General features: G+C 44.7%; 1 protein-coding gene across 2 annotated transcripts; it reads right to left on the bottom strand.

Annotated features, from left to right (window-relative positions):
• Nucleotides 1-10,171: 10,171 nt before the first annotated feature.
• Nucleotides 10,172-51,351, bottom strand: GMIP (GEM interacting protein). Of its 2 annotated transcripts, none has more exons than XM_077838714.1 (21): nt 51,271-51,351; nt 36,444-36,537; nt 35,012-35,087; nt 32,324-32,387; nt 30,652-30,777; nt 30,184-30,248; nt 29,300-29,410; nt 27,809-27,889; nt 26,980-27,168; nt 26,015-26,152; nt 24,710-24,900; nt 23,185-23,309; nt 21,598-21,684; nt 20,037-20,135; nt 19,255-19,394; nt 18,685-18,873; nt 18,042-18,179; nt 17,220-17,416; nt 15,857-16,145; nt 12,901-13,021; nt 10,172-12,264 (listed from the first exon to the last, which is right to left on the bottom strand). In XM_077838714.1, exons 3-21 carry the CDS (start codon nt 35,075-35,077, stop codon nt 11,735-11,737), a joined length of 2,946 nt encoding a protein of 981 aa, XP_077694840.1. In that variant the 5' UTR covers nt 35,078-35,087; nt 36,444-36,537; nt 51,271-51,351; the 3' UTR covers nt 10,172-11,734. The 2 variants fall into 2 exon arrangements, with proteins under 2 accessions (XP_077694840.1, XP_077694839.1); XM_077838713.1 differs by lacking the exon at nt 51,271-51,351 and adding an exon at nt 49,533-49,724.
• Between the last annotated feature and the right edge of the window lie 19,392 nt (nt 51,352-70,743).

The following is a 70,743-nucleotide window of genomic DNA, read 5'->3' on the forward strand; positions in this document are numbered from 1 at the left end:
CGCTGCGCTGCCGGTGCTCTGGCCCGCCACTCCTGCTCTGAGCGGCATGGTAAGGAGGCAGGGGGCGCTGGGGGGCAGTCAGAGGACAGGGGGCAGTTGGATGAGGTGGAGTTTCTGGGGGGTGGGTGGTCAGGGGATGGGGAGGTTGGATAAGGGTTGGGGTTCCGGGGGGCGGGGGTGTGGATAGGGGTCGGGGCAGTTAGGGGACCAGGAACAGGGGGGTTGGATAGGGGGTGGGAGTCCCAGGGGGCCTGTCAGGGGCGGCGGTGTGGATAAGGGTCAGGGGTTGTATAGGGGGTGGGGTCCCGGGGAGCAGTTAGGGGCAGGGGTCCCAGGAGGGGGCAGTCAGGGGACAAGGAGCGGGGGGTTGGATGTGGCAGGGGTTCTGAGGGGGGCAGTCAGGGGGCGGATAGGGGGTGGGGTCCAGGTTGTTTAGGGAGGCACAGCCTTCCCTACCTGGCCCTCCATAAAGTTTCGCAACTCAGATATGGCCCTCGGGCCAAAAGTTTGCCCACCCCTGCCCTAGCAGTTTGGTTAAAAAAGAGTAACTCTGTTAGCTTTGAATACACAGCAGGTTTGATCCTCACTGGGTCTGCTAGAGGGAATCCCGATCACATGCAGTGGCACAGTGCATTACAATTATTCATCAAAAAATGCATTTTGGAAGTGCACTATTTGTTATCCAGTAATCCCCAGTTTTAAACACGTCAGACATGCACTCCCGGGAGCAGAACCAATACCCCATGAGTCAGGTGACCAGACACACATCGAGAATAGTGATTAGTCAAAGAACAAATTCCCAGAGGCTGAAAATTATTTGCATGAACCACCTGGCAAAGTATGAATAAGAAAGTTTGGATCAAGTTGCAAATTGCTTGCAAAGAGAAAAAAAGGTCAACCTTTCCAATGCACATTCAGCCTGATGCTGTACCTCTGAAGCCAGTGGGAGGATTGCCATTTATTTCAATAGGAGTAAGTTCGTTATTCCACAGCAAATAATTCAACCAGCTCCTGCAATAACCATTTAGCCTTGCTCACAGACTTCCAGCTATAGTGAGAATCAAATATCCTTGGGAAGAAGAAAGTGTTCCTGGCGTTCTAAGGGGGTGCCGGGCAGACTAAAGGTCTTATAAAGCCTTTTACGATTTTCTCTTTCCTGGCGACAGGAAGAGAGCTTTCCGAGTAACAGCCGTGTTAGTCTGTATTCGCAAAAAGAAAAGGAGTACTTGTGGTACCTTAGAGATGAACCAATTTATTTGAGTATAAGCTTTTGTGAGCTACAGCTTATGCTCAAATAAATTGGTTCGTCTCTAAGGTGCCACAAGTACTCCTTTTCCTTTTAGGAAGAGAGCTGAGTCCCTCCTTGCCAAAGAATCCATGAGGGAAGAACTGCTCGCTCTTTGTCTCTACAAAGAAAAAAAGTGAATGCTGCAATTGGCACCTTAGTTAGCTAAGACTCTACTACCATCTGAGCATTTAGAGCATTAGAGCTGAGACTTCTAAATTCACTTTTATTGTAGGAGGGAAACCTTCTGGGCCATAATGTTGCATTAATGTCTCAGTGTTAGGATCTTTTGTGCATGACGTTCTCAAAGGCATTTTAAACATATTCGGGGGGGGACGGGAGACAGACAGTGTTATTTAAACAACAGCTCTTACTCCTGTAAGCATCCACTTGACGTGTGGTGCATGTGCGTGTGCAGTAGCTAGGTCAGAGATGGGCTGACATGAGCCCAGGAGGCCTGGTGCTGCTCCCACTGAAGTCAGCAGTAGATTGTCTAAGAGGCCCCTTGCCTATGAGTCTCTGTCAGTGCCATTGTTGGGTGCAGTATGGAGTATGGGTCCATACTGGCAGGGTCTCTGCTGGCTTCTAGGTACCAAACACCAACAGATTAAGATATTCCTGTTAAAGCCCCAGGTTCTGATCAGATAGCAGCTCTCTGCTTTACGTAGAGGGGATGAGGGTGTTAAAGGCAAATGGCTTAGAAGTGCTAATGGTTTCAAGGACCTTACTTTTGAATGAAGTAGGTTCATAGGTAATGTAAGAAGCTGAGCTGCCCATTTCCAAGGCCCCTTCTTTTAGGCAGTTTTAGAAAATATCCCGTATGTAAGCCAGACTCTCAGCTGGTCCATGCAGATAACAAGAAATAGTGACATATAGCAGGGGCCAGAAGAAAGAAGGTTCTGAGCCCCACAGAGCCCTGAGCTCTCAAAGAGAGCTGCAGGATTTTGTTTCCCCTGGACCCTGCTTTGTAGGAACTGTTATATCTGAGAAGGATCTGGGATCCTTGATAGCCCCTTTGGCAAACCCCACAGGGCTTTGCTCTCAAGGTGGTGGTATCAAGATATCTCCACAAGGGAACACAGTCAGATTGGACAGACTGCCTGGAGAGCCCCTTTCTTTGAAGGAAGTGACACAGGGATAGCCCTCCTGAAGCCCCAGGTACGGATCTGCTCCAACCCTTCCTGCTGACAATTAAAGACCTGACTATCAGAAGATAAGTCAGGAAACTCTGACTGAGCTTCCCTGATCCCTGCCTCAATTAACTCACAGATGCTCCTTCCGGAACAGGAGGCAGAGCCTTAATTTATTTAAACACAAATGCCAGAGAATAAACAACAAAGCAGTAGGCAGCAAGACCATGAGAAACTACAAATACCAGCTCATTCTGAAGTGTCCCTGCCTGCCCACTTAAGCTGAACATGAAGAGGGAAAGATGGAGAAATTCAGTCTGGCATTGAGACATTTAAAACTGGCCTGGGAAAAGGTTGGCCCAGGAGAGGACCTCGTCCGGAACACGCCTGCAGCGGCCCCTGGCAGGAGAACGGAATTTTCAACCAAGCCTGAAGGATTTAGGTGCCCAGTTTGAATGAAAGTGGATGGCAGAGGCTGCTTTGAAAATCCTGGCTACATGCCCTGCTAGATCCTTCCCATCTAGCTCTAGTTTCTATGGGATCCTGTTACTGGTTTAATGTAAGTGACTCTAGTTCAGTGGTTTTCAACCTGTGGTCCACGCACCCTGAGGGTCCTCAGACTATCTCTAAGATTTCCAAAGGAGTCTGCACGTACATTTGAAATTTTTTAGGGGTCCATAAATGAAAGAAGGTTGAAAACCTTTGGTCTAGTTGATATTCATGGAAGATGGGAACACATGTAACTGAGGGGAGGATTTGGCACACAATCCACATTTTTCTGCTGCACACAGCAGCTACTAATGGAGTATTAAGTTTAAAAGGTCATTAATCTGCTCAATCATACCCCACACACAAATACTGATCCCAAAGTAAAATCCAAATAACACAGGCCCAGGCTCTGCCCCCGTAGATTGTGGAGTTGCTTCACATTTACACTGGTCTCAATGAGAGCAGAATTTGGCCCTCTGGGTAGGGGAAAATAGAATTAGGGCCTGATCCTCGACCCACTAGAACCAAGGGAGGGAGTCCCATTTATTCAATGGGCATTTAATCCAGGCCCCTAATGTACTCATTCAATGTCAATGGCAGAGGGCAGGGGGAGAAAACTCAGATTTCCAGGTGAGATGTGTAAAGAGAGGAAGCCTGAGGAACACAGGAAGTTATAGCTGCCTAGCAACTGTTACCTGCACCGCCGCTTCAAGGCCAAGAAGCTCATCAAGTGAGCAGCCCCTTGTGTGTGTCTGCCTCTCTCACAGGCCCTCATGCGCGGGGCTCCCTTCCTGATGGCCCTGGAATCCACATCCAGCCTCTCTCAGCTCTAGTGGGAAGTGGTGCCTGCATGGGACAACTCTGCCCATCAGGAATGGATTCTGGTGGGAAGAGGGGGTTCTGGCCCCCCAATAGGGATCCAACTACCCCCCTGTTTAAGGATCTTGTACTTAACAGAGGATCCAGTAGTGATGGCACCATGATCACAGGGATTGGGTTGTAATTGTTTTAAAATAAATAGTTAATTGGAAATTTTTTTTTAAAAAACCCTGCTATTATATGGATAATTAACTTTATCTGAGCCAGTTACTAGCTGCTTTCCCTTCCATTGAAAGGTTTAGTAGCCGACATTTGCTGAATATGTCAAGACATAACTGTGTTAGGGGTTTGGGGAAGGGGAAATGTGCCAGGCAGAAACAAAAATTTTTTTTTACTTTTTGCTGATAAAATCCCTCCCCCCATCACAGCAGGAGTCAGTAGCCAGGAATAGGAGCCCCAGATCAGGAACCAGAGTCAAGGGTCAGGGCCAGGTTACCTGGAACAAGGCAAGGCTGGAACAAGCAGCTAACAGCCAGGAACAAAGGCTTTGAACAACCACCACTGCTCCAGCTGCCGGGTGTAAACTGATCTGTGGACTCTGCCCACCAATCAGGCAGGGTAGCCAATCAAACAGTCCACTACAGGCCAGCTGTGCTGGTTAGGTTGCTGGGAAACTGAGTTTCCTGATTCCTGACACCAAGTCTCAGAACTATGGCCCCTTTTTGGTCACATTTCACCTTCTATTTAACCTCAAAATTTTAATGGATAGTTGAATTTTCCTAATCTATCAGATTCAGTTTCTTTAACCCAATTGTTGCCTCACAATGATGGTGCCAGGAGGCACCCAGCCTGGAATCAAGGTCTCCAGTTGTGAAACCCTCAGGCCTTTAATTCACTTTATGATAAGAGGGTCATTGAGCACTGTTGAGACTCAGAAGTGTCTTCATTGGCTGGATTAGGTGGTTGTATTATCCTGAATTAATATTGACTGATGAAAACAAGCTCAAAGCAAGCGGTTTGTTTCTTGATGGTTTGGCTGATAAAAGTCTCCTTGTTAAGGTTACTAGGGCTTTACCTCCCCATGATCTGTAAACCTATCGTAACTGCATCCCCTAGGAACCAGCTCAGAGCCACAGGGTCAGAGAGCAGCTGCCTGGAAAACAGCTAGCAGCAGATAGGCCAATAAACAAGGGATTCTCTGCCCCTGCTTTGAAATGGGACATGAGCATGAGACCTGGCTGGGGATAATTCCACTTCATAGACTTATCCAGGACTGTGAATTATGTCCTGCAATACACACTTGAGGACCAGTCCTTTACAGTAGAAATAAGGCACCAAAGACAGGAAGGAGCCTAGGAGCACAATGCTTCCCTGTGTGAATTAGTTTGAGCTCTTACATTTCAACTTCGAAGAACAAAATAAATAAAATATTAGATACATCTGAAAAAACAAAGTCTGGAGGACACTCAAGGCCCCCAAGCTTGCTGGCCCAGAATAATCAAGATTTCCCTTGCATAATCTTGTTAGTCTCTAAGGTGCCACAAGTACTCCTTTTCTTTTTGCAAGATTTCCCTGCAGCCGCAACCATTGATGCCCTCACAATCAATCTAGTTGTTAAAACAGTAAGACCTCAAAATGGCCCTTGGGGCTGTATGAAAAAGACTGAGTTAAAGCCCATTGCCAGACTAGCCTCTGTGTGTCCTGTTATGGGGTCTACCGTTAAAACCAGCATGCTTTAGCGCCATCTTGTTATACCAGACTTTCCCAGCTGAGGGCAGATATTTCGAGGGCTGGAGCTTGCCTTAGTCCCCTTTGAAAATCCCCTGTACTAGAAAAAAGAAAAAAAAACAACCACCACAACCAACAAAATCCTAGCATTTATACAACTCTTTTCAGCAGTAGATCTCAAAGCACTTTATCACCATAGGAATTTGAGGTTGGTCTGTTCTCTGCCATCTGTTCACCAGGGTTTTGGCTAGTCTGAGTTTCAAATGACTTATTGCGTGCAGTAGCTGACACCGTTGTGTGAGATAGCTGGCGGGAAAGCGCATCTTCCATTTTTTGAGGGAAGCGTCTGAGGTAGAGGAGAGGAGACAATGGTGCCTGCAGCTGACAGCAGGCTGCCATTACTGTTTTATGTAATATATTTTAAAAAATAAAGTGGTTACGAAAGACAAAAATCTTCTTGCCTTAATCAGAACTCCACCACAATGGGGAAGAGGCTTCCATCACCACCCACGGGATGCTGTTCCCTCGCGAGTTCAATCTCTCTGCTAGGAAGTGGTGCCTGTGATAGCTCACTCAGCCTGGATTCTCCATCACTCAATTTCAAAAGCAGAATAAGTGCCACTCGCAGCCCCTGCTGGAGTCCTGTGAGAGGTAAATCAAGGCAGAGGATGGGCCTCAGTCTCAAAGGAAAGGAAATTGCATACTCTGCCTTCTCTCCCCAGTCTCTGTTGGGTTGTAATAAAAGTGTGACTCACCAAAAAACTGTAAAAGATAGATATGTGTTGCTTGGACTCAGTCACCTGACCTGGGTCAATGTCACATGGCTAAGTCAGCATCCATAGTCAAAGAGGCCTAACACAAAAAATGCAAGCACTTAGATACCACAATGACAGGGATGGATGGATAGACAGATTAGCTAGAATGATTTTGGACCCCTCTTTCTGTCTGGGAGTTTGTCCAACTGTGTTCAGACCCTCTCAGATCCCCAGTGAGAGGCAGATAAGTTTAATTAGAAAACCCTTCTCTGTAGCAACATATTTAAACTGCCCCTGCCCCCTCCCTGCTGTTCCTCAGACATTCTTGTCAACTGCTGAAAATGGCCCAACTTGATTATCACTGCAAAAGGTTCCTCCCCCACCCCCGCTCTCCTGCTGGTAATAGCTCACCTTGCCTGATCACTCTCCTTAGAGTGTGTATGGTAACACCCACTGTTTCATGTTCTCTATCTATATAAAATCTCCCCACTGTATTTTCCACTACATGCATCTGATCAAGTGAGCTGTAGCTCACGAAAGCTTATGCTCAAATAAATTTGTTAGTCTGTAAGGTGCCACAAATCCTCCTTTTCTTTTTATGGATACAGACTGAATATGGCTGCTACTCTGAAACCATATTTAAACTGAGTGACTCATCCTGTGAGGGGAGACTATGAAGAAAATGCCTGCATGTGGCAGTGATTACAGCTAACTGGTTTAAATTATGTGGGCTGCGGATGGTAGTTGAGGGGGAAATGTACAGCATCTTCAGGCTGCCTTTGGTAATGCATTCTGCTTCCTGTCTGTGCTGGAAAGGCTATTGCAATTAATGCTCTAATCTGCTGGTTTGTTAGCTCAGAGTAATGCTGTGGGGGATGGGACTGGAACGATCACTCTTCGCACCCCACAGAGAGAAGAGGCAAAATACTGATTTAGATGCTTCACTTGTTTATCAGAAGGGCTTTGATAGCTGGATAGTGGGAGAATTTGGGCAGGATCTTTTCTTTTTTTCTTTTTTCTTTTTTTTGATTAATGATTTAAGATGGAAACCTTGAATTTAGATTAATTTGTCCCCATGGAATCAACGCCTAGAGATCCCTGCAGCATCTCTAAAAGATATACACTGCTGCCCTTCCCTCCACTGCAGCTGTCATGGGTCATTTGCAGTTTGTTTCTTGGTTACACTGAATAAGGAAGAAACAAAGATAAGCTGGATTTTTGCCCCAAAACGCAAGAGACAGTCAGCTGCTCCAGGCCTTTACTTGTGACCTCCATTCTTTAACATCATGCAATCGTGAGGAAAATCATGAATGGTGTGGAGAAAGTGAATAAGGAAGTGTTATTTACCCCCTTCACATAGCACAAGCACCAGCAGGTTTAAAACAAACAAAAGGAAGTACTACTTCACACAATGTATAGTCAACCTGTAGAACTCATTGCCAGAGGATGTTGTGAAGGCCAAAAATATAACTGGGTTAAAAAATTAATTAGATAAGTTCAGGCAGGGTTGGTCCATCAATGGCTATTAGCCAAGATGGTCAGGGATGCAACCACATGCTCTGGATGTCCTTAGCTCATGACTGACAAAAACTGGGACAGGATGACATGATATGGAGTCCTGTTCTGTTCATTTCCTCTGAAGCATCTGGCACCAGCCATTGTCACAAGACAGAATACTGAGCTAAATGGACCATTGATCTGAACCAGTGTGGCCATTCTTATGTTCTTAGGGGTCATTTCCTTTTATTCCTGTAATTTGATCAGACAGGGAACAAAGGCAATCCCATAGACACATCACAGTAAGAACTGACTGCATCTCCAGGGATGCTAACTGGGAAAACTTAAAACATCATGGAGTGAATAGCTTTTTAAATGTTTCTCTAAGGCATGCAGCAAACCCACCACAAGTGGGAAAGATTTGCCTGACCATCCATCCATACTGAAGGATTCTTCCTCCACGTATGAGAGTTTTGGCAGTGCTGGAGCCCTGGATGGAAAGACAGCCCTGACACTGATTTTACTGAATAAATATCAGCCCTGCAGAAAGCAGTGAGCAATGTCGATTTACTAGAGAACAGTGAGCACATTTTCACAAGCAGCATTGTTGTATTTATTGGAATGCCTGAAGGAAAAGCAGAGGGCATAGCTGGATGGCAGAAATTGTACCATTTCGATTAGGCAAAGGCTTCAAAGCTTCCCCTACAAGGAGTAGCATATGCTTTTTCACACAATGCCCAAGTAACCTGTGGAGCTCACTGCCACATGATATATTTGAGGTCAAGAGTTTAATAGGACTAAGGAAAAGGTTGATCCCTTAAGAATATGTGCCAGCTAGTTATGCTAGACTATCTGTTCAGCCTTGTATTTAGCTGTGACATTGAGTGACTTTTCCAGACCTGAGGAAGAGCTCTGTGTAACTTGAAAGCTTGTCTCTCTCACTAACAGAAGTTGGTCCAATAAAATATATTACCTCACCCACCTGGTCTCCTAATTTCCTGGGACCAACACGGCTACAACAACACTGCATATAAGGAAAATCTTGGACATTTACAGGGATAACAAGAATAACCAGCATTATAGCGTGGATTAAAAATAACCAAGATTTGTGGAAGGGCTATAAAGTGTCCTTTTTCAGGCAGGAGCCTCAACATCTCTCTGTCAGGAGGGTACTTCCCCTGGGGGCAGGTTATACCATTGCTGCCTTCTGAAGGGTTCCTGCATTTCCCTCTGAAGCAGCTGGTTTGGGCTACTGTCAGATATGGGATACTTGTCTAGTTGGACTCCTGGTCTGGCAATTTCCATGTTCCCAGAGAGAGAGTGAATCTTCAAAAGCTGTAATAGGAGTCTAGGGAATTGGCTGTATTACTATTTTCCTGGGTCTAGCGTTTGGGTGTGCCTCAGTTTACCCATCTGTAAAATGGATTAAATTATAGTGACCTGTCTTTGCAAAGTACTTGCAGATCCTAGAATGAAAAGTGCAAAATAGAATAATTTAATTTGTTAAAAATAAACACTGAGGTCAGAAGGTCTGTGTGTGTTAGGAAATCAGTATGAAGTAGTGCTGTAGAAAGGCTGCATTTGTTCAGAGCAGCATAGGCAGCCAATAGACACAGTAGCTGCAGGGAAATAGAACACTAGCAGGTTTCAGAGTAGCAGCCGTGTTAGTCTGTATTTGCAAAAAGAAAAGGAGTACTTGTGGCACCTTAGAGACTAACCAATTTATTTGAGCATAAGCTTTCGTGAGCTACAGCTCACTGCACTAGCAGTTAAATGGTCATGTCGACTCTTGGGTGCCATCTGGTGGACACGAGGGCAGATCCTTAGCTGGAGTTAATTGTCATAGTTCCATTGAAGTGATGACAATTTACATTGGCTAAAGATCTGTTCCACAGAGTCCATGTAAAAATTCACTCAGTGGCATATTTTCTGGATTTAAATCCTACCACGATCAAAATGGGCTTAATGTATTTAAACGTTGTTAGATAAAAAAATTGTCTGGGCAGATGTAAGCTGCCTTGTGGCTCTTGTTTACTGGAATCTATTTGACAGATTTGTAAAGTACAGAATTCATAAGGTGCAGCCTGAGGGCAACCTGTACGTGTCATACAGGGTATCCTAGCTCAGACTGGAGATTTAGCCTTTTGCTCTCATGGTGTAGGAGGGCTGTGGAGGCAGCACCTCATCCTGTAAAATTCAATTCAAACGTGAGGCAAGAAAGGAAAATCTGGGTTACCTTCCTCTTCCAGCTCTTGCAGAATGTCTTGACTTATCTGTTTCAGTCCCTTAGATGGTGAGCTCTTCAGCATAGAGACTGTCTTTAATTTTTGTCTTATAAAGGGTTGAGGGCACTGTTGGCACAAACCAAATAATGACAACAGGCCAACAAACGTCCAGCCAGGGATTTCACAAATGCTCATTTAACAAACAAACAGGACACAAAGAACTTGTAATAAAGCTCCCTAACACTTACTACAGAAATTTTATTAAAAGATAATTTAATATTCAAGAATACAAAGCAACATATTAACATTAAATACACATCTTTTGAGGCATGAGGTGGAGTGAGTGGGTGATTTCCCCCATTTTCTGGCCCAAGCTCTACAACTGCTGGGAGTAAATCCTTAGCGTTTCTTTTAGGATCTTGTTAAGAAACAGGAACAAATAAAAAGATCAGGGATGAGGAAAGAGAAAAAAGAAGGTGGCCAACATTATCAGAAAAAAGAGAGAGATGCTGAGCAGACTTGGAGAGATGTAATATTAGCTTTAACCATTTGCTAATGGCTTCCTGGTTCAGACACAAGTAGCTCAACAGCTGCTCACTATTGGAGAAATTCACCCTTATGCAAAAGGAGCTTAAATTGGTGGCCAGTCCTTGCACTGCCCTCTGCACAGGGGTGAATTTCACCCTGTACATAACCAGAAACCAAGAAAATCCATATCTGTGGATCGCAGTGTGCACCCTATTACAATAAATCACCCCACGTAGCTACCCATCATTTTATTTTACATATTTCAGTGTTAGCTCATTACATAATATTCATGTATTCATCTGGGGCCTAATCTTGAGATCTTTACTCAGACAAACATCACATGGACTTAGTTTGGTTCTGACACCATCAGAATAGGGCTCCATGGTGAATAATCAATGTGCAGGGCAGGAGGGGGAGGGTGTTGTCTTAATGTGATCCTGATATGGAAGATGATGAGAACCACCAAAATACAGACTAGTCTTGCTTTGGATTAGTGAAAATGTGCCCTTCTGTAATGGGTTCAAGGGATTATGTTTGTGACACAACAGTTAGAGATGCTAGAGAGTGAGGGGTCTGTTGGAAAAGCAGAGAGATGGAATTAAGATAAAGAAACACACTGAGGCTGCTCACAGGGTGGCACAATCTCTTCTCTTTCCTAAAAGATACATGCTTTTTATCTGTGTTTATAGAAAATAGAAATTGCAGCAGTAGAAGCCCCAGGACCCCCAAACCATATCAACACACACTGCTTCACTGGATTTGTGCTGAAAAATGAGGGATGTTGGGAATTAAACAAATCAGTGGAGGCCTGTAGCTTCAAGAAAGTGACCATTTGTGAGTGTTTCCTCCAATGGCCTAATCTTTACAGTCATTTCCTCTCTGCCTAGGTATCCGCGGCCAAGTAATCTGTGCTCTCTCTGTACTGCCTAGATTATTCATCACACTGTGCTAAAATGTGTATCACACCGAACCCATCCCTTGCAGAAAACTCCTGGCACCACTGACAGATGTTTGCTTTCCATGAACAGAGCAGTAAGTCCTCTGGACTTATTTCTGAACGGTCTCTTGGAGTTTGCTAAACAGTAAAAAAAAAAAGGAAATTCTGGGCTGACCCACAGCCTGCCTGATGATTCATAGCAGAGGTCTTTCCTGCAGGCTCCATCCCTAACAGAAATGCTAGGATTGGGTCCTCATCTCATCCCCTTCTCTGTCCCCACCATTCAGCAGGCAGCACTTGGCGGCAGTGCAGGTCTGTCTCACTTTCCAGCAGTGCACTCCTCATTGTTCGCAAAGGTTTTCCTGGGATGGTGTCCCCAGGTGAGGGTTTGGTTCGGGTTCAGTGCAGTCTGTGCTTGTCCTTTCCAGAGAAACTTGAGGGGACCCTGTGGAACTGTTGTTGGTTTGAAACTTGGAGACCATCCTGGCAGTTTCCTGGGTGATCTCAAAATGTCTGAGTTGCTGTTTTCCTCCAGAACGTCGCTGCAGTGTGCTGGGCTCTGGTGAGCTACTCCTGCTGCTGCCTTTCTTCTCCAGGACTTCCTTTGTCATGGGGCTGCAGTCTGCAGGATTGCCTTCTGCATCAGCCTCCATCAGAGGGCTAGACAGAGCAGCAGCCATCAAGGACAAGCTGGAAGGTTTGTGAATGACTGGCCTCATTTTGGCCTGTGCAGGTCGAGAATACTTCACAGGCTGCCGGCTGAAGTACCCCCTGGGTTGCGTCCCTAGAACTGAATCAGAATCTGGGTCTGGCTTTTCGTGCACTGATTCCTCAAGGTCCTCCAGCTCAGAGCCGTCATTTCTATTCAAATCTGAACAAAACATTAGAGAGTTATTTTAAGATGAGGTTCCCCCTCAACCTAGAGCAGTGGTGGGCAACCTGTGGCTGACGGGCCGCAGGTTGCCCACCACTGGCCTAAAGCATGCGGCCTAGCTAATGTGACAAATTGGACTAGTACAAATCCCTGGACAAACATACAAGTGGAGGCCATTCCCCTGTTCAGTCCTGGGGACTGAGCTGCCACTCTTAATGCTGGTGTAAATCAGAAGTAATTTCAGAGACATGGTGGGAAATGGGTGCAAGTGAGGGGAGATCAGGCGCTGTGTTCTCAAGCCTGTGAATCCTGCCTACAGCACCTTAGAGAATCGACTCTGGCAGGTAACTCTAGGCCTCCTGGCCTCTAGCAGCAGGGCTTGTGCGGAGTAAAGGAAAACCCCTTCCCGAGAAGGGCTCATAATACATTGAAACTTGGTGACATGCTAGCCGGTGACTGTGATGGAGTGGGCTGCCTAGACAGGAAAGTGGCAGAGCGATGCCATGCCTTACCCCATACACAGGGACACACGAAGAGACAGGCAGACACAAAGAAGTTGTGAAAGTTCAGTAAACACAGATCAAGCCAACCCAAAACCTGCTCCATGAACATGTGCCCCTGCTTGACATTTACCTAGGGGATCTGTGCTTAGGGGACTGTGCGCTCCCTCCATTGTCAGCTCATTGATGGCTTCACTGGAAGATGACTTATCAGACACGTAGCCCTCACTTGAATCATGCTTGAAGGAGAAACTCTGTTGGAAAAAGCCAGAGTTTTGTGAACCTCTTTAGACAGGGCTCTCCTTTCAGATTAATTACAATATGCAATTCCCTGAATGTTGCAGTAGCCAAGGGAACAAAGATAATTGGCTAATGGCAAAAGTATCTTGATCTCCAAGACTCCATTTCAGCTTGCCCAATGCAAAAGCACAGTGCTAAAGCTGGCTCAGCAAGAGAGGGAGAGGCCTCTTACAGCTGGGGTTAGGACCCCATTTCACTGGGTGCTGCACAGACACAGAATGTGGGACAGTCCCGCCCTGAAGAATCTAACTAGAGAAAGGCTGTGAGGTGAAACAGTGGGGAGGTGATTTTCCCAAGGTCACACAACTGGTCAGAGCCAACAACAGAACCCAGGTGTCCCAAGTGCCAAATCAGCACTCTGCCCATTGAACCATACTGCCTGCCACAAAAGGCACCACAGGAGCAGGGGTTGCTTTCTGGCAGGAGAAACGAGATCTGTGCTAAGGTTTACATCCAGGTATTCTACATACTATTAAAACAGACCATTTTAGAATGAAGGGGCGGTAGTTCTGCCCTGGAGTTGTGGGGAGACAAGGTTCACTCCCTGGGTTTATGGCACCTTCAGAAAACCCTGCATGGAAGCACAGGCCCCTTATTTAGAGCCACCTGTTCTTTATGCTCGATATAAATCAGGAATAAGCCAATTAAAAGCTTGGTGAAGGACTGATTATGAAAATGGCACTAAATTCATGTCACCTCCCTGGTTCCCTCTGGATAGGTCACGATGCGCAGCATTAATGGGCAGCAGCCATATTATCTGTCATGCTGCGGCCTTGCTTAGTGATTCCTTTGTGAGTCCTTGTGCAGATGGACAAAGTGGGGGGAAGCAACGGAAACATAACCATTAATTACAGCAAAGTAATTACTATTAGATTGAAACAAATGAGAGCCTGAGATGGCTGCTACAGTGGGGCCCGAACATCATTGCTCTTATGGGCCCAATTCCCCATGGAAGTCAGTGGGAGTTTGTACAGAGATTGATCAAAATCTGAGCAGGGACTTCACGATTTGGCTTTATTATTATATTGAGAACTCCTATAGAACTTAATTCCCCACCCCCCAATAATTTTTTACTTTTCCTGTAGAATTTAGTAACCATCCCTGCTGTAGAATTATATAGGATGGTGTGACGGGGCATCTGCCCTGCACAAGCCCCGATAGGGTTAAAACCCAGCCTGGAGGGCTACAAGGAAACAGACAATTAGGGCTGTGGCTGCACGGCTGGACCAGCCAGTCAGGGCCCAGCTGGCCCATATAAAAAGGAAGCTGCAGGCCAGAGCAAGGTTGTCTGCTGCAGGAAGCCCAAGGGAGGGGACTGGCTTCCTAGAGGGCTGCAGAGACTAGCACTGTGAACAGGGCTGCTAGGACTTGCAGGCCCAAGGCCCTGGAAGAGGGTGAAGGAGCCAGAAGCAGGAGCCGAAGGTGCTGGGGAAGTGGTCCAGGGACTTGAGACAGACTGGTGGAGAATGAAAGGAGGGACAGCGGGAAGCTGTTATTTACAGGGTCCCTGGGCTGGGACCCAGAATAGTGGGTGGGCCTGGGTCCCTTCCTCCCCCCACTCGCTGCTGAAGAAGCAGCCAGGCTATGGACTGCCAAGCTGCTGCAAGGAGCCACTAAATTGTTGCAGAAGGAGGCCCCTGGAAGGGGGAACCTGGATTGTGACATGGCTGGAGGGCTGTGCCCTGACGCAGAGGCAGTGAGACTGGAACTGTAGTGGGTCTGCAAGTGGAGATAAGGACGGGAGAGCCACCACCACCACTGGAGGGCACGCCTGCTGACCAGAGCCAATTCCCAAAATGGCCAGCAGGAGGCGTCAGTGCGGTGAGTGACCCTGTGACAGATGGTTTAAAAAAAACAAACTCAAACTATGGAAAGGTGCTGATTCCCTATTAGAGTCATACCTATTAGAGTCTATTGGACTTTTCCATATGGGGAATGGAAGTCAGGTGCACTGTCAGATTAATACCTGCTTTCAGCTGGGATCACAGTCACGATAATTCCTTAGGCCTCAGTGACTGGGAACCACAGGGAAAGCAGTACCACTGCCAACAAGACATGAATGTGACAATTAAGAAAAAGAAGTGCCCCCCCACACCCTTCTCAGTGGCCTGAGCACAGGACTGGGACACAGATACTGATCATTCAGGCTTCGACTCTCCCTGTGACCTTGGGAAAATCACTTTCCCTCTCTCTGCCTCAGTTACCTCAATTATAAAATGTGGGTAACACCCCTGACTTAGCTCCCAGGAGGTATTGCCCATTACCTCAAGTTTTAAAGTGCTTTGAAGAGGAAGGGTGCTAGGCCTTATCGTGAGAGACGGGCAGATGGAGAGGGCTGGAGAGGTGCTTGGCACTCAGCAGCACAGAAACACAGCCTATCTAGCCACAGCTGAACTACGCCTCTGAGGGAGGCAAGCCCAGCAGGTCTAAGCTGGGGATCCTGCTGTATCCTTCGCTATTTATACAATCATCCATTCCACGAGCTATAAAACTATCTACTGAGAGACGCAGCAATGTCCTGAGTAACGTAATCTGGAGAAACCCATGTCTTTTCTGCAGGAATCGGATTCTTTAAAATGGGCAGCAAAACACTCTCCAGAGCTGTCTGGGGAGCTGCTGAGGGATCCGTAGCTTGGAATTTCTTCCTGTTCAGTCGCCCATCTGCTCTCTGAATAACCCACAGATGCCAAGTGGCTTCACTTTCTGTAAGATCCCGTCTTCCTCGCTAATCCAACTCCCTGGGACTATAACAGGGTCACGGGGCCCAGCTCAGTGTCTCCGAGCTGTACCTCTGTGGTCACACTCTGGGCTTTCTCAGCGCTCTGCTGCTCCTCTTTGTCCTTCTCTGCCAAGGCCTCTTGTGAAGTGTTTTCATACAAAGATGGAGGCAAGTCATCCATCCCAAAGACCCTCTCGTAGCTCAGAATGAGAAACTCCACAATCTGGGCCTGGTACCCAGAGTCTACGAGGCATGACATGGAGACATCACACCCTGAGCCGGGCCGGATCAGCGTTGGCCCAAAGATTATCCCCAGGTTGTTGGGAGACATCTTGTTCTCTTCGTATCTCTGAGCCACCCTGGGAAAGGGAAACATCATGGTTAGGGGCTTCCCAGCTCTCAAACCCATTGCAGTGAGTGGGAGGGACGGAATGGGCAGGTAGCAGGGGAGCTGATAGCACCATTTCCTGGCACAGATATACATCCTGACCCTGGCAGGAACTGGATGGGTGAGGGAGGGGATGAGGTTCTGGTTTCCAACGCTCAGACTCCACTGTTCCCTCTAAGCTGTGCACGTGTGCGCGTATACACTGATCCTAAACCCCATGCACACAGCGAAACACTGTGCGCACAAAAATTTGCATAGAAGAGATTTTTTGCACACACAGCCTGTCAAAAATTAGAGGGAACATTGACTGTGACCCAAGAAACTGCTCTGAGCTGAGTGAAAAGTCTAGCTCTAAGAGAAGATGCTTGGTCAGCGCTGAATGAAAGGAGCTTGGGGACATAGGCCCATGTCTCCCATTGCCCTAATGGGGATTCTGGCTCTGCACCCAGTTTAACTGTAAAGTGCCATCAGTTAAGGAGTGGCCAGACAGCTAATCTGGGACCAGGGCCTTTTCCTTCTCCCTTGTTGGGAGCTGCAAGGGTCTCACCTTTCTTCTGAATAGGCTTTTCCCTCATGGCTGTCCCTTTGGGTCTAACCCTGCCCTTTTGCTGGCGAAGGAGGCTACAGACATGTCAGCACTTCAAGCTGAGGGTGTAATTCCCAGCTAGTGTGCTAAACACGGATCATGGCTGTGGCAGTAGTGCAATGGCAGGAGAGGCTAGCTGTACTGAGCCACTGATGCCAGACTCATCCTCGGGGCAGCTGGCCCCTCCCGCCGCTTGTGCTGCTGTGGCTACATGCTATTTTTAGCATGCTACCTCACGGAGAGCTAGCTCGAGTATGTTTTCTCAAGCTGGAAATTATACGCCAACTCCAAGTGTAGATGTGTTCTAAGAACTTGTTCTGATACTGACCTGCCATTGTGCCAGATGCTCATCTGGGGAGCAAGATCTCTGCAGCAATCTCTTTGCAGCACTAGCGTCTAACAGACCCCCTCCCCATCCAGGTAACGCTAATCAGCAAGCCAGCCCCTTGTCCCCATCACCTGTACAGATGTGCAATGAGATGTCGCAGGGTGTTGTAGTTAGTCCCAGGCAGTTTGCTCAGCAAGTCCTTCATGCTTTGAATGGGATCCGCTGAGAACCCTGAGCTGTCTCTCTTCCCTTCCCCAGGTCTCTGTAGGTCCTTGGCAAGTGCGATTAATTCATCGTAGAGCTCATACTGGAGCACTGGTCCTGACAGCTGCGGTGAGATGAGGGAGATTGTGTTACTGCAGCCTGCCTATTTGATGCTCTGGGGAAAGTCCCATGAAGGACCTTTGCTGGTGTCAGTGGCCCCGCAGTCGTGGCCCCCTTCAGCCACATGCTCCCAGGCTCATACCAACTCTTATCCCCATGATGTGCAAACTAGTGATTGGCTCCCTGATTTCACATGAACTTCTAGCGTCTGCAGAGAAGGCCCAGGCCTCGCCAGAATTGCCTTTCACATGGAATTAATATTTGGGGAAGCTCAGAAATAACCCAGGCCTGCTACTGCTCAGGGAAGCCTTGGGTCTCATCTGCCCTTTATCACTGCAAGCCATGAGGCCTGGTGAGGTCAGGAAACTTCCCAGGGACCATCTTAGACAGTCACTCCCATGGCACCACAGAAGGTAAAAGTTAGGAGATCAGTGCCTGGAATTAATCCCTGATTCTACAGTAAACAAACAGACATCAACACATCCCAGTGCCTCAAAAACCCAGCTAAGAGCAAGCCAGGAACAGGGGTTGCCACCCTCCCAGAGATGCACCAGAAACTGAAGCCAGGAGCCTGCAAGTAGCCAGGACCAGAGTCTGATCCTGGTTCCTCCTGGGGATTTGCTACCCACCTCCTTCAGGAAATGCTTCAGGACGCCAGTGATGTCATGGGGAGAATGTTCTGAGAGCTCCACCAGCTCCCTCCCATTTTCAAATGCCTGGCAGAGCTTCTCCACCCGGGCCTTGGCCCCACTTATCCGATAGATCCCCTGCATTATTGAAATGGGGAAAGGGCAAGGGATCCTGGTTAGATAATGTGAGAGGAGTGGGGAGGGAAGGGCCAGGAACTAACAGGACAGCTTAATTTCTGCAGCTAAGGCCAAGAAGGGATGTGACATTCTCTTTCCCCCTGTGGACAGGCAACAAAGGGTTATATGCAGAGACTCGGTACTCAGCCACCCCCATGATGGGCCATTAGAAATACCAGAGCTAGAGGAAACCAGAGAGAATTTTAATTAGTCTGTCTTGATGCCAGGTGACCTGTGCCAGCTGCCTGGGCCACCATCAATGGTTCACCAGGGAAACCCCCTTTGTGAAAAAAGAAAAGGAGTACTTGTGGCACCTTAGAGACTAACCAATTTATTTGAGCATAAGCTTTCGTGAGCTACAGCTCACTTCATCGGAGTTCCTGTCAAAGTCAAATGGAGCGTAATCCTGGTCCCCAGCGGGAGCAGGACCAAGCCCTGTGCTGGACTCAACCCCAGGGCTGCTCACCTGCACTCCGAGGGCACGTGCCTCGATTTCTGAGGTGCATTTCACAACTATGAATGGAACCTCTTCTGGGAAATCCCGTGGGACCTGTGTGAAGTCGATGCCAAAGAGGGGCACTCGGCTGGGCAGCTTCTTGTGGCCACAGGTGATCAGGAGGTTCTCCAGGCACTTCCTGTGGCAGGTCAGGTAGCACTGCAATGGTAGGACGATCTTGCAGTTAGGCACTAATTACAGTTCAGCAAGGGGAAAGTGTCCAGAAGCTGCGGAAAGTGTCTCCCCCGGGGCACGTCACAGGCTCTCCCTTCTCCTGTTCCCTCCATTCCCTGTTCTACACCTCTCTGCAGAAGCACATCATTGGGAGATACTTCCCCTTTGCCTCCCTTTCCTCCGCTGTTATGGCAGAGCAGCCTGGGGTAAGAGACAGGGAGATGGTCATGCACTGAGTTGTTGGCCTCACAGTGTGGGGCCCATTCACATAGTTTTGCAGCGGGGACATGCCTGCAGTGAGATAACCAGCTCTCCCTGGCCCCTGTGCAAGGTATCTATAGTCCAGGGTGTTCTGAGCTTTCTCACCTCTTCACACTCGGTGCCACTGACCATAAAGGTTTCACACTCCCTGCACTTGGACGGACCCCGCAATTTCCGCAGCCGGTGGGTCTGTGCTGCACTTGACAGAGAGATGTTCTTAAACTGACACTGGGATGATCCATTTTCTGGTGCAGCAACCATGTAAATAACAAGAAGACATTATAAAAAGTCATTCATGCCATCTAGAAATGCAAAAGACTTAGCAGCCCATTTCTCTAGACAGCTGGGCAGTTCTCTTGTCCTGCTATCTATTGGGGATGATAAGGGGTGCTCAACATAATGACTGATGGTTATTGGCTTAACTGGAGGGGGCCTGAAATAGAATTTGGGACATTGCTGCCAGATGTAAGTGAGCAGCAGTAGCATAGCTCTACTGAGGTTCAGGGCTGGAATACCACGGGGCGTTGTGGATTGGAAGGGGCATCAACAGAGCTGCTGTGGGGAGCCCAGGTTTAGAATAGCAGGGGCCTGTGGTTTTGGATTGAGGAGCATCAGCAGAGCTGTATATGTTGGGTGGGGAGCCCAGAGCTGGAATAGCAATCGGGGCGGGGGGGCTGCAGGTCCAAACTGAGGGGCATCAGCAGAGCTGTATGGGGGTCCAGAACTGGAATAGCAGGGGCGCTGCCCGTTGGGATTTACATGCATTGACAGGGCTGTGTATGGAAAGCTCCCTTTCATAAGCATAACAGAATGGGGAAGCACATGGGATGCAGGATGCTCTCCTGCTGTTTCTTTTTATCAGTCATGTAGGTTTGTTTATTGCTCACCATTTTCATATGTTTGAGATGAATCTCTCTCTTCAAAATCATCCGAGGAGGACATGGTGCCTGTGGATGAAGCTTTTAGCAACATCCTACTTTGGTGCCCTGGAGACAAGGAGGAAGGTTTTACATTATACAAAATACAAGATGTACTTTATTTACGTGACAGGTTTCAGAGTGGTACCTGTGTTAGTCTGTATCAGCAGAAAGAACGAGGAGTACTTGTGGCACCTTAGAGACGAACAAATTTATTTGAGCATAAGCTGTCGTGGGCTAAAGCCTACTTCATCAGATGCATGCAGTGGAAAATACAGTAGGAAGAGATATACACATATACACAGAGAACATGAAAAAATGGGGGTTGCCATACCAACTCTTAATAGCCAACCTTAATCAGTTGGTCTTGTTATCATCAGGAGAAAAAAACTTTTGTAGTGATAATCAGGATGGCCCATGTCAAACAGTTGACAAGAAGGTGTGAGTAACAGTAGGGGGAAAATTAGCAAGGGGAAATAGTGTAATGACTCATCCACTCCCAGTCTTTATTCAAGCCTAATTTAATGGTGTCCAGTTTGCAGTTTAATTCCAGTTCTGCTGTTTTGCATTGGAGTCTTTTTTTGAAGTTTTATTGTTGAATAATTGCGACTTGTAGGTCTGTAACTGAGTGTCCAGGGAGGCTGAAGTGTTCTCCGACTAGTTTCTGAATGTTATAATCCTTGACGTCTGATTTGTGTCCATTTATTCTTTTGCGTAGAGACTGTCCGGTTTGGCCAATGTACATGGCAGAGGGGCATTGCTGGCATATATCACACTGGTAGATGCGTAGGTGAACAAGTCTCTGATAATGTGGCTGATGTGAGATCCTATGATGGTGTCCCTTGAATAGATATGTGGACAGAGTTGGCAACGGGCTTTGCTGCAAGGATAGGTTCCTGGATTAGTGTTTTTGTTGTGTGGTGTGTGGTTGCTGGTGAGTATTTGCTTCAAGTTGGGGGGGCTGTCTGTCAGCGAGCACTGGCCTGTCTCCCAAGATCTGTGAGAGTGAGGGATCATCCTCTTGAAGGACAGAGTCCTTGCTTACAGACAGCCCCCCAACCTGAAGCAAATACTCACCAGCAACCACACAACAAAAACACTAACCCAGGAACCTATCCTTGCAGCAAAGCCCGTTGCCATCATGTGCCAGCAATGCCCTTTTGCCATGTACATTGGCCAAACCGGACAGTCTCTATGCAAAAGAAAATAAATGGACACAAATCAGACTACAAGAAATATAACATTCAAAAACCAGTCAGAGAACACTTCAACTTGCCTGTGTGTGTGTGTCTATATAGATCTCTTCCTACTGTATTTTCCACTGCATGCTTCTGATGAAGTGGGTTTTAGCCCACGAAAGCTTATGCTCAAATTTGTTGGTCTCTAAGGTGCCACAAGTACTCCTCATTCTTTCTTTTATTTATGTGTTGCACATTATAGAAAAAATAAAAAAAGCTCCAAATCACATTTAATTTCTATTGAAGTTTTTTTGTTAGTATGAATATTAGGCAGAAAGTGCCATTCTTCTCACCTGGGCTAGAGGTGGGAGAGTCCAGGGAGCGGGATTCGCAACTCCCACCCAGGCTTTCTGTGTCACTGTAGAAGGATTTGTTTACACCTGTAAAAGGTGAAGTAAAAAAGACAGATCATCTCAACACCCTGACTAATGTCTCAGCAGCAGTTTCTAAATGTACAATCTCATCTGCTGGGGTCTTTACTCTTACCGACAATGCTTCAGAACAACTGACCTTTCTGCTAATATCTTTTAAAACAGAAACATAGGCACAATGAGAGCCTGGTAATCCAAAGAGCAATCTGGAGGCATTTTTGCTGAATCATGCCATGCTTTTTAAAGACCTTTAGGAAATGTCCTTTTGTGCCAGAAAAGTTTAATGACAATTATTTTCTACCGTAATGAGATTTCCAAAATGTCTTTGAGAGAAATTTTAAGATGGTGAAATGGGATGTTAAATGTGCAATGAAAGGCGATGATCTGTGGAAGGAGCATGTAAAACTTGAAAATATAAAATACCACTCTGGCCTGAACTGAAGGAATAACAAGAGAAGGCTTACTGGCTGCACTGCCTGTCACAGCCCACTCTAAGGTGGCTTGCATACAGAGTATAGTCAAGCATGAAATCAAACATGAGGTTATAAAAGTGATTCATAGATATTTAGGTCAGAAGGGACCATTATGATCATCTAGTCTGACCTCCTGCACAACGCAGGCCACAGAACCTCACCCACCGCTCCTGTGAAAAACCTCTCACCTATGTCTGAGCTACTGAAGTCCTCAAATCGTGGTTTAAAGACTTCAAGGAGCGGAGAATCCTCCAGCAAGTGACCCGTGCCCCATGCTACAGAGGAAGGCGAAAAACCTCCAGGGCCTCTTCCAATCTGCCCTGGAGGAAAATTCCTTTCTGACCCCAAATAGGGCGATCAGCTAAACCCTGAGCATATTGGCAAGATTCACCAGCCAGATACAAGTAAAGCGGTCTGATGCTGCAAGTAAAGGGGTCTGAGGGTACACTGGATGTCCCCAGTCCCCAAACTGCCAGAAAATCCATAAATGTTTTCACAGGACAGAGAAACAACAAAGTTTCAGAAAAAAAATCTCCATTTCAGGTCACACACCAGGAGATGGACAAGAGCTTCCAAGGCATTCAGGCCATGAACCAGCTTGTTTGTACCTTTATTAAAATGCTGTAAGGCTTATGTACCATGCAAATAGACTACACCTGCCTTATCCATGACAGCATCTCCTGGTTAAAGCTCAGAATGACCTTCACAGCTTTTTTTTTTTTTTTTTTTTTTGGAACATACCTGTTGTCTAAGATGCCTGTGGATGTGGAGTGAATAAAACCTGACACTTTGTGAGATAAAAGTAAAATTTTCTGATTCAATCAGGGAACAAATTTTCATGACCCTGAATCCCTTTCCATAAAATGGCAGCAGCCAAACCAGACACAGTTCCAGTCTAGAGAAAGCCCTGGGCTCTGACTCTTTTTAGGTTATTAATAACCTAACCTCTCCTTGCTACGCTTGGCTACATATATATAGGAATCAAGCAGCAGTGACACAACAGAGAGTTAACTTTTCCTTGTTAAATTAAACCCACTTTGTTCACTGTTTGTGGAAAACTGCTTTCCTGATGCATCTTCTGCAGATGTGCTCAGATCAGCGGCCGAGGATGAGATGCAGGAGTATTGCACTGCATTCTTTTTTCTGCCACTAGGGGGAGACCTGAGACCGACAAACACAGAGAAACAAGTTTCAGAGTAGCAGCCCTGTGAGTCTGTATTTACCAAAAAACAGGATGACTTGTGGCACCTTAGAGACTAACAAATTTATTTGAACATAAGCTTTTGTGAGCTACAGCTCACTGCATCGGATGGATTCAGTGGAAGCTCATGCTCAAATAAATTTGTTAGTCTCTAAGGTGCCACAAGTCCTCCTTTTCTTTTTACAGAGATGAGGAAATATTTTTTATTCAGCCAACTTCATTTTGTGAAAGAGACAAACTTTTGAACAACACAGACTTATTCAGGTCTGGGACCACCATGACTACAACAATGCTTCAAATGAAATACACAAGCAGGGGGCATTTTGTGTTTTGTTTTTTTAAAAATGTCTTTAATTAGTTCAAATATTATTGCCCCATAGATGTACATGGTGCTTTAGAGCCATATAAGGGGACCAGGTCCTGGCCTCCGGAAGTTTACAGGTATTTGTATGCTGGTCTTTTCAAAGAAGCCAGGGGCAAGTGCACACTAGATTGAGAGTCAATACTAAGAACATAAGAATGGCCATACTAGGTCAGAACAATGGTCCATCTAGCCCAGTATCTATCTTCTGACAGTGGCTGGTGGCAGATGCTTGTGAGGGAATGAACAGAACAAGGCAATTATTGAGTGATCTAGCCCCTGTTGTCCAGTCCCAGCTTCTGGCAGTCAAAGGTTTAGGGACACCAGAGCATGGACCCCTGACAATCTTGGCTAATAGCCATAGATGGACCTATCCTCCATGAACTCATCTAATTCTGTTTTGAACCTAGTTATACTCTTGGCTTCCACACTATCCCCTGGCAATGAGTTCTGCAGGTCAACTGTGCATTGTGTGAAGAAATACTTCCTTATGTTTGTTATAAACCTGTTGCCCATTAATTTCAATATAACTAAGTTTAATATAATTTCCCATATATTTTCTGTCTACAGGAAGTATATAAAGATGGGTAGTTTGGAAATCAAACATCATACATATGAGATAATGAGGATCAATACATTAAACAAGTGGGAGAAATAACTCCTGACTTGGGACAGACAGCTGGGCCAAGTTATCCTTGTGCAGCCTCTAACACTTACTGATGGTCACAAGGAAAGCAAATGATCTTTGGGAGTCTGTTCTCTGCTAATGTTAATGGAAGCTATGCAGAGACCTCAAGGAGAGAACAGACCCTTCTGGACTTTGGCTTGTGGTACTTCTCAAAGTGATCAGCTAGCCTATTCCATGTCTTCTCAGCATTAATAACCCTGCAGCATCACAAGTGACTTTATAGCGTAAAATGTTTTGAATGAGTCTTTTTATTCAGCTTATTATACATTTCAAGCCCTGAAGTCACCAGCTCTGGTTCTACATTTCTTTACCTCCGCCCTGCAGGAATAAATGCTTCAAATTCAAACACCTCCATGGGGACCTCTTTCTTCTGCAACTTCTGAATGAATTCCAGATATTTCTCACCCACTTTGTAGGGCTTGCAGTACTCAGTCATGTTCTCGTACCCCACTGGAATCTTCTCTGCCTGAGTCTGCTGCAACTTGAACATCCTCAAGGTGACCTTATGGAAATCCCAAAAAGCATGAAACACCCCTAGGCCTAGGTGACCCTCTTTCTCTTGAATCTCAGGTGTGTCCCCCAGGCTCTCAGTTCAGTTTGTGAACAAGGCTCCTGCACAGGCCCCACGGTTACCCACACTTTCCTGCTTATTGATATATCTGCCTAGCATTTTAGTTTCACTTTGTTAATGAAATTACACAAAGAATTGCATTTAATTTAAATAAACCTGCATACAAGCCCATTAGCCAGTCAAAACACAGACCCCTACCCCATATCCAGCTGCTCTAGGAACTGTACTTCAGTCATGGTCAGGTGAAGCTGGTGAGGGCTCCTCGGGGCCGGATTAACCTCTTGTGGGCCCCCTATAGGGGCAATGGAGCATGGCGCGGTAGGGGTCGTTCCCCGGAGTGACGGGCCAGCCAGGGGCCGTTGGGCATGGCATGGCAGGGGTGGCCCTGCTCCGCCCAGCCCAGTGAGAGGGCCCTATTTACAAACCAGCAGTTGCCAGATGCACAATGGCCTGCCCGGCTCTGTGCTGCCAGCGTGCCCCTTCCCCTCGGGGGTGGGCCCATGCCATGCCACACAGCCTCCCCACCGCCCCTGATTCCCTATGGCCAGAACCCCCCAGACCCAGGGGCTGGTGGGGTCTCAGGGCACAGTGCAAGCAGAGCAGGCTGGGGCCCGTCCTGAACGTGGGCCCGGCTCTAAGGCACCATTGGTGCCATTGTAAACCAGGCACTGGGGCTCCTCTGGGCAAGCCAAGAGAGGACTTCACCTCCTCTATGCTGAATCATATACAGGACGAGCTTTGCTCACTGGCTCTGAGCCTGCTCTCTAGCCTCTGTGTTTGTCTCCACATCGTCTGTCACCAGATTCAGCCTTGTCCCACAGACTCCCCTGGTAAACTAGGAGGTTTGTGGTCACTATAGCTATGTATGTGACCACTGATCCTTGCAAAGTCAGCACTAACGTGATGCTCAGGATGTGATCTGAGTTCCGATTGCTTGAGAACCATCACATTAATTATCTGTATAGTAGAGAAAGATCAGGTGGCTCTGTCCTGAATGATGACTTCCCTGTGACTGGGGCAAGTGGCACAGCAGTGTCATACTCACCCGTGTCAGCACCTCATCTCCTTGGTAAATGAGTTTCCGGATATGGGAGACAATCCTCTCCCGCACCTTTTCCAGCTCCTGCCGACGGGAGTTGGCATCACTGATGCACGTCTTGTAAGAAACTTCTGTTTCCTGAACCTGGGTGCAGCAAAATAAAGAATGAAGAAGCAGCAATGCCAGGCTGGGAACCCTGGAAATCACAGGCAGGCAACCATAGTGCAGCCAGGAGTGAGGGTGACATGTGATAACGCAGAACACAAAGGGAGATGAGCTGGATGGGGCTATCGGCTTGTTTGTTAAGCATTTATATTAAGTCTTAGTGCTGATTTTCAATACTTTTGTTGATACATTTTAAAAAATCAAAGATTGGACAACTATTTTTGTGAAAAATTTAAAATTTTAGTAAGGCTGCAAACTCTCCATAAGGCTAGTGAATTCAAAACCCATCTGTGTCACTGGAGCATTCTGCGTTGCTCTGCAGCACATTCAGTTGTAATGCTAGGTGTTCAGCCTACAGGGGTATCTAGCCCAGCATGGTAAAGCCACTGAGCATTGAATATTCCTCTTTACATGAGGAGCTACTTCAGGGTCCCAAACTCTTCTGGGCACAGGTGCCTTTGTCGGTGCCAAAAATGGGAAAGAGCAGAGGGTATCCAAAATGATTAAAGGCTGAAAACTCAAGACCTAGCCCTGCTCAACCCCACATCCCAGCAGCAAAGGATGAACCTGGTAGCCTCATAATATTTTACTTCGTGCAAAATATTTCAAGTGGCTTCTAGTTCGTTGAGTCTGTTCCCCAGTTATCTGTATAAGAGAGAAGTGATATAAGCCCAGGTTTCAGAGTAGCAGCCGTGTTAGTCTGTATTTGCAAAAAGAAAAGGAGTACTTGTGGCACCTTAGAGTCTAATCAATTTATTTGAGCATAAGCTTTCGTGAGCTACAGCTCACTTCATCGGATGCATCACCTTCAATTGTGCCTCCTCACGAGTGCGGCGCCGTTTTTCCAGCTGCTTGTTGGCGCTGCCAGGGTGGGTTGCTGCTATGCCCTGGTACTCATCTTCTGCCTTGGCACTCAGCAGCTTGGCTTTCTCCAACTCCTCGCAGCGTTGTATGTAGTGAAGACGGGACTTGCGCAAGGATGACAGTGAATCATTCTGGAATCCGAGAAGGAGGGCATTTAGGGCACATCGTCAGGCTGGAAGGAGACTGGGACCACAAGTCTGCTAGTCATAAAAGCATCTGTTTCTTGGGTGCCGAGTGTCACTTACTCTAAGGCCACTGCTAGTCAGTGTCAGACTGTGGAGAGGACTCTATGCAAGTATCACTTACAAGACCAAGGAGTAGGACTAGAACTCAGCATCTCCTGGCTCACTGCTCCTGACCACACTGCCCTGACTCATCATCATCCTCACTGCACACCTCCAACTAATTATTTACATATTAATGATGACTGTCATTAGGCTTTAGAGCATGTACCCCATTGAGATGAATGGGTATCTCTACACTGCAATTAGAGACCCGCGGCTGGCCCATGCCAGTTGACTAAGGATCACAGGGCTTAGCCTAAGGGGATGTTTAATTGCAGTGTAGATGTTAGGGCTCAGGCTGCAACCCAAGCTCTGGGACCCTCCCACCTTGCAGAGCAGTGTAGGGCAGGGTAAAGGGTTCCCAGTAAGGCTGCTGTTAGCACTTCTCCCTATGTGCTCTGAGAGGCCCTGTGTTCTCAGTGTTCTGGGCCTGTAGCTGTCAAGATGGCCTGGATCTCTCACCATTTTCCACCTCTTGGTCTCTTACCATTCTTTTCTGTTCCTTTAGCCATTGATCTTTGAATTCTTTCCGCCACTTCTCAATTTCATTCCTCTTGGCTGTGAGAGGCTGCAAGGGAATAAAGGTGCAGGTGAAAACAGCTTAGCTATACTCTAGCTCAGCCAGAAGCTATTGATGCAGACACCACTGAGAACCCTATGTTAGACAGGAAGTCACATGAAATGGTCACAATGGTCTCTTCTGGCCTTAACATTTCTGAGCCCCTAATGTCACCCCTTACCTTGTGTTACAAAGGCTGGAGCTGTTTAAGGATCAGTGTCAGGATGCTAACCCTACCCCTCTACTGCTGCAGCCTCTTTTCATACCCAGACAGTAAAGGGTTACATTAAACCAAGTCACTTCATGTCATCAAGATTGCAAGAGGGGAAAGTCTGAAGCATCTGCCCTGCCTCGGCCTGAGTAACTGGGCAAACTAGTGGGGAGGCAGAAAAATGCCTTCCGGGTCACTCAGAGTATGTTTACACTGGAATTAGACACCCATGGCTGGCCCAGGCCACCTGACTTGAGCTGCAGGGGCTTGGGCTGTGGGGCTGTTTAACTGTGGTGTACATGTTCCGGCTGGAGCTCCAGCCTGAGCCTGGACATCTACAACGCAACTAAACAGCCCCATAGCCTGAGCCCCACAAGCCCAAGTCAGTGGGCACAGGCTAGCTGTGGGTGTTTAACTGCAGTGTAGACATACCCCGAGCTGCTCTGCAGCTTCCACTGCAGCCTAAAGCTAGACTAGGTTCCAGACTGTGTGTGTCTCTCTCTCCCTCCCTCGCACACACACATGCACACCATTGAGAGGAGTAGGTACAGATCCTCCCAGCCCATTTAGCTCCCAATAAACTGTTACACACAGATATGCCAGGAGCACCTGCAGAGTGGCGCTCCATGCTATAGCATGTGATCCCCCTGCACAGGTCCTGGCATCCTGCCAGTTCAGCAGAGCAGAAACACTCTTCACAGGCATGGAAGAATGGGTAGGATGAGCCACAGCAAGGTTCTGCTCTGGAAAGGGACTGTGTAAAGTCCCTGTGTTTGTTGCCTCCCAGCAACTCCAGATCAAATGTGTGCAATTCTTTAGTAAGAAGGAACCACAGATTCCACCTGGCCCCTGAGAGGCAAGCTGGGGTCTTTCTGGCTCTCACTGTCACTGTTGACCCGAGAGAGCTGAGGTACCATATGGATGCTGGTCATGGGAAGGTGGAGAGAGACATGGTTTGAGAACAGCACCAGCTCTGGCATCTGAGGCTATGACATCAGAAACCAAAGCTCCCAGAATGCTGCTCTGTTGGGAAGTAACTTCCCTTTCCCAGAGGCTGGGTGTGGACTTCCTTCCCGTTTCTCTCAGTCAAATCAGAGAGAGCATCTAGCTCCCAAAAGATTAATGGGCCCGCCCTTGAACTACCCTGGCTGCTGCCTTTGGCTAACCAGTGAGATTAAACTGTCTGACCTAAGCAGGAAATACAGTACCTGGCAGTATTCTCTCAGCTGCAAAGCCCCTGCAGTCTCAATGGCTAAACTCCCAATCTTTATGTCATGTTCCAGGACCATGGCGTAGAGCAACTGGAGTGGCATGCAGACCTGGAGAGGCAGAGAGTGTGCATCATGTATACCAGGTAGCCACAACAGCTTCTCCAGGTTAAAGAGCTTTTGCTTATTATGAACTGAAATGGTTGTCCATGTTGATTACAGCTATAACAAACACACTCTGCACATCACAAAGCAGCATCAAAGGGAGTATTTATTCTCTGTTCCACTCCTTTGACATATTACGAATGCATCCCTTTGTCTACTGCATAGAACAATCTTTGTTCCCTTTATAACTGTATGGAAGAAAAAGGGAATTGTCCCAGCTCTGAGAGCTTTAATAACTATGACAGTTAATGCTAGACAGAACTTTTGGAAGGAATATAAAACCTCCTGCTTCAGGACTTAAACCAATCTCTAACTATTAGGAATTAGGATGAACTTTCATAGGAGGCAGATTACCCACAGCTGCCTACTGTGCAGTTTTTTGCACCTTCCCCTGAGGCTTCTGGTATTGGCCACTGGCAGAGACGGGATACTGGGCGAGATGAATAATGGGTCTAATCCAGTCTGGGAATTCCCATGTTCTTATGTTATGTCGGTATTTGGAATATCCTTAATGCCCTTGCTTAGACTTGTACCCAGCAAATTACTGAACTTCTTTGCAGTATTGTACTTTTAACAAATGGGAAATCATGTCCTGTAGGCTTCAGCATGATTGAAAACAGAGCTGATTTAGCTCCATGAGTGATGTATACACAGCGGCACAATAAACCCTCTTGTACAGTGAAAGCAATCCAAGAAGAAAAATCCAAAAGAAATTATACCTGTTGGTTAATGGTATATCGGCCTGATTCTGCTATCTTCACAATGCTTTTGGCAAACTCTATTTCTGTGAAAGGGAAGAACAGGTTAGTGTCTAGATCTTCAGTGGCAGGGGGATGTCTCCCAAGAACAGAGGTATTGCTCAGCCAGTATGTGAATTATCATCATCCTAAAGGAGGTTTTAGGACTAGAAGAATTTATAGCCCGGCCTTTTCTGCTAAGAAATGATTCTGCATTTTAATATCTGGTTCAGACCCAAGTTAGAAAAGCAACCTTTCACCTGTTCCTTGTTAGCTTATTTGAATCCACTGCTGCCTTCAGTAACCCCCCTGCTGGCTCTGCAGAGAAACACCAAGCTATGAGAGTACAAGGTCTTAAAGCTGGCCCTAGTTCACCCTTATGCAATGAGAGAATTTGGTACCATAAGTGGAAGCAGTGGAGAGATTATGGATTCCGCTAATGGGACTCACCATAATTCAGGCGTTTATCAATCCAGCTCAGCAGTTCTTTGACATATTTACACCATGTTTTGGCATATTCAAGTGCTGCATCAACACCACCTTCGCATTTTATCAGCATCTCATCAGCCTCTTCAACTGCAAAAATAAATCCAGACTCAGAAGGGCTTCAGAGGCTCCCCCAGGGTGAATCTCTCTGATATTTTGGCTTGTGCCATCTTCACATAACAACAGGTCATAGAAGAGATCTTTCATGGAACAACAAGGCTATACAAGCTATTTCACCGCAATCGGCAATCTCACACCAACTCCCCAGCACAGCCATATGAGTTTTAGGCAATTTAGATACATTTTATTGGGGACCAAATGCATTTAAAATAGAACTTTTATTAAGTTTATTTTTTGTAAATTAGAGGCCAGGACCCATTGTGTGATGGTAATGGGAGTGACGAATTGCAGTTATGCTCCCTCTCTGCTCCTTGAGGATGCTGAGACAGACTCACAGCACTGAAGTTAGCAATTCTGACAGAACTTCAAGCCAAAAGTTGTCATCACACAAATTAGAAAATGGCTTCTCTTCAATGTAAGATTCTCATGAGGGGAGACGTGGTTTTATATGGGACTTTATGATGCCAGTGATGAATACAGAACTGATGAGTCTATGAAAAGTGAGCAACAACAGCATTTCAAGTACAGTAACTGATTTTTATTATTGGGAAAATATTTATTGTACTAAAAATTGACAGGCAGCTATAGAAATATAGAGAATTAACGTCCCAGTGCTCAAAAGTCAAAGTCAGTGTACGAAGGTAGGCTGTTAGTGGGATAACAGGTGAAAACATGTGTAAACAAGGGGCTCAGAGGGGGTATGATGGGTATTCACCCCACACTTACCTGGAAAGGGTTAATATAGATTGAGAATAGGGCTAATTAACCCAACAGGCCGCAGCTGAGGGGAATCAAGTGGCTAAGTAATCCCCTGACTGCATGAGGCAGCCCATATGAGGAAGAAGGAGCAGGGCTGGGATAAAGACAAGTAGCCCACAGTTACTCCCTGGGAGTAGGCAGTTGGGAGGCTGGCGAACTCAGAGAGAGGGAAGGTAGGAAGGAGAAGGTTCAGGAAAAGGTAGCAAGGTCTGTGAGGGAATAGACTTTAGCTGCTGAGCTAGAACCCAGAGAAGAGGGTGGGCCTGGTTCCCCTACCAGCCACTGAGGGAGGGGCAGTGGAAGGGAAGACTGCTGGTGAGAAGGGACTTTGATACACAAGCCTGAAAGGGACTGGCTGGAGGGCTGAGTCATGAAGAGGCAACTCTTGGAGCAAGACAGAGGCTGCAGACAAGCCAGAGAGGATGGAGAGATGATGTGCAAGTGCAGAAAGGGGTACTGGCCTTGCAGAGCTAATTCCCAGAGTGTCCAAGAGGAGGTGTTATCCTGGTGGATAGAGCACCTCATCTCAAGGGTTTATAGGGAGCAATGTGAATACTGAGCTTTAGAGCCCCAAATGGACACATATGACTATATTCATCTCTGCTGGAATCTGCCATGGCCATATAAGGTAATGGCAACCAGGGGACATCTGAATTGTACATTCTTGTTCATAGGTGGGGAACAAGAGCCAATGACAGAAAATGGATCAACTATTCTTGAGTCATCTATATATTTTACTTTGCTTCTCTTAAATTACCTGTGATTTTCATCTGCACCTGCCTCTCCAAATTGCTTTTGCTCTTGTAGAAATTTTCATCCACCTATGGGAAAAAAAAGGAAGAAAAATATTATCCAGATGTTTAGAAGAATTTACTAAGAGCTGGTCTTAGAGTTGTCGTCTTCTTTCCTGGGAAGTTTTATGTAGTGAGGAAGGTAGCTTAAGACTTGACAGAAGGCTAGTAGCATAATATAAAACTCCACAATTTACAGGAATGTGGGAACTGTGACAGGGTGTGCACACCCTGCACTGGGACTGCAGGGGTTAATTCCTCTCTTTAGGCTGAGGAGGCCACGCCCCCTCGCCCCTGTTGGGCATGTGCAGGCCAGGTATAAAAGGGAGCAACCCAATTAATTTGGGGCTGACTGCTGGAGAGGAAGGAGGTGTTCTGCAGACTCCTGCTGAAGAACTGCCGGCACGTCACGATGCGGAGGTCAGCCAGATGGCAGCGACACCCCCCGACCTCCCAGGCTCCAGATGCCACAGAGGGAGGAGAGACTGGGGGAATCCTGAGACTCCAAGCCGCAGAGAAGTGGGTAGGAAGTAACCCAGGGAGGTGGTCGGAGACCCGGAGACTAGCTCAGCGTGTTTTGGCTGGATCCCCGCCGAGCTGGTGGTGAGCAATCCTGCCACCGACAGGGCCCTGGGTTGGGACCCAGTGGAGAGGGAAGGCCCGGGTCTCCCTATCCTGGCCGCCGCCCACCCTCGAGTGGTGGCCTGGCTCACCACCCCTACCGATTACGAGGGCCGCTCTACTAACTCAGGCAGCTAGGCCGCACAGCCCTGATTGCAAGAGCAGGTAGAGTGACTTTGGTTGTTAAGCCACATTACTCCAAGACCCAGAGGGGTTGTGCAGAGTTGCCCATGGGCCTATAATGACCCATGCCCCATCCCAAAAGGGGATGGGGTGTGCATGATCCGTGACAGGGACAAATAAGCTTCTAACCCTGTTAGCTCTGGAGAAAAGCCTGAAAACGTAACATGAGTGCAGCCTAAAGGCTCAAAATCTGAAGGCAAATAAAAAACCCCAAGTCTATTTTCAAAAATCTCATGGTTTTTTATAGATTTGTATAAATTAGGGCTAGAAGGGAACATTGGATCTAGTCTGACCCTCTATATGGCATTAAATTTCACTAAGACACTAATTTGCAGTGACTAAGGCAATTTTCAGAATAACAGCCGTGTTAGTCTGTCTTTGCAAAAAGAAAAGGAGTACTTGTGGCACCTTAGAGACTAACCAATTTATTTGAGCATGAGCTTTCGTGAGCTACAGCTCACTTCATCGGATGCATACCGTGGAAACTGCAGAAGACATTATATACACACAGAGACCATGAAACAATACCCCCTCCCACCCCACTGTCCTGCTGGTAATAGCTTATCTAAAGTGATCATCAAGTTGGGCCATTTCCAGCACAAATCCAGGTTTTCTCACCCACCGCCCCCCCCCCCCAAACTCACTCTCCTGCTGGTAATAGCCCATCCAAAGTGACCACTCTCTTCACAATGTGTATGATAATCAAGGTGGGTCATCTCCAGCACAAATCCAGGTTCTCTCACTCCCTCACCCCCCTGGATTTGTGCTGGAAATGACCCACCTTGATTATCATACACATTGTGAAGAGAGTGGTCACTTTGGATGGGCTATTACCAGCCCTGGATTTGTGCTGGAGATGACCCACCTTGATTATCATACACATTGTGAAGAGAGTGGTCACTTTGGATGGGCTATTACCAGCAGGAGAGTGAGTTTGGGGGGCGGGGGCGGAGGGTGAGAAAACCTGGATTTGTGCTGGAAATGGCCCAACTTGATGATCACTTTAGATAAGCTATTACCAGCAGGACAGTGGGGTGGGAGGGGGTATTGTTTCATGGTCTCTGTGTGTATATAATGTCTTCCGCAGTTTCCACGGTATGCATCCGATGAAGTGAGCTGTAGCTCACGAAAGCTCATGCTCAAATAAATTGGTTAGTCTCTAAGGTGCCACAAGTACTCCTTTTCTTAAGGCAATTTTGAGCTTTTAAGCAAATCTCATGGATTTTTGCTGCCAGATTCATGATTTCTGAGCACTTTGGGTTGACAGTACTGCCATCTTGTCCACCTTTTTGCATAGCGTAGGTCCTAGAACTTTACCCAGTGATTCCTGGCATGGAGGAAATTACTTTTTCTTAATCAGCAAGAGTGAATCCAAATTGCATGCATTTGAAAATTCCATGAAGTATTTGTTCTTTAGCTCCCAAAATAAAATTAGCCACGCTTCTCACTTTCTATTCTGTACAGGTTCTTCTAGCACAGTGGTGGGCAACCTGCGGTCCATCAGGATAATCTGCTGGTGGGCTGGGAGACGGTTTGTTTACATCGACCATCCGCAGGCACAGCCCCCCACAGCTCCCAGTGGCCGGGAACAGTGAAGCGCAGTCACTGGGAGCTGCGGGTGGCCATGTCTGCAGACGGTCGATGTAAACAAACTGTCTTGCGGCCTGCCAGCAGATTACTCTGACGGGCCACAGGTTGCCCACCACTGTTCTAACACCATCACTGTATCTGTGCACCTAGCATGTCTCTCTCCTTTGGTAAGAATTCTAACCAAAAAACAACTTCATTTCCCGTGCTAAAATAAACGTTACTTAATCTCTATTGAAAAGGGTTCTCTTCTTTTCGCTTACTGGAAGCATCTCGCTCTCTGGGATCAAGTCTGTGGTGTCCGTGCTGTCTGTGTCATCAATGAACATGTCAACTGTCCTGTAAAGTAAATAAACTGATTAAATAATAAAGACTTAAAGCTATTGGAAGCTGCAAAATGCAGGATTAGAACCATGGCACTTAATTTATTGCTGAGCCCATCTCTTCTGGGGTCTAAAAGGCAGAATATGACTAAGAGAGAGGTCAATCTGTAACCAGCTGGTTTTTGACCTGACTTAGTCCAAATTATTATTATTTAAGAATCTAACCAGAAATGATCATTGTAGCCTTTAGCAGAGTCAGGGGATCCATGTCTCAGCTGAAGGTAGTTATAAGAAAGAGATGCCCAAATTCTGCTCTGTTAAACCCATTTAATCTCAATTAGTTCATTGGGTTTCGTAGATATAACTGAGACCAAGCTTATGGAGCATACACAAAGGAGGGTTTATAGTGCAACTATAGCTATTGCATACCCAGCTGAAGCCATCGGTGGGTGTCTGCGCCTATCCCAGAGTTAACTAGAGCAACAGAACAAATATACCCAGCAGAATGAGCTCTCCACCTTTTATCTGTTTGAATTTTAATAGAACTATTGTTCTTATAAACCCCACCATTTAATATGCTACAAAACAATAGAGATTATCTAAATAAACCCTTCTCTGCCATTTTATCTGCTTTTATTTCATGTGAGTTTTTCTTTTACAAATTAAATAATTTTACTGGAGATGGTGCACTGTATTGGGCAAACATAAAACACTTGAGAGAAGACAGACATGTCCTTCAGTGTTTGATTATATAATATAGGGCCAAGTGTGGAATTTACACTAGTGAGCACTGACTCACATAAATAGCCCCATTCACTTCAAGTGATCACCATCACAAGGGAGGATTCCACAATCTCTCTCAGAATGTGTGTGGATTAAGGCTGAAAGACAAGATCTTCAGAGCAGAGATTGTCATTAGCTCTGGACAGCACCTAGCACAATGGGACCCTGAATCAGGTTGCCCTCTAGGTGCTACTACGATATACATATTAAATGACTACAACAACAATGGGCCAGACTCTGCTATCGCTGGTGTAAATCCAGAGCTCCCTGAAAACATCCTCTCTAGTAAGGTGCTGCAAAGTTCAGAAGAAAGGTACGTGATTGACTAGCTTAGGAAGCCTGGAAGATAGTAAAGTAAATCCAAGTTATAGGCAGAAAATCTCGAACCTAGAGAAAAAGAAGCAGGGAGGGGACTCTGATGATTTTTCTAAACATGAAAAGGGTATTAATAGGCAATGGAGGTAATGAGTCACAAATAATATATACAGTGAATGTGCAAACACTGTAAAAGAAGGAAAGGGAAAAAGCAGATATGAATGGTTAAGGCCCCATGGAACTGGAACCAGACCCATCCTGTTTGTGTACATACGCATTTCCAAGCGAAATTTCTAAGGCGTCCAGACTCCGGAAAATCTCACTGTACCGCTTCTTGTTTTCAGACCCTCTCACTTGATGGTTGAGACCTGGAGATAAATAGGAAAGAGAAACAGTTTTGCTAAGAAATCCCAATGGGCCTGATCCAATGTCCACCGAAGTCACTGGGAGCCCTGTGCATTGCAGTGAGCTTTGGATCAGGTCCAATATACAGAGAATGGTGAGGAAAGTAGCAAACCATGGTGGGCTAACAGGAGGGTAATAATGGGAGGCCACAGATGGGAGGAGATAAAACTGTGGGAAAACCAGACATTTTCCAAGGCTGCTTGGGTGACTGAGCCTCTTGGAAACGGGAAGCCAGATCCAGAGCCCACTAATGTAAATGGGAGACTTTCCACCAGCTCCATTGGGCGAGGGAACAGGCCCAAGATCAGATAGGTAAATTAGCAGGAACTCTCTCGAACAGGTTCTGAACTGAAATAGCAGAAGCACTGCGTATTGGTGCTAATGTGCACTGGAGTGCTGTGTGTGAGATGCTTGCACATAGTACCTGTCTGCACGACACTTGGATCAAGTTAGTAATTGGCCTCTACTTTGGAGCTCGAGTCTTGTGTATCAGTTAGTGGTGCATATGATTCGTAACGTGCATTGGCAGAGCTGAGTGTGTATGTAGCACTGCAGATTGGGATCAGGATGCATGGGCAGGGCTGAGTTGTGGAAGTTGTCCATTGCTTGAACAACACATGCTATCCTGTGTTGCAATGTGTTGTGTGTAGTAACCATTTCTCAATACCATACATGCTTATTTCTGGTGATACTCTAGCTGCTGAAATATTATATGTGCTGTATTTCATGACAAGCATTCATAACAGCAATAAATTCCTGCCACTGATCTTCCAAAGGCCTGAGTAAATTGCACAAACACAAGGGTGGTTGTGAGCACATGTGTTTTATGCAGGATGTACAGTAGGCAAATTTTGCTTCCTACTCAGATACATTCAGTTAGGACTATGGACAGAAACTAGACTTGTCCTACTGCAGAAAAGCAACGGCATTTTTTAAAATAGAGAACTAGGCATATTTGGTATAAACAGAAGTAAACTTCACTCTTCTTTTTTTTGGTCCCCCTGACATTCCAGGAAACAGGATGTGGTTGACCTAAATCAAGAGTTACTTCACTTGTAGCTGAGAGGTGCAGTCAGTGAGCAAGCACTTGCAAATGTCACTTAATGGTGCTTGATGGAAAAGTCAGTGTCTTTTCTTGTTAATCTGACTACAGTACAGCTGATCTGTGTCACAGCTGAAATATGCAGATTTTCAAGTCAGGTTTTTATTAGAAGGTTGGCTGCTCTGGCAGCTCCTCAGTGAGGAGTGGACTGTGGAACCCACACACAGCCCACATCGTAAGGTCCATTGCACAGCCACACTGTCCCTGGGGAGTCCAGGGAGTGGGGAATTCTGCCTGTCTGAACTCCCCAGTGTGCAGGAGGAAGGCACCTGCTGTTATGCCCCTCCAGAGGTGCTGTATACTCCCCACTGCAAGCCAGCCTTTTCCCTCAGGCTGATACAAAAGGAGATGGGTGAGAGGAAAGGAACAGGACATGACCCCCCTTTAAGGTGGCCTGTGCCTGCAAGATCATAGATAGAGTACACCTATTCTCACAAACTTTCTTTAAATTTGAAGCAGAATTGTCTGACAGGAAGTGAGGAGGCTGTGAAGGTTCTGGACAGAAGCTTTACAGCAAAGCAGAGAAAGACAGAGCAGCTTTAGAGATAATCTTGCTTCCATATTCTAAGAAACATGGGTCCTGGGTCAGGTGAAAGTGACTCTGTGTCTGTCACGCTGTGTCAGAGGCCAACTCATTTTAAAAAAGCATCATTAAGAGTAAAGGAAAAAGGCCAATGCAGCTCACCCCAAGCCTATCCATTTGATGGGCCATGGAACAGCCTGGGTTAAAGGAGCATGGCCAGTTTCCAAGCTGCAACGAAGTTCAACACAGTGCAGGCACCTCTTCTATGCAATGAAGCACAAAGATGGGAACGTTTATACCTTATTTGTCTTTGCTGAGCAAGAAACTGAGATTAATGGTGACATCATTCTTCAAAAGTCTGAGCATTTCATCCCAACAGGGAATGTAACCCAGGAGTGGGTCTGCTTTTACCAAAGGCCAGGAGGAAGTGTAGAGGTCATTTGGACTTGCCTGCCAGCCTCATGAAAGAAATGAGAGCTGATTAAAATTACCATTGATGCTAATACACCATTGTAAATTGTATCCTATTGCTTGCCCAGTTACCTCTCAGTGGTCCCACATCCAGCCTGTGACTTCCATGTCACGAGAGAGGGACTCTCCAAAGGTGAAAAGAAAAGGAGTACTTGTGGCACTTTAGAGACTAACCAATTTATTTGAGCATAAGCTTTCGTAAGCTACAGCTCACTTCATCCGATGAAGTGAGCTGTAGCTCACGAAAGCTTATGCTCAAATAAATTGGTTAGTCTCTAAGGTGCCACAAGTACTCCTTTTCTTTTTGCAAATACAGACTAACACGGCTGTTACTCTGAAACCTCTCCAAAGGTGAAAAGTCTGATCACCTATAGCAAACCTATTGTGGCCCTGCAAGTACAGTTGGGTTACATGTTGGCAAGGATACATAAGTATACATAAGTATAAGGATACATAAAAAGGCTAATGTAGTGCCAATCTTTAAAAAAGGGAAGAAGGAGGATCCTGGGAACTACAGGCCAGTCAGCCTCACCTCAGTCCCTGGAAAAATCATGGAGCAGGTCCTCAAAGAATCAATCCTGATGCACTTGCATGAGAGGAAAATGATCAGGAACAGCCAGCATGGATTCACCAAGAGAAGGTCATGCCTGACTAATCTAATCGCCTTTTATGATGAGATTACTGGTTCTGTGGATGAAGGGAAAGCAGTGGATGTATTGTTTCTTGACTTTAGCAAAGCTTTTGACACGGTCTCCCACAGTATTCTTGTCAGCAAGTTAAGGAAGTATGGGCTGGATGAATGCACTATAAGGTGGGTAGAAAGCTGGCTAGATTGTCGGGCTCAACGGGTAGTGATCAATGGCTCCATGTCTAGTTGGCAGCCGGTATCAAGTGGAGTGCCCCAAGGGTCGGTCCTGGGGCCAGTTTTGTTCAATATCTTCATAAATGATCTGGAGGATGGTGTGGATTGCACTCTCAGCAAATTTGCAGATGATACTAAACTGGGAGGAGTGGTAGATACGCTGGAGGGGAGGGATAGGATACAGAAGGACCTAGACAAATTGGAGGATTGGGCCAAAAGAAATCTGATGAGGTTCAATAAGGATAAGTGCAGGGTCCTGCACTTAGGATGGAAGAATCCAATGCACCGCTACAGACTAGGGACCGAATGGCTAGGTAGCAGTTCTGCGGAAAAGGACCTAGGGGTGACAGTGGACGAGAAGCTGGATATGAGTCAGCAGTGTGCCCTTGTTGCCAAGAAGGCCAATGGCATTTTGGGATGTATAAGTAGGGGCATAGCGAGCAGATGGAGGGACGTGATCGTTCCCCTCTATTCGACATTGGTGAGGCCTCATCTGGAGTACTGTGTCCAGTTTTGGGCCCCACACTACAAGAAGGATGTGGATAAATTGGAGAGAGTCCAGCGAAGGGCAACAAAAATGATTAGGGGTCTAGAACACATGACTTATGAGGAGAGGCTGAGGGAGCTGGGATTGTTTAGCCTGCAGAAGAGAAGAATGAGGGGGGATTTGATAGCTGCTTTCAACTACCTGAAAGGGGGTTCCAAAGAGGATGGCTCTAGACTGTTCTCAATGGTAGCAGATGACAGAACGAGGAGTAATGATCTCAAGTTGCAGTGGGGGAGGTTTAGATTGGATATTAGGAAAAACTTTTTCACTAAGAGGGTGGTGAAACACTGGAATGCGTTACCTAGGGAGGTGGTAGAATCTCCTTCCTTAGAGGATTTTAAGGTCAGGCTTGACAAAGCCCTGGCTGGGATGATTTAACTGGGAATTGGTCCTGCTTCGAGCAGGGGGTTGGACTAGATGACCTTCAGGGGTCCCTTCCAACCCTGATATTCTATGATTCTATGATAAGTAACACCAGGGCCTCCCATAAAATGCCAGGAGTGAGCCTGAATGTCAATGAGTGGCCCCAACAGAGAGCGGGACCTAAAATGCAAGGTAGAATCATGTTACTCTTGCAGAATGACCAGAAAGACACAACCCAAAGAGTCTAATTTACATTGCTTCATCTGTCCCACCTTGGGAATTGTGAACTAGACCACTGCAAAGAGAAGGGGCACATCTATCTCGCAGTCATTGACTGTTTTTTTGGTTTGTTTTTTTTTTTAGATTTGTAGAAATTCTGCTCCTCACTAGACCCACAACTCAATTGGTCATAAGAGCATAAGAATGGCAATACTGGGTCAGAACAACAGTCCATCTAGCCCCGTATTCTGTTTTCTGACAGCGGCCAATGCCAGCTGCTTCAGAGGGTGAGAACAGAACAGGACAATTTTATCAAGTGATCCATCCACTATCATCCAGTCATCACTTCTACCAGTCAGAGGTTTAGGGACACCCAGAGCAAGGGGCTGTACCCATAACCCTCTTGACTAATTGATAGACCTATCCTCCATCAATTTATCTAGTTCATTTCTGAATCCAGTTATACTTTTAGCCTTTACAATATCCCCTGGCAATGAATTCCACAGGTTGACTGTGTGTCATGTGAAGAACTACTTCCTTATGTTTGCTTTAAACCTGCTGCCTATTAATTTAATTGGGTGACCTCTGGTTCATGTGGTATGTGAAAGTGAATAAGTGTTCTTTACCCTTTCTCCACATGAGTTTATAGACCCCTCAGCTGTCTCTTTTCCAAGCTGAACAGTCCATTTTTTAATCTCTTCATATGGATGCTCTGTCATATGCCTAATCATTGTTGTTGCCCTTTTCTGTACTTTCCAGTTCTAATAACCTTTTTGAGATGGAGTGACCAGAACTGCATGCAGTATTCAAGGTGTGGGCGTACCACAGATTTATCCATTTCCTAATGTTTCCTAACATTGTTAGCTTTTCTTTTGTGTGCAGCACATCGAGCAGATGTTTTTCAGAGAACTATCCTTGATGATTCCAGGATCTTTCCATGACTGGTAATAACTAATTTAGATTCCATTTTGTATACACTACTGGGATTGTTTTCTAGTGTGCCTTACTTTGCAATTATCAACACTGAATTTCATCTGCCATTTTCTTGCCCAGTAACGAGATCCCCTTGTAACTCATTGCAGTCTGTTTAAGATTTAACTATCTTGAGTAATTTTGCATAGTCTGCAAACTTTGCCACCTCACTGTTTACCCCTTTTCCTACATCGAGTATGTTGAACAGCACTGATCCCAGTACAGATCCTTGGAGGACCCCACTGTTTACCTTTCAAGTGGGCAAATTGACCGTTTATGCCTAACCTTTGTTTCCTATCTTTTAACCTGTTAATGAGCCGAGAGGACCTTCCCTCTTATCCCATGATTGCCCACTCTGCTTGAAAGCCTTTGGTGACTGGACCTCATCAAAGGCTTTCTCAAAGTCCAAGGACACTATATCCAATGGTTTCAGAGTAGCAGCCATGTTAGTCTGTAACCGCAAAAAGAAAAGGAGTACTTGTGGCACCTTAGAGACTAACAAATTTATTTAGGCATAAGCTTTCGTGAGCTACAGCTCACTTCATCAGATGCATGCAGTGGAAAATACTGTCTTTTCCACTGCATGCATCCGATGAAGTGAGCTGTAGCTTGCGAAAGCTTATGCTCAAATAAATTTATTAGTCTCTAAGGTGCCACAAGTACTCCTCCTTTTCTTATATCCAATGGATCACCCTCATCTACATGTTTGTTGACACCCTAAAAATTCTAATAGATCTTGAGGCATGATTTCCCTTTGCAAAAGCTGTGGTGACTCTTGCCCAACATATTTCTACTGCTATACTCTTGTTCAAGCATGGAATTTCTATTCATAGAGATTCTCTGGTACTGTTTAGATTTAAGATTTTTATTATATTTGACTCTATGCTTTCTTTCAAAAATAGTGCCACTCCCCCATCAGTGCAACCTACTCTCAGTCCTATATATTTTGTACCATGGTATTACCGTGTCCCATTGTTTATCATTCCACCAAGTTTCTGTGATGCCTATTGTAGCAATATCTTCATTTTAAGACCAGGCACTCAAGTTCACCCATCTTAGTATTTAGACTTCTTGCATTTGTATACAAGCACTTATAACATTTGTCATATTTAGTTGTCTGCTTTCATGTGACATAATTGAAGGGTACTCATTTTTGGTTGATTGTGTCATCTTACTTCCTACTGCACTTTATGAACTTCTATCCTCTCCTTTTTACTAGGATATTCAGTATTCCCTTTAATAAATCCTCCACTCAGGGATGTGTCTGTCCAAACCGTGTGCTTCCTCCGCACTGTCAGCTTTCCTCTAGCCTTTAGTTTTAAAAACCCTTTTGCTGGCATGTAAAATTAAAAAGTTTGTAATCTTGTTCCATTTTGGTTTAGGCTGAGCCCATGCTTCCTGTATAGCTCCTCCTTTCCCAAAAGATTCCTCAGTTCCTAATAAACCTAAATCCCTCCTCTGAACACCATCTCCTCCAAGCATTGAGATCCTGCAATTCTGCCTGTTTCACTGGCTCTCTATGTAGAACTAGAAGCATCAGAGAATACAACCAGAAGTCATAGCCAAGTTAAAAAACCTCTTTTCTGATTTTGGCATTCTGGGAGAAATAGTCACTTCGTAAAGTGAGGCACAACATATCTAACAAATCAGCTGAAACTGGAAAAATTAGAGTCACAAGCGGTCTGGTTAGGAAGTTAGATTCCTAAAATCTTGTTTTCTTTCTTGAGTGGTCACCTTCCCTTCTCCTTTATTTACAGAGTTGTAGAAATAAAAGATATTGTAAAACAGGAGGAAGTGATTCATCAGGGTATTTGATCTACTTAGCACAAATGGTGACAGGCAAAATGATAGATTATGCTTTTGAAAGTGAGGCTTGATTGAAATGGAATATAAAATAGAAATAGCCTCAGTCACTCAGGTTCCTTCACTGTATTTATCATTAAAATTTCAACTTAAGGCAGAAAGAAATTGGATTTAAGACGTTTTCCTGTCCTAGCAAATGCCAGCTCCATTAAGCACCCAGCTGTGTAGTCAAAACATACGTTCATAGGGATACAGATAGTCCCTTTCTTATCTAGCAAGAACGCCCATCTGTCCTAACCGGCTGTCAGCCTCCAAGTGGCCTTTCAGCACATACAGGTCCAGACCAAACTCTTTACATGCCCAAGAATCTCTGATAAAGGAACGTCATCCCATTTAAACATAAGCTACTTGTATTCACTTTCATGGCTCATCACCGACCATAGTCCGCTGTTGCAAAAAAGGCAAATGTCATTCTGGATGTATTAACAGGAGTGTTATATGTAAGACATGGAAGGTAATCATTCCTTTCTCTTCAGCACTGGTGAGGCCTCAGCTGCAGTGCTGTGTCCAGTTTTGAGAATCACACTTTAAGAAAGATGTGAACAAACTGGAGAGAATCCAGAGGAGAACAACAAAAATTATAAGAAGCTTAGAAAACGTGACCTATGGGAAAAGGTGGAAAGAATTGGGCATGCTTGGTCTACAGAAGAAGACTGAGGGGACACTGTACAAATCTTATATTTATATGGTTGCTATTAAGAAAACAGTGATCAACCTCCAGGATCAAGGGCAGGCTGAGAAGGAATTGGCTTTACAGCAAAGAAGAGTTAGGTTAACTATTATCCTTTCTAACTATAAGGATAATTAAGCACTTGAACAGCTGTCCTAAGGAGGCTGTAGAATCCCCATCATTGTTGGTTTTAAAGAACAGGTTAGATAAACACCTGTTGGGGATGGGTCTAGATATACCTGACCCTTTTTCAACACAGGGGAATGGACTAGATGACCTCTTGAGGTCTCTTCCAGCCCTACATTTCTATGATAGTTTCTCTCTCGCTATCAAGATGTTGATTCTCACCTTGAATTGCCCCATGGTGCCAGCCTCAATTATTCACTTGTTAAATTTTCACAGTCATCTTTGTGCTTTCTCCCATGTTGTCCCTCATGATTTGAAGTAGCTCCTCAGAAACATCTACAAAGCTACCTCATTATACTTCAAATAATTCTTTAAAACTCCTTTACTGTAAGCCTACAAAAAACTTGACAATAGTTAGGCAATGGGTGCATTGAGGCTACTGCCCAATATGGTCTCACTGTTTTCTAGCACTTCCACGTCAGTCTGTTTTTATTCACCTTTTGTCTCTTATTGTAACCTCTTTGGGGCAGGGACTTCCTAGTTCTGTGTTTGCAAAGTACTTAGAACAATGGGCTTCATGTCCATTACTGCAACTCCTAGGTACTACTAATACATTAATTTGTGTAGCCATAAACTACCTTGAGTCTTATGAGAGATCTTAACACTATATAAGTAAACAAATACTCTGGTCAGTACCAGAGAAGAGGAATAATTTTTCACAAAGAATACTTGCTCTGGGGAAAAGAATAGTGGGCTAAAGGTGAAACAGGATAAATGTCATTTAGATATTATAATAATAATTAATAATGTGTTGCTCTTCTGTGGCACGTTCCATCTGAGGCCCCCAAACCCCTTCACAAATATTACTTAAGCCCCATAACACTCATGTGAGGCAGGGAAATATTATTATCCCTATTTTATAGGTGGGGAAACGGAGACACCACGTGGATGATCAGGGAGTGCAGCAGTCTGGTAGCGGAGGGATCATGGAGAAGTTACATAAGTTTATGGGCAAGAAGGGTCTTTCATACCTGATACAAAAGGCTGAAGCAGATTTGTGACATCTCTAGCAACCCTATTATCTAGAATATCCTTGCACATTCAGGGTCTGTGAGGGGGTTCTGGTCTGGACAGGGGGTTGGGGTGCAGGGGGGTGAGGGGTTTGGGGTACAGGAGAGGGCTCTGAGTTTGGGTGTGGGGCTCAGGGCTGGGGCAGGGGGTTGGGGCACAGGCTTACCACAGGCGGCTCCCCGTCAGTGGCGCAGCCAGAAGCAGCTAGGAGGTCCAGCTCCTAAGCGAGGGGGCTCCTAAGCGAGGGGGCCAGGAGGCTCTGTGCGCTGCTCTCGCCCACAGGTACCGCCCCCCAGTTCTCATTTGCTGTGGTTCCTGGCTAATAGGAGTGTGGAGCCAGTGCACAGGGCAAGGGCAGCGTATGGAATCCTGTGCCTCTTCCTCCCCACCCCAGAGCCAGACCTGCTGGCTGCTTCTGGGGCACAGCGGGGTGCCAGGACAGGTAGGGACTAGCCTGCCTTAGAGCTGCAGCACCACTGGACTTTAACGGCCCAGTCGGTGGTGCTGATCGGAGCCGCCAGGGTCCCTTTTCGAGCAGGCGTTCCCAGTCGAAAACCAGACCACTGGCAACACTAGTCTGCTCCATCGCTGCAACAGAGAGTAATGAAACCCTTCCAGCACCAGCTATGCATATTGGTTTACAACATGCAGGATAAAGAAAGGGGACTGCTGTGCAAGGCTAGTGCTGGGGCACAGCTGTCCAACTCTCAAGAGCTAGTGTCAGCAAAGGCCTGTCACACTCCTGGCCTCCATAGATAACTAGACCAAAAGTCATCTGATCTACGTCTACCCTGCAAAAGGCCCATTAGCCTTGTTTTCCATTCACTCTTGTTGCGGGAAAGGCAGGCTCCCCTAGTAGTGGGTGTGCAGAGCAGGGTGGATATTTTTAGAGGGAGTTGTTGTTGCTCTGCAGAATGGCAGAAGCACCACTTCCCGTTCAGCCACTGACACCTCATTTCACAGTAAGTGTATAATTTCAAATCCTAGAACAGCTGACTCTTTGGTTTGGTACCAGCCTTCCAGAGTCTCCAGCTGCTGCAGGAATTCCCAGTGGTGCCTGCTTTCCCTGCTCTTGATACTGATCACAGACTCAAAGAACTATTCTTTCCTACCAGATCACTTCTCCCTTTGGCTGCAATACAGTCTGCAGAGTTGGTCCAAGCACTCCAACTGCACAGGACCTCAGTTCTCAGTCCATGTTCATCTTTTAAGTATTGCTGGGAACTGAATCTGTTCTCCACATAAGGACATATGAATCTCAGGGGCAGTAACTCAAAATCCACTGTCTGCACTGCAGTCTGATCCAAATAAACTAGTCAGAAGCTCTCTCAAGTCTTGCTACTCTCCTCTGTGAAAGCTTCTCTACTTTCTGCAACCTAGACATCTCCTCACACCTCATCCTCCTATTATTAACAGAAAAAGCAGCTCAAGCTGCCAGTTGTGAGAGGGAAGACTGAGCTGAAGTTGGAGAGGTGATAAACAGGGCCCTACACAGTATTATTAAACTTGTGCCCCTATGCTTCCCTGAAGGTGGGCCCCAGCCTGCGCTGCTGACCCCAATGTGTGGAGGGGGCACAGCCACCTCCCCTGCCTATGGATCCCCAGAACCCGCCCCCCACTTGCTGACACAAACCAAGCTTTGTACACAGCAGATGCTGCAGCAGTGGTTCAAGGCAGGCTTCACGCTGTCACGTGGGGGCTGCATCTTGCCAAAGCCCATGGCCCTCCTGCAGCTCCTCGCCACTCCTGGCTCACCACGAGAATTTTGACAGGAACTACCAAGCAGTAATAACAATAATAATACGTGTATGTGTGTGTGTGTGTGTGAGTGTGTATGAGAGAGAGAGAGAGAGAGAGAGACTGTATTGGGGGACTGTGACTCATGAGAGGCTGTGTGTGTGTGTGTGTGTGTGTGTGTGTTAGGGAAGTGTGAGAGACGGTGAGTGCAGTGTCACTTTAAGTCCCTCCCTCCTTCCCCTACGCAGCCGGGACTCCCTCTGCCCCTCCCACTGACTCATCTGGAAGTTTTGTTCCTCCTGTCCTGGCCCTGGTACGGCCCCTGCCGGAGACCGGCACAGGCTGGCAGGGTCCAGGGAGGGACTCCGCTCTGGGCAGTGGTGGGCTGGAGCTAGTGAGGGAGGGGGTGGGGTTGGGGTCGGGGAGAAGTCCACCAGCCCAGCACAGGGGAGGGGCTGGAGAAGAGAGGATTCTAGCTGCGGCCTGCGACAGGAATGGTGCCCCAAATTTTCGGGTTCCCTATGCCGTCATGTATGTTGCGTATGCCTATGGATGGCCCTGGTGATAAAGGGAGCAAGAATAAGCTATCTGCTCAAAGCGCAATGTCTCTGTGTGTGCCTGTGGGACGTGTGTTTTACAACACAGTGCTTCGCAGATTTCTTGGAAAAGTCAGAACCAAACTGTTTTATAGACACAAGACCATTTCCTATAATCTCCTCCGTATTTCTCACATTCTCCACCTACTTTCGTGTGTGCATCACCCCAAGCAAAAGCACTAAAGCAAATTATACATAGCTGATAGGAAACAGAGGACTGGCCAAGTCAAACTTTCTCAGCAAGGGGTGATACCTGACACGAGTATAATATAGCAAAAAAAAAAAAAAATTAGACAAAATTTTACTCCAGTTCCAAGAAGGAGACAGCCCTTTTAAGATACCCTTAGGTCCCAAACCTGTGGGGAGCAGCCACAATGACAGATTTGGGTGTAATACAGAGAAATATTGAACAGTTCTGCAGAAATTCAAAAAGCAGCCAACTTGGTCAAAATATAGGTAACACAGCTAATGTGCAGTACCCAGGGTAATGTCAATACTACATCATAATACTCTGCCCTTTACTGAGGTGTTCAAAGTGCTTTATGAATGTTAATGAACTTAGCCACTCAACCCCCAATGAGATCTTCCCTATCAAGGTACCTATATGGCTCCCAGGAACTGTGGTCAGCATAATTATCCCAGTTTTGCAAAGTGGGAAGCTGAGGCACAGAGAGAGGTGACCTGAGACATTCAAGGCGTCACACAGTCAGCTGCGGATATTGTAATAGAACCCAGGAGTCCTAACTCCCCACCTCCTGCTGCGACCATTAAACCCCGTCTCTTTCCGAAACTATTTGGGCCAGGCTTTCAGTTGCATGGAATGACACTGGGTCACTGGCTAATGTTGAATCAAATACTCGTGACAGACTTGGCATTTCCAGCCTGTTTCCCATCAGGCAGAGCTGCTCCTCTCTAGTAAAAGCATCACACACACACACCCCTCACTCTCAAATCACAACAATCAGCAATACTAGCATGTTTCAGAGTAACAGCCGTGTTAGTCTGTATTCGCAAAAAGAAAAGGAGTACTTGTGGCACCTTAGAGACTAACCAATTTATTTGAGCATGAGCTTTCGTGAGCTTGTTATACCACAAAGAGCATTTTTTTTACCCTAAAGATCTCTTCATACTATTTATGGTCAAAAAGTCCCTACAGGCTCAAAATGCTGCTGAAATCTTTAATGGTGGAAATTGAGCACGTGCGCAATAGCCTGTTTGCAAAATAAAAATAAAGTAATTGTTCCACTCTTTTCTCTCTTTCTCCAATTAGCACAGCTTTGTCTCCCTGAATGGGAAGTCACCTGGAGTGTTGCGTTTGGTAAACAAAGCTGGCTTTTTTTTTATTTAGAAAAAAGCATGTGAAATCTTGAACTGGTTATTTCTGCACTTTTGAGAAGAGGAAAATGCCATGTGGCCTGAGGATGTTTATGGTTGACGAAGAGACTCTTAAAAATAGGGGTTATAACAAAAAATGTTTAAAGAACCTCAACCCAGAAGAGTGGCACTGTGTACTGCAGGAGACGCATCCACATTCTCAGAGAGAACACTGGAGCCTGTGACTCCTGGTAATGGAGACTCTGCATTCTTTTCTCTTACTAAGAGTTTAGCTTGCACTACAAAGTAACCCACAGCTGCATCTGGAGGCAAGAAAGAGCTGTAGTAAAGCGCATGGAACAGGCCAGGTCTTCATGAAAAGGCAAAGACACAGAAACGTTAGTTTACCATTGAGCTACCACAGCCTGCTAGGCATTTCAAACTGACACAATAGATGGCCCCTATCCCACAGAGCTTACGTTATAAACCATTCACAAGGTTATTTCAAATGCCAACACATACCACTTGGTTCAGGGTCTCCCATGACTGGGTCTTCTGTGTTTTGGTCTGAAAGCAGCAGGGTCCCAGTTTACCCAGCTCTGGATCGCAGCCAAGTTGAGTAAAACACAAATCCTTGACCAATTCTGATGTTATCTGGTTAGCCAGAGAGTCCATATGAGTTGTATGCTAAGGGAATTGACAGAGAAGCCCTGGTCTAAGTGCAGCCGCTTTAACCAATCTACTTCCTGCAGACACATTTCCGTGTAAGGAAACTGTGCGCAGTGTACATTTGTTTGATCGTTCAATTTGCATACATTCAGATCTGTCTGCGAACAAAGAAGGGCCCATTTTACAACTCTGTTGGCTTCAGTGCCTACAGCAGCACAAACTCTCACAGCTAACCTTCACTCTCACCCCAGGAAAACTTAACTCACAATTCCAAACTCCTGGGGTATATGAGTCTGTGCACATTTATGTGGGAACATGTGACTGGTGCTTCTAGGGATGCTAGGTTTTCCCATATTTATAAAATATATTACCATAGATGCACAGAGAATGTGGCCATTGGTTTAAAAGACTCTTCTTAAAATATTTCAGTAGAGCACCATGTAGCAGCACTTACTCCAGAATAATATATTCAGTCATACCAAGAGAAGAGGGATTGGTTTGGGACAGTGGGAGAATAGTAGAAATTGACCAAAACCCCACAATTATCTGAAACTCTTGTTCCACGCTTTGGTGGTTTGGACAAACTGGAACTGAGACACTCCCCCCGCCCCACCCCTCAAGATTTTGGTTTTTCAAAACCCAAACCTGACCAAGGATTTTCGAAGTTGAGCTCTGGTTTCCCCAGCTCACCTCTAATATGACACAAATGCTCCTTGCTTGAGTCAGTATTTGTTAGGGTACATTTACACTGCAAGCTGGGGGTATAATTCCCAGCTCAAAGAGACATACCCACACTAATTCCAGTTGAGCTAGCACACTAAAAATAGTGTAGCCACTATGGCTCAAATGGCAGGAGGGGCTACCCACCCCAAGTACTTACCTGTCCAAGACGCTAGGCATATACTTGGAGGAGCTAGCCTCTCCTGCAGCTCATGGCACTTCAACCATGCTCTGTTTTTAGCATACTTGCTCAATTGGAGCTAGTGTGGGTATGTCTCCTCGAGTTGAGAGTGTAATTCCCAGCTCAAAGTGTAGACATACCCTAAGACCCATGAGGAGGTTTCTCAGATTGAAACCATCTTGAAGACAACTAAACTTTGCTTGAAGTCTTTACATCAGGATTGGATGTCTTCTTAATAGATATGCTCTAGTTCAATCACTGGGTGGAATTTTATGGCCTATGTGATGAGGAGGTCAGATTAGATGATCATAAAGGTCCCTTCTGGCTTAAAACCTATGAGTCTCATCCTCAATGTAGAAACACTTATTTGTTTGAAAACCAGTGATACAGGAAATGTAGGACACATTTATTCAAAAACTATGGATTTACCTACATAAAGTGAGTTGTGAACTCTAGGGTTCACTTTACAGCAAGAGTAAACTTCAGTGGCTTCCACTGCAATTACTGATCATAATATAAAGTGTTTTACAGAAATTCTTATTATAAAAGTCAGGTGAACCAGTCTCATGGCGTAACCATAGGTCTCTCATGCTCGGCAGTGAAACAATTAATTTTCTTTCATTGACTCACAAATAATTAGTTATAAAAGACACAGTTGTTTGCTCTATACAACCAGAGAAAGGCTCTTACCTATAACTTCAGCCTCTGTCAGGTGCCACAGATCACAAACCCAGGTCTGCAGGGTTGGTGAGTGATAGCCATACCTTCACACCACTGCAAGGTTGGACAAGAGAATTGCAGCTAATATTTCACAACCAGAGGCTACATCTGCTGACTCAGTTGGGTCAGATGACAGCAGACTTACTGGACACCACTTAATTTTACAGCTTCCTATTCTTGCACCATCTTTTGTCTGAGCAACTAGTCTCTTAGGCCTGTTGTTGCCCAGACCCCCTGGAGAACAAACTCCTGCTAGCCAAACCAGTCTTCTGACCTGGCTGTACACTATCCTGCCATGCCCAAACCTGGATGTGCCTGCTACCTACGCTAACCAGACTGCCCCTGCACCTTGCATATGCACTGATTACCCTCCTCCCACCAACTAATGGTCCTGGCTGCTGACTTGCTTCACCATGGACTATGAAGCTACCCCTCCATGATCTTTCGGCAAGGCCTGGCTGTTGCCAACCATGTGCATCAACACGTGATCAGCAGCCCTGACCTCAAACCCCACGGCTCTGCTTGCTCACAGCAGGCCATGAGAGCATCCCAGGTTCAAATGTGTGTGAATCACAATAATAAATACTCTGTTTTTTAGCTTTCCTCATGAATATGAATTGATAGCTGAATCTCAGAACTCTGGGGTTGTCAGACTAGGGAAATTAAGGGACTTATTACCTGCTCCCATGAGTAATACATGCCAGAACCAATTGCTTCTCCACTTTCCACAGTAGGCAGGATATATGCCACATGTGTGATGAGGTAACCAGACCCAGTGATGAAGTTCAGAGCTGCTCACTTATTTCTATTCATGTGGCTGTTTCTGGGTGGGTATAAAAGGGCATCCTGCAGCTATGAGCATGAACGTTATTGGTTGAGAGCTTTAGGGTAAGTGGTGTTGACAAGTTTCTGTGGTTAAAATGCAGAACTGTGGACACAAAACATTTCATTTCCTTTAACTCATCAGCCTTCTTCCTTGTTCTGACTCAATCTTGTGATCTCTCTCTCATTGGGTTGACTCTTCTAGACCAATACAGTAACTAAATTCCTGGGTGGGAAGCCTGATCCAGAGTCATTGTGACAATGTACAATGCTGGTTGGAAAAGCAGTTGTTGCAGGCACTCCAGAATTTTTGTGGCTTGTGGTTCACAGAAGCCATAAGAAGCATGATTTCCCTTTCACCCCTCTCTGCCAATTGCTATGGAAATACAGTCTGTTAGAATTCTCACTTCAGCTGCATCATTGTTCCTGTGGCAGCCTCTTAACCACAAGCACAGAACCCTGTCTCTCCCACCACATACACTACCCACAGAGAGTCAGGATTACAGCATTGCTGGAGGACTTATGGGAGTTAAGGCCGCGGCAGCATTTCCATCCTAAACACCTACCTTTTATAAACATCTAACCTAAAAAGAAAATTACCTTTTGGGTTGAAATTTTTCATTCTCATGTGAACATTCTGTGTTCGTTATTATACAGGTACAGAAATGTCTGTCATATTCCTTTGGGGTTTGGGATTGTTTGTATACTGGTAATAAAAAAAAACAAAACTAGGTGACATTATGGGTCTGGATCTCCTCACACGCACACTGGAGATACTGTATTGATTTCAAAGGCATTTCTCCTGGTTTACATCAGTGCAAACAGCAGAAGGAGGAAGAGTATGAAAAGCCAGGTTACAAGTTATGGAAGGACTTGGCTGGATACATGTATGTTGCTGCTCACCAGCTGTTTAAGCGTCATCTGCACAAGATAGGTCTAAACCTCAACATTTGTATTTAGAAACCTTCAGCATCTGGGGTGGTTGAACTGGGGCTCAGGTCCACCTCTAATTTAAATAGCTATTTGCGGGGGTGGTTAATTCATTAAACGAAGCAGTCACACTGAAATCTCCCTCTGCTCAAAAACCTGACCAGAACTAGGTCTCACGGGCACCTTCTATCACTAATGCCAGCACTCCCTTTGGCTCCGCCCCATCTCCTTGTATCAGTCAAACATGAAACATCTCCAGACATGTGAAACACAGGATGGAAAGCTTTCCCTGTTTCCCCACATGTACCCTCATGCCCAGATGGCTCACTGAGCCTCACACTTCTGCAGTCCTCCTATGAAAGAAGGGCCTAAATGGCAACTTTGTGTGCAAATCAAGGTCTACAAAGCTTGGAGGTGCTAAGAGCTGCAGTGGAGATAAAGGCCTATCTCTATCCTCTATACCCACCCTCATGTGGCCCACAGATCCTTGCCCACATACACAAGATGAAGTACCAGCACATGGAGGTCAAAGAGTTTTCTAGTTCAGTGGTTCTCAACCAGGGGTGCTCAGAGGTTTCTAGGGGGTACTCAAATCATCTAGATCAGTGTTTCTCAACCTGGGGGTTGCAGCCCCCAGGGGGTCATGGGATGGGTTATGGGGGATTGCAAGTGCAGGGCTGGCATCAGGGGGTGGCAAACAGGGCTTCAATCATGGGCAGCAGGGCTTGGGCTTCAAACCAGTCTCAAATATCAGATATATAAGTACAATATATATATTCTAATCAATTTATTTTTACATTTATTTTATTGTGAAATTATATGGCAAAAATGAGAAAGTAAGCAATTTTTCAGTAATAGTGTACTGTAACACTTTTGTATTTTTAGGTCTGATTTTGTAAGCAAGTAGTGTTTAAGTGAGGTGAAACTTGGAGTATGCAAGACAAATCAGACTCCCAAAAGGGATACAGTGGTCTGGAAACATTGAGAACCACTGCTCTAGTTCCTCAGTGGGAACAAAGAAGGCCTTAGACCCTTGGATTCCTATGCTGATGGCTAGCAATTCTCCCTCCTCCTTCTGGTGCCCTCACCAATATTCAGCTCTCAGTCACATCTTCTCCAAGCAGGCTGTGGGGGGTTTGTTCTTATTTTCCCTTTTCTCCCTAATGTGGCATTACCTTTGTTTCCTGAACATTTTCTCCTTTTGCTACCTAAAACCAAAAGCTCAGCTTCAGGATAGCAGCTGCAGCGCAACTCCTCCGCCTGTTTGTGGTGGCAACAGGTTCTGCGCTTATTCAGAACAGATTCCAGAACTAGCGAGTTTTAGACCCATTGTCCAACTTTTCTGATAAACACAGCAAAGGAAAAGAGAAAATAAACCAGTATCCACATGTTCTGTTTCTTTTCTAAGGTCTGGTTTGCTGTTTGGTGGAAGTCTCTTGACTTCAGATTCAGGCCACATACATCAGTGGCTAGAACACAGGACTGAATTATATTTCCAATAAATGTACCACTGACTCACTGTGTGACTACTTAACCGCTGTATGCATCAGTTTCCCTCTGTTAACTGGGGATAATTATATCTACCCAGCTTTGTAAAGCATTTTGATATTTATAGATAAAAAGTGCTATTGAAGTGTTTTATGTTGTGCAAAGACATTTATAGCAAACAGGGCTGCAATGTAATACAACAGATAAATGTTAATAAACCTTAGGCACTCGAGGCTTTAATTCTTAAGAACTTCCTAGGCACTATAGAATCATAGACTTTAAGGTCAGAAGGGACCATTATAATCATCTAGTCTAACCTCCTGCACAACGCAGGCAACAGGATCTCACCCACCCACTCCTGTAACAAACCTCTAACCTATGTCTGAGCTATTGAAGTCCTCAAATTGTGGTTTAAAGACTTCAAGGTGCAGAGAATCCTCCAGCAAGTGACCCGTGCCCCACGCTGCAAAAGAAGGCGAAAAAACCCCCAGGGCCTCTGCCAATCTGCCCTGGAGGAAAATTCCTTCCCAACCCCAAATATGGCGATGAGCTAAACCCTGAGCATATGGGCAAGACTCACCAGCCACTCCATCTGACATCCCATCACAGGTCATTGGACATATCTACCACTAATAGATGAAGATCAATTAATTGCCAAAATTAGGCTATCCCATCATATCATCCCTTCCATAAATTTATCAAGCTTAGTCTTGAAGCCAGTTATGTCTTTTGCTCCCACTGCTTCCTTTGGAAGGCAGTTCCAGAACTTCACTCCTCTGATGGTTAGAAATCTTCCTCTAATTTCAAGTCTAAACTTCCTGATGGCCAGTTTATATCCATTTGTTCTTGTGTCCACATTGGTACTGAGCTTAAATAATTCTTCTCCCTCTGTGGTATTTATCCCTCTGATATATTTATAGAGCGCAACATATCTCCCCTCAGCCTTCTTTTGGTTAGGCTAACAAGCCAAGCTCTTTGAGTCTCCTTTCATAAGACAGGTTTTCCATTCCTTGGATCATCCTAGTAGCCCTTCTCTGTACCTGTTCCAGTTTGAATTCATCTTTCTTAAACATGGGAGACCAGAACTGCATACAATATTCCAGGTGAGGTCTCACCAGTGCCTTGTCTAATGGTACTAACACCTCCTTATCTCTACTGGAAATACCTCGCCTGATGCCTCCCAAGGCCGCATTAGCTTTTTTCCTGGACATATCACATTGGCGGCTCATAGTCATCCTGTGATCAATCAATACTCCAAGGTCCTTCTCCTCCTCTGTTACTTCCAACTGATGCGTCCCCAGTTTATAACAAAAATTCTTGTTATTAATCCCTAAATGCATGACCTTGCACTTTGCACTATTAAATTTCATCCTATTACAAAAGGTTTTCTCTCCCCCCACCCCATGCTTTGTGTGTATAAAAAGATCTTCTATACTTTCCACAGTATGCGTCCGATGAAGTGAGCTGTAGCTCACGAAAGCTTATGCTCAAATAAATTGGTTAGTCTCTAAGGTGCCACAATTACTCCTTTTCTTTTTGCGAATACAGACTAACATGGCTGTTACTCTGAAACCTGTCATCCTATTACAATTACTCCAGTTTACAAGGTCATCCAGATCTTCCTGTATGATATCCCGGTCCTTCTCTGTATTGGCAATACCTCCCAGCTTTGTGTCATCCGCAAACTTTATTAGCTCATTCCCACTTTTTGTGCCAAGGTCAGTAATAAAAAGATTAAATAAGGTTGGTCCCAAAACTGATCCCTGAGGAACTCCACTAGTAACCTCCTTCCAGCCTGCCAGTTCACCTTTCAGTACGCCCCGTTGTAGTCTCCCCTTTAACCAGTTCCTTATCCACCTTTCAATTTTCATATTGATCCCCATCTTTTCCAATTTAGCTAATAATTCCCTATATGGAACCGTATCAAATGCCTTACTGAAATTGAGGTAAATTAGATCCACTGTGTTTCCTTTGTCGAAAAAATCTGTTACCTTCTCAAAGAAGGAGATCAGGTTGGTTTGACATGATATACCTTTTGTAAAACTATGTTGTATTTTGTCCCAATTGCCATTAACCTCAATGTCCTTAACTACTTTCTCCTTCAAAAATTTTTCCAAGACCTTGCATACTACAGATGTCAAATTAACAGGTCTGTAGTTACCCGGATCACTTTTTTTCCCCCTTTCTTAAAAATAGGAACTATGTTAGCAATTCTCCAGTAATACGGTACAATCCCTGAGTTTACAGATTCATTAAAAATTTTTGCTAATGGGCTTGCAATTTCATGTGTCAGTTCCTTTAATATTCTTGGATGAAGATTATCTGGGCCCCCCGATTTAGTCCCATTAAGCTGTTCAAGTTTGGCTTCTACCTTGGATGTGGTAATATCTACCTCCATATCCTCCTTCCCATTTGTTGTCCTACCATTATCCCTAAGCTCCTCATTAGCCTCATTAAAGACTGAAGCAAAGTATTTGTTTACATATTGGGCCATGCCTAGATTATCCTTAACCTCCACTCCATCCTCAGTGTTTAGCGGTCCCACTTCTTTCTTTGTTTTCTTCTTATTTATATGGCTATAGAACCTTTTACTATTGGTTTCAATTCCCTTTGCAAGGTCCAACTCTACATGGCTTTTGGCCTTTCTCACTTTATCCCTACATGTTCTGACCTCAATAAGGTAACTTTCCTTGCTAATCCCTCCCATCTTCCACTCCTTGTAGGCTTTCTGCTTTTTCTTAATCACCTCTCTGAGATGCTTACTCATCCAGCTTGGTCTACAACTCCTGCCTATGAATTTTTTCCCCTTTCTTGGGATGCAGACTTCTGATAGTTTCTGCAACTTTGATTTGAAATAATTCCAGGCCTCCTCCACCTTTAGATCCACAAGTTCTTTAGTCCAATCCACTTCCCTAACTAATTTCCTTAATTTTTTGAAGTTAGCTCTTTTGAAATCAAAAACCCTACTCACAGATCTATTTTTGTTTATCCTTCCATTTGGTTTGAATTGAATTAGTTCATGATCGCTCAAACCAAGGGTGTCCCCTACAACCATTTCTTCTATGAGATCCTCACTACTCACCAAAACCAAATCTAAAATGGCATCCCCTCTTGTTGGTTCAGCAACTACTTGGTGAAGGAATCCATCAGCTATTGCATCCAGGAAAATCTGAGCCATGTTATTATTACTAGCACTTGTCCTCCAGTCTATATCTAGGAAGTTAAAGTCTCCAATGATCACACAGTTCCCATTAGTATTTACTTCATTAAAACATTAAAGAGGTATCTATCCATATCCACATCGGATCCCAGCGGTCTATAGCACACCCCGAGCACTATCTCAGGGGAGGCTCTAGTAGCTTTTTTCCCCAGTGTGATTTTTGCCCAGACAGACTCTGTCTTATCCATTCCATCGCTTCTTATTTCTTTACAGTCTACCTCATCATTGATAGGCAATGCTACTCCACTACCTTTGCCTTTATTTCTGTCTTTCCTAAACAGGACATACCCTTCAATGCCTGTACTCCAGTCATGACTACTATTCTACCATGTTTCTGTTATCCCTATAATATCTGGTTTCACTTCCTGCACTATAAAAGTTCTTAATATAACAAGGCTGCTTTTAAAACCAATTAAATTCAGTCACGGTGTCTCCATCATACAGTATAAAATAGTGCCTAATAGAAGTTTATATCAAATTTCTAATCTGGATTAAGTGTCATATCCTTCTGACATTTTAAATGTGATTTCCCACGCTCAGGTCTCTGAGCTATTCACGCAATTATCTGGATATCAATGCCTCCGACCTCAAATCATTTGGATTATTAGTAAAACTTTCCTTAATCAGAACCTATTGTACCCAATTCAGTCAGTGCCCAATAAGGTCTTAGTGGAAACATCACACCAGAGATCCTGAAATCCCTGATCTCCTCTCCCATCTCAGTCAGTCAGAGGGGAGAGGCCAGTGCTTTGACTCACTCTGCTGCCAACTCATTTCTGCCTTCCACACCTAGCAGTTTCTGCTCACCTCCCAGTTTCAACACAAAACTCAGGCTCACTACCAAGTCTTTTCTAAATAAATCACTCTGAAATGTACAAGCCAGTGGGTGCAAAGCCTGAGGAAACTGAACATTTTCAGAAAGGAAGAACTAATACCACAGATTTATTGGAACCAAGATCATTGCAAGGAGCTGTGGGAGATGTAAGCTATTGAAAGTTTGGGTAAAGTAGTAAATATTTACATTTCGTGTATTTCTGAATTCACATGCCTAGAGCCAGTGGCCATATCTGAGCCTGCTACTGTAGCATTAGAAAAACACAACACACATGGCTGTTGGACATGGAGCCAAACCAGAACCCTGGACCCAAGCACAATGAACTTTGGGGAAGTTTGAAAATTAAATTTGCAATTCAGGCCTATTCCAAATTTCTACAGGACTCCAAAAGGAGCTGAACTAAGAGCATCAATTCTGAACTGGCAGCTTCTTCAGCTAATTTTCTTTAATTACTAACTTCTGCATGACCTTTACCAAACAGAAGTAGTGAGAGACAGGTGATTAGATAATGAGAACATTATTTCCTTTACAATCCAATTGTTTTCAGTTACTCTTCTGGGGGAAGAGTAGTGTTCCAGGGGAGAGAAGGAGGTAGGACAGCACCGGGGAAGGATTGTTTGGCTGCTTGGATTTTATTCTTAGCAAATCTGCAACTCTTAACTATGTAGAAAGAATACAAGGAATATTCCCAGGAGGAATCTAATCCCCATGGGAGGAACTTTTCAGATAGTGGTTCAAGTACACCAAAAATAGGGAAGTGTAGTGTAGAACCCAGGAGTCCTGACTCCCAGCCTCATGAGTTTAACCACTCAGCTTTTCTTACTGTGTTTGTTTTGTTAAAGCACAGAAAGCAGAATCCTGAGCTTTCTTTGGGGAGATGCCCACAGAAAGTAAGTACAGGAATTCTTCAGAAATGGATCAGCTTCTACATTCACATCAACATACAGGGAGTAATAGAGACTCATACCCCCTAGACATTTAATCTCATAAATTGTCCCTGTCTCTCCCCACAGCCCCCACTTGTGGTTGAAGCAAGATTATATTTTATCCCTAGACCAGAAAGCCTTTTCATTTGCACCCAACAGTGAGATCTCCTATAAGACAGTTGGTGCATCTCCTTATTGCTTTTCTAATTAACAGCTGTACATTCAGTGACTGCATTAGAAAAAGTTAAGTGCTACATTGCAGAGCAGCCCCTTCTATGTTTCCTGTTGACCTTTCCCTTTGGGAAAAGCACCAGCCTTTTTATAAGAACTTTTTCCCCAGCATGTCTTTCAGGGGATGGGGGAGTGGGAAGCAGGCCTTTTCAATGTGGCAGAGAGGCGCTGCTGCTGCTCTAAAGCTGCTGCATCTTCCTTCCTTCCAGATGGGGGTGCATATCCTTAGGTTCCTGGAGAGACAGCCTAGCATGTTCTCTTGTACATGTTCCTGAATTGCATTTACTGTCTTAAACTAGGAAAACACTGGGTTCTTCATTTTCAAACAAATTTACTTTTGCTAGCAGAGTGCTAGGATAAAAAAAAATTGCCTGAAATACAATGCTGTTCTTAAGTAGGGTCTCACTATTCCCCTGTGGTATGGAATGCTGTGGTTTGGGTTCTGTTCCTGTGAGGGGTAGAAATGACCAGGTGGTAATAATAGCCAAAGCTACCATCATCCAAACTTGAACTGAATCAGGCAGGCCGCCAGGATGCAGAATAGTCGGAACAGGTATGGGCCAGCCTGAGAAGAGTCCCTAATGAAGTCTGCTAGTCACAGCTTGTGGTAGGACCTTCCCTGAGAGGCTCCCCAGCCCTCTGCAAATAAAGTGTTCTAAACTCCTCCTCTAAGAATTCCTAGTCTCCCCTTCAGTACTCTTGCTGAACTGGCCTCAGAGTGAAAGAGCTGTAGTTTAGTGGCTTGGGCATGGGACTAAGTACTAAAACTAGCATGTGATAATCCTGGTTCTGACAATTACTATGTTCCCTCTAAAAGAAAAGGAGTACTTGTGGCACCTTAGAGACTAACCAATTTATTTGAGCATGAGCTTTCGTGAGCTACAGCTCACTTCATCAGATGCATACCGTGGAAACTGCAGCAGACTTTATATATACACAGAGAATATGAAACAATACCTCCTCCCACCCCACTGTCCTGCTGGTAATAGCTTATCTAAAGTAATCATCAGGTTAGGCCATTTCCAGCACAAATCCAGGTTTTCTCACCCTCCACCCCCCCACACAAATTCACTCTCCTGCTGGTGATAGCCCATCCAAAGTGACAACTCTTTACACATTGTGCATGATAATCAAGTTAGGCCATTTCCTGCACAAATCCAGGTTCTCTCACTCCCTCACCCCTCTCCAAAAACCCACCCTCATACACACACAAACTCACTCTCCTGCTGGTAATAGCTCATCCAAACTGACCACTCTCCAAGTTTAAATCCAAGTTAAACCAGAACATCGGGGGGGGGGAGGAAAAAACAAAAGGAAATAGGATACCTTGCATAATGACTTAGCCACTCCCAGTCTCTATTTAAGCCTAAATTAATAGTATCCAATTTGCAAATGAATTCCAATTCAGCAGTTTCTCGCTGGAGTCTGGATTTGAAGTTTTTTTGTTTTAAGATAGCGACCTTCATCTCTGTGATTGCGTGACCAGAGAGATTGAAGTGTTCTCCGACTGGTTTATGAATGTTATAATTCTTGACATCTGATTTGTGTCCATTTATTCTTTTACGTAGAGACTGTCCAGTTTGACCAATGTACATGGCAGAGGGGCATTGCTGGCACATGATGGCATAAATCACATTGGTGGATGTGCAGGTGAACGAGCCTCTGATAGTGTGGCTGATGTTATTAGGCCCTGTGATGGTGTCCCCTGAATAGATATGTGGGCACAATTGGCAACGGGCTTTGTTGCAAGGATAAGTTCCTGGGTTAGTGGTTCTGTTGTGTGGTATGTGGTTGCTGGTGAGTATTTGCTTCAGGTTGCGGGGCTGTCTGTAGGCAAGGACTGGCCTGTCTCCCTCTGTAACCTTGGGCGGGTTACTTCACCTCTCAGGCGCTCTGCTTCCCTACTTGTAATGTGGGGATAGTTAGTTACCTCCTCACAGAGGGGTTGTGAGGATTAGCTGTTTAGCAAGCTCTAAGAACAACTGTTTTTATGGAATTGACACTGACAGTGAGGGATTTGCAGGCAGCTGCATCTCACACGTTTTCTTTTCACAAGGAAGAGGCAGAAGAAAATGCAGTTTTTAAAAGAAGAATGGCCATAATGACTGGGCAAGTGTTCGTTGCCCCTACCACAGGAAGGGTTTGTCGGGAGAAAACTTATACTCTGGTGCCTGGGGTCTACTGTGGCTTTGCTATTTGCTTCTAAGCGAGAGGGAGATTGTATTTCTCAAATTGAGTAACTCTCTGCTTGCTTTAAGTGACCCAAAGGAGAAATTGAATCCTGAGCTCTCTGGAAAGTAACTACTACACACAACAGGAGGATAAAAAAGTATTAAGGATTTGTTTCCAATCTCCCAATGCCAGCAAATCCATAACGAAGGTGGACACTTCCTCCTCCATTTACCCCAGTGCTAGGTTATTGCAGGGCTACATCAGTGCCTAAGAGTAATGATGCCATCTACCTCTTCTAATTTTCCATGCACTTTATAAAGATTATTTAATTAAGCGCTGATGGGGGAACAGAGACAGACGTAAAATGACTTGCCTAAAGTTACACAGCAAGTTAGTGCTGGGAACAGAACCCAGGAGTCCTGACTTCCAGCCAGTCCCTCTAGCAACTAGATGTGAGCTAGAAGTAGAACCTAGGCATCCTGATTACTGTTCCCTGGGTTAACCATTACACCCTGGCACCTCTTTAATAGTGAAAATACAGTCATGTTAGCAACATGTTAGTGTAACAGCCAAGTTAAATAAGGTCCAGATGCCTTGAACAAACTGTACTTCAGAGAAACAAATAAGACATCATCTACTAGCACAGTACGAAAATAAACAGCGGAAACTGGTGGATGCCCTAGGCACTTGCAGATGTGGGAGGAAAAAGAAAGAAGATGCCTCAACTCTGAACTTTCCTGTCTTTGTAAGTTTTAGCAGCAGCTTCTTCCCCAAAATAGAACTTTTAATGGGAATAAATATGGACAATTCCTTACTTTCTGCTTCATGACATCTGTCATAACATACATTCTACGCATGACCAGATACCTGCCTCCATATGTGCAGCACCAGTACAATGAGACCCTGATCCTGACCAGAGCTTTTGAGCACTACCCCAGTACAAACAATAACTAACACACACTTCTGACTCTTTCGGGTTGGTGATTTACCATTCACGCTGGTGATCAGGGCTGATGTGGCAAGCTGGATAACCGCACAGTTCAAAGCAGGATACTTGCTCAGGAGGGAAGAGATTGCCTGCAGCAATTCTGCCAATTTAGCTTCAACAGCTCCTGAAATAACAGCTCCTGAAATAAGAATAGTAATAAACAATTCTAAGTAATAGAGGCTATTTATTTTAAAAAAGAAAACATCCACATGATTTAATACTGAGGGATAACTGAAAAAGTGAAAGGGGAAAAAATAGATGACTAGTGTTTCACTACATAATTTCCCCCCCTCCCCCTCCACAGTAAGTATCTCTCTGTCCCCCAGACAGAGCTAAATCCCCTCTTTAGGGGCACTGACACCTTATTGCTCCCACACACAAGAGAAGCATGCAAAAGAGAAAAGAATTAACATCCAAGAGAAAAGCATTTCCCCCATACGTGAAAACCACAATGTACTAGGTGGAATGGAGCCAGGAAGTAGACCCTTGGAACCTGACCCAAATCCAAGGTGTGCCCACACCTCGAATAGTGGGTGCAGTTCTGGTCACCCCATCTCAAAAAGATATATTAGAATTGGAAAAAGTACAGAGAAAGGCAACAAAAATAATAAGGGGGATGGAACAGCTTCTGTATGAGGTGAGATTAAAAAGACTGGGACTATTCAGCTTAGACAAGAGATGACTAAGGCGGAATATGATAGAGGTCTGTAAAATCATGGATAATGTGGAGAAAATGTATTAAAGTGTTATTTCCCCTTCACATAGCACATGGATCAGAGGTCACCCAATGAAATTAATAGGCAGCAGGTTTAAAACAAATACTTCACAAAACACAGGTTCACTGTGTGGAACTTGTTGCCCTGGGATGCTGTGAAGGTCAAAAGTATAACTGGATTAAAAAAAGAACTAGACAAGTTCATGGAGGGTTGGTCCATCAATGGCTGTTAGTCAAGATGGTCAGGGATGCAGCCCCATGCTCTGGGTGTCCCTAAACCTCTAACTGGTAGAAGGTGGGACTGGATGACAGGGGATGAATCACTCAATAGTTGCCCCATTCATTGCCTCTGAAGCATCTGGCACCGGCCACTGTCTGAAGACAGGATACTGGGCTAGGTGAACCATTGGTTTGACCCAGTGTGGCCATTTTTATATTACGTTCTTACATTGAACAGCATAGGTCCTAGCACAGCTCCTTGGGGAACCGATTTACCTCTTTCCATTGTGAATACTGACCGTTTATTCCTACACTTGCTTCTTTTTTAACCAGTTACTGATTCATAAGAGGACCTTCCCTCTTAAGAGTCTTTGGTATAGAACTTTTTCAAAGGCTCTCTGAAAATTCAAGTATGCCGTATCAGCTGGATCACGCTTGTCCACAAGCTTGTTGACACCCTCAAAGAATTCTACTAGATTGGTGGGGCATGATTCTTGCAAAAGGCATTTTGACTCTTTCCCAACATAACGTGTTCCTTTATGGGTCTGATAATTCTGTTCCTCACTATTGTTTTAACCAATTTGCCTAGTACTGAAGTTAGTCTTACCGGCCTGTAACTGCCAGGCTCACCTCTAGAGCCTTTTTAAAAATCAGAGTAACTGTCCTTCAGTCATCTGGAACAGGGGCTGATTTAACATACCACAGTTAGTAGTTTTGCAATTTCATATCTGAATTTCTTCATCATTTTTGGGTGATACCATCTGGTCATGGTGATTTATTACTGTTTAATTTATCAATATGCTCCAAATCCTCCTCTAATGACACCTAAATCTGGGACATTTCCTCAGATCTGTTACCTAAAAAGAATGGCTCAGGTGTGGGAATTTCCCTCACATCCTCTGGTGTGAAGACTGATGCAAAGAATTAATTTAAGTTTCTCTGCAATGGCCTTTTCTTCCTTGAGGGCTCCTTTAGTACTTCAATCATCCAGTGGCCCCACTGATTGTTTGGCAGGCTTCCTGCTTCTGATATACTTAAATTTTGTTTTGCTGTTAGTTTTTGTGTCTTTTGCTAGTTGCGCTTCCAATTATTTTTTGGCTTTCCTAATTATACTTGATTTGCTAGTGTTTCTACTCCTTTCTATTTTTCTCCGTGGGGTTTGACTTCCAATTTTTAAAGGATGTCTTTGTCTCCAACCACCTCTTTGCTCTGTTTAGTCATAATGGCACTTTTTTTGGTCCTCTTACTGTTTGTTTTTTTTAATTTGGAGTATATGTTCAGTCTGAGACTTTATATGGTGTTTTGAAATAGTTTACAGGCATTTCTCTCTTGTGATTGTTCCTTTTAATTTCCATTTAACGAGCTTCTTTGTTTTTGTGTAGTTTCCCTTTTTAAAATTAAATGTGACTATACTGGGTTTCTTTGATATTTTCCCCAATACAAGGATGTTAAATTTAATTGCATTATGGTTGCTATAACCAAGTGCTTCAGCTATATTCCCCCCTTGGACCAGATCCTGTACTCCACTGAGGACTAAATCAAGCGTTCCCTCTCCCCTTGTGAGCTCCAGCAGTAGTTGCTCCAAGAAGCAGTCATTAATGGTATCTAGAAATTTTATTTCTGCATCTTATCCTGAGGTGATATGTACCCAGTCAATATGGGGACAGTTGAAATCCCCGATTATTATTGGGTTTTCTCTTTTTTTGTAGCCTCTCTAGTCTTCCTGAGCATTTCACAATCACTGTCACCATCCTGGGCAGGTGGTTGGTAATAAAATCCTAATGCAATACTCTTATTATTCAAGCATGGAATTTCCGTCCACAGAGTTAAAGTTTGATTCATTTAAGATTTTTTTTACTATGTTTGACTCTATGCTTTCTTTCCCATATCGTGCCACTCGTGCACCAAAGTGACCTACTCTGTCCTGTATATTTTGTACCTGATATTACTGTGTCCCATTGATTATCATCGTTCCACCAAGTTTCTATGATGCCTATTATATAAATATCCTTGTCTGATACGAGGGACTCAAGTTCAACATCTTAGTATTTAGACTTCTTGCATTTGTATATACGCATTTATAAAATTAGTCAATATTTAGTTGTCTGCCTTCATGTGATGTAATCAAAGGAGACTCCTTTTCATTTGACTGTTTCTCTTCAGTTCCTACCTCTACTTTATTAACTTCCATCCTCTCTTCTTTACTAGGATATAGAGTATCCCCTTTAGTAAATCCTCCTTTAAGGGATGTCTTGTACCACACTGTTTGCTCCTGCACACCTGTCAGCTTTCCCCCATGCTGATGTGATAGACCATTAAACAAAGACCCACTTTGCCATGTAGCATAAATGTAGATAGGACCCTCCCTGGATACCATCCATCCCTATGCGGGATATAAGTATCAGGGGATAGCCACGTTAGTCTGTATCCACAAAAACAGTTGTAAGGTAACTCCCTTCTCTTCATGTGTCAGTATAATAATTGACCTCCTGAGGTCCCTTCCAACCCTGATATTCTATGATTCTATGAATAATGCCTGCATCTGTAATTTTCACTCCATGCATCTGAAGAAGTGGGTTTTTTACCCACAAAAACTTATGCCCAAATAAATCTGTTAGTCTTTAAGATGCAGGATATAGTTAGACAACGCTGCTGTTAGCAATGCAGGCTAGATTGTCAGCATCTGCTTCCTTTCAGTGGGTGTTATTCATTGCAGTCACTAACACTACTGTTTAGAACTGCTGTAAACCAGATTTTTCATCCACCAGTAATTGCAGGTGCCATCTATAGCACTTAGGAGCCTTCGCTTTTCATTTGATGAAGCAACTGGGTTCTTATATGCGGAAGTGCTATAAAAAGTGCCTGCAGTTATTTACAGGTGCAATAAATATGGGTGCAATTAATACAAATAAGAGTACACATTATTAAGTGCCTGCTAAAAAAGGGAAGTAAGCATTGAAAGTCTGGTCTGAAAGGTCTGAGGGTCATCTGACTTCATTGTTTTTTATATGTGGTGTACCAGAGAATGTTGGGTGCTTTACAGAACAAAGATCCTGGGTCCTGTCCAGACCTTTTCAAGTGCAGCCTAGATTTGGTATGATGTTAACTTTTATGCTAGCCTTTCTTGTAAATGAACAAACTTAAATATTAGATATTTACCTTCTCTTTGGAAAAGCTCCCGGAGGCTCTGGAATTTGCCATCGATGTTTCTCAGATGTCCAGTGACATGCTGCAGCTTGTTGGTACACAGGTCCATTTGGCCAATGCAGTTACCAGAGGTAGGTTTCTGGACAGAAGCCCAAACAGCAGTCAGGAACCCAGAGTCATGCTCAGGAGTGAAGTGCCCATTATCTGGTGATTTGCCTCCGATCTGAATGTAACTGGCATTGTCCTGTACTCCTGTGCGACTCATGGTAATGTCAGAGGTATTAGTAAGCACAAAGGAGAACCTCTTTCTCACAAACCATGTTTTCTGTTACACATTTCTGCAGTCCTACAGACTTCTACACAGCTTGCTGTTCCTAAAATAAGTAGAAGAAACATTCTGTACAAGGCCTCAAAATTCAATACAAAATGCCTGGAATAACTGAGGGTTTGAGATTAATTCTCATGAATCATTGCTGTGAGCATTTATTTAAATATAATTTTCTAATCTGTTGCTGCTGCCTTTTGACGGTCTAGCAAAGGAGACTTTAATCACTTCAAACGTGTAGTAAATACCATTATAAAAACTCCTCCTCCTGCACATTTCAGCAAATGGAGACCCAAGTTCAGGAAGGTTGGAGACCCAAGTTCAGATTTTCCTCAGAGAGACTGATATCAAAGTGAAACTCAAATATCCACATGCAGCAGCACTGTGTTTTCATGTGAGGTCTTTTAATTAAAGTCAGATTTTTTTAAAAGTAAAAGTATTTGTGTTCTAGGTGCACTGCTAGAATGTTAACGAGGAGTCCAGTGGCACTTTAAAGACTAACAGATTTATTTGTTCGTCTTTAAGGTGCCACCGGACTCCTTGTTGTTTTTGTGGATACAGACTAACACGGCTACCCCTCTGATGCTAGAATGTTATGAATCACCTTCATTCTCCTTCCCTATTTAAGTTGGGGGTAGGGGGAAAACAAAAATGATAACCTGTTTGAAAAACCAATTTGCCGACTGTCCCGCGTTTAAAGGCACCTCACTCTTGGCTGATAAAAATGGAAAATCAAGTAGTTGTCCTGACTCAGTCCTTTGTGCAGCAACAGCTCTTGATGTTTGCAGCCAGTTTCTGAACTCAACTGATACGCCCCTCAGTCTGAATCCTTTCAGAGGGAACCAGTCCTGGAAGTCTCACTACGTGTTGTCTGTGTGGGATGAGTCTCTCAAACTCCAGACAAGTGTCAGGCTATGTGGATTTTCCACATTCCTGCTGCAAGTTATGAAATCACTCATTTCCCAGAGTATCTATACCATCTATAGGAGCAAACCGATCCTGCTACCACTCTTTTGTTAACCCCTTTACTACCTGAAGATCTGCAAACAGCCTTCGTAGTAAAAATTATTAGCAAATTGAATTACACAAGCATAACAAGATCTTTTATAAGAAGATTAATGTATAGTTCAAAAAGAAAAATGAGTTATGCAGACAAGCCAGCAGGTGGAGAGTTTGGAAAATGAATTGCTCAGAAATGTATTATTATTGTATTATGGTAGCACCTAGATGCCCCAATAAGCGATTGGGATGCCCTATGTGCACTACACACATATAATAAAAAGTTTAGTTTATATACACATTCACTCATATAATACTCAGAATTTTATATAGTGCTTTTAAACTTAAAAAAGTTTACAGACATTAGGAAATCAGTCCTTGCAACACCCGTGATCTGGGTCAGTCAAACAGTATTGTTCTCATTTCATTGATGGAGAAGTGGAGATGCAGAGAAGTTAAGTGACTTGCCCATGGCCACAGATGGAGAGAATATTACAGCAAGCATTAGAATGCAGGAACTCCCTGCTTCTAATCCTGTGCTCTAGCCACTAATGAGCACTGCCTTTAATAGAGTACTTATATGCCATGTGTGCTGATAATACTAAACTTCTGTAATAATATATTTAAAGCATTCAATGAGCATTTTATAGGGGTACAAAGCATACTCATGTTTATACTTCTTTAGCTTTCTACCTCTCTACTTACTGCTTTTCTCATCAAACTTCTAGATCACTGTACTGTCTTTTAAAAAATGTAGATATCCAGACTTATTTGTACACAGTGCTAGTCCAGTGTTGAAGGACTTACCCAAATAACACTCCATCTTAGTTGTACAACTATTTCATACAGCATTCTTCATCATTTATATTACCAATAATATAAAAAGCTTGTCAAATGGGTGCATGTTAACTTTGAGTATGTGCCCAGATCCATGTTGCACCCTCAGTAATTGGTGCTGTTGGGACTTAAGCTTCTTTTTGGCCCACTTTGGAAACACAGAACTAGGCATCACTGGATCTGACATCTGTATACACCTGATGACTTCCTTCACAGAGTTTTTGTACCCTTGTTGTCTTTCTGGATCTTGGATAGCTTAACTGAGGTGTCAAGTACAGTAGTTGGATCTTGGCGTCACTTGCAGTCACACTCTTTCCCTGGAAAGCCCCCATGAGCCAAACTTAGCATGAAAGTGTCTTTCCCACTAACTTGTGTGAGCTGAACCCTAATTATCCTGAGATGACCTCACACAACAACACACATGCTTATGCCCATGAGGCTCAACTACTGTAATCTCATTTTAGCAGGATTTGCAGCCAGGCTTCTCTGCTGTTTCGGAGTGGGTACAGGGTGCAATAGCATGTTTGCTCAGTAGGTGGAGCATCCACAGTCAATTCTGTACCTTGGCTGCTGTCTAGACAGGGGCAGGTTGATTTAAAGTTGGCCCTGTGCCTAGGGTTGCCAACAGTCCCTTATTACAAGGGATGTCCCTTATTTTTCGTCTATGTACAACAAGATCGGGAGTTGCCGAATGCTGCAAAAAGCAGCAAGAAACACTCCTAGCAAATGTAGATGAGTTCTTCTTCTTAATAATAATAATAATGATAATATCAGGAGGAGGGGTGGGGTGCTAAGAAACAGTCCCTTATTTTTGAAATACAGTGTTGACAGCCCTCCAGGCTGTGCCAGAAGGAGTCATTAGTTAAAGTGGCACTGTTCACTTAAATCACACTTCTCTCAGAAAACTGTGCCCCTGCTATTGTCACAAGTAACTCCTCAGAGCCTGTAACAGAAAAAGGTTAGAGCAAACAAATGGTTCTCTTCATCAGCATGCCAGCACTTTGCCTTTTGTCAGGTTCACTTTTCTTTTGTATAGTTGTTCCATTTCCATTGTATAGTTGTACTTGTCCTTTTTTCAAACAGTAACAAAGGAAAGAAACATTGGAAAATATGATTGTAAAACTGCAAAAATTAGCAGAGGGAGTCATGAGTCGGTATAGCACTTTAAAATGTTTTTTACTATTTTTTTAAGCTGACATGAATTCAAGTGGAGAGTGTCTTTTCAATAGCATCACAATGCTTGGAGAATGGGAAGCACTATGGATGCTAATTAGTAGCCATAACACTAATACTGGCAGTCTTTAGATAGGTAGGTGTGGGTCTGTGTATAAAACCATTATCCTTTTCCTCCTCCCATACAGTAATATTTTTGTTTCTTGATTTTTAATTTAGAGGGGTTTAAAATTATATTGGTATAATCACCTGTTGTTGTACAGTGACCTAAGTAACTTGGTACATTGCTTTATCTGAGACTTGGAGTGGATCAGGAAGTCCAGTATCTCTCATCCCAAAGCTACTTCATCCCAAATGTTTTTATTTTTATCTATTTATTAAGCACCAAAGTGCTGTACAGAACACAGAAAATGTCC

Source organism: Eretmochelys imbricata, chromosome 20 (genome assembly GCF_965152235.1).
Source record: "Eretmochelys imbricata isolate rEreImb1 chromosome 20, rEreImb1.hap1, whole genome shotgun sequence".
Taxonomy (NCBI): Eukaryota; Metazoa; Chordata; order Testudines; family Cheloniidae; genus Eretmochelys; species Eretmochelys imbricata.

Excerpts from the sequence above, each read along its gene's own strand:
- GMIP (XM_077838713.1), bottom strand. The coding sequence starts at position 49,554 with ATGGGAGACCCTGAACCAAGTG. Across the intron at positions 32,388-35,011 it reads CAGAGAGCGAGATGCTTCCA|GTGGATGAAAATTTCTACAA; the intron begins GTAAGCGAAAAG and ends TTTTTCCCATAG. Across the intron at positions 23,310-24,709 it reads TTTATTCCTGCAGGGCGGAG|GTCTCCCCCTAGTGGCAGAA; the intron begins GTAAAGAAATGT and ends TGTCGGTCTCAG.